Source organism: Ailuropoda melanoleuca, chromosome 6 (assembly GCF_002007445.2).
Source record: "Ailuropoda melanoleuca isolate Jingjing chromosome 6, ASM200744v2, whole genome shotgun sequence".
Classification (NCBI taxonomy): Eukaryota; Metazoa; Chordata; class Mammalia; order Carnivora; family Ursidae; genus Ailuropoda; species Ailuropoda melanoleuca.
This window is the reverse complement of record NC_048223.1, coordinates 59,425,204-59,496,876: the sequence shown is the minus strand read 5'-3', so window position 1 is coordinate 59,496,876 and position 71,673 is coordinate 59,425,204. Positions and strand designations below refer to the sequence as shown.

The 71,673-nt window shown below is 46.3% G+C and overlaps 1 protein-coding gene across 1 annotated transcript; it reads left to right on the top strand.

The window, feature by feature from the left end:
* The first annotated feature begins 32,827 nt into the window (after positions 1 to 32,827).
* Positions 32,828 to 62,870, top strand: NTPCR (nucleoside-triphosphatase, cancer-related). The gene is made up of 5 exons (XM_034662506.1): positions 32,828 to 32,976; positions 37,198 to 37,360; positions 37,849 to 37,945; positions 54,541 to 54,750; positions 62,245 to 62,870. Exons 1-5 carry the CDS (start codon positions 32,943 to 32,945, stop codon positions 62,311 to 62,313), a joined length of 573 nt encoding a protein of 190 aa, XP_034518397.1. The 5' UTR covers positions 32,828 to 32,942; the 3' UTR covers positions 62,314 to 62,870.
* Positions 62,871 to 71,673: the final 8,803 nt, after the last annotated feature.

Sequence of the window (71,673 nt, the reverse complement as noted above, 5' to 3'; positions counted from 1 at the left end):
AATTGTGTTCCCCCCCAAACAAAAAACTTCCTATGTTAAAATCCTAAGCCCCAAGACCCCAGAATGTGGCCATATTTGAAAACAGGGTCATTTGCAGATGTGGTTAGTTAAGAAGAAGTTAATACGGTGGGCACTACTCAGATAGGACTGGTGTCCTTATAAGAAGACCACACACACACGCACACACACACACGAGAATGTCATGTGAGGATGAAGGCAGAAATCAGAGTGATGCTTCTATCAGCCAAGGAACATCAAAGGTGGCCAGAGCTAGGAGAGAGGCATGGACCAGCTCCTCCCATCACGGCCCTCAGTAGAAACTGACTCTGCTGTCATCTTGATCTGGAATTTCTGTACTCCATTACTGTGAGACAGTAAGTGTCTGTTCTTTAAGCCAGCCAGGCTGTGGTACTACGTTAGGGCAGCTCTAGCAATCGAAGGCAACAGTGTTTTAATTTGCTTTTCTCTGATTACTGGCAACAGAGAATATTATGTGGCTTTGTTTACCCGTTGTAATTTCAAAGGGAATTTGTGAGTACTAAGAAGTCACTAAGATAACGAAATGACTTCAAAATATGGTGTTGCACAAGGTACACCTTGCAGAAGTGTCTTTATGGGAGTTTCTGGAATGCTTCACCAGCTGCGAGCTTCTGAGGAAGATTGTCCTGGAGCGGGGTCCAGAAATCCGCATCTTTATTATGCTTCCTGGTCACTTTGATGTACATTAAGGTTTGAGAACCGCTGCTCTAAAGGTCGAATTCTAGCCGTTGGTGGAGGGACACTCCTCACTTGAGTATTCCACCCTGTGCCACTCAAATCCCATTGCAATGGTTCATTCTAGGTGTCAACCTAGCTAGGCTATGGTGTCACATGGCTCTGACTCAACTCCAGAGGTTGCTGTGAAGGCATTTTTTGGATGATATTAATACTTAAATCAGTTGACTTTGAGTAAAGCTGATGAATATGGGTGGGCCACATGTAATCAGTTGAAGGCTTTAACGGGAAAGACTGAGATCCCCTGAGGAAGAAGGAATTCTGCCCCCAGATAGTCTCCAGATTCAAGTTATAGCATCAGATCTCCAGTCTGCTGGCCTACTCTTCAGCTTTCAGACTTGCCAGCCCCCACAATCACATGAGCCAATTCCTTAAAATAAGCCTTTCTACATACTCACCTCCTGTTGGTTCTGTTTCTCTGGAGAAGCCTAACTAATACCTACATCAAGTCCATTACTGTCTATCATATCCGTGAATAAGGCTGGGCCTATAATCGGTTATCATCTTCATTAATTCCCATTGGCGTTACCAATTCTGCTCTCATTTATTCTGTAAATAATTTTTGAGCACCTACTATGTGCTGGGAAATCTGCTAGAAGTTGCAAGACTTTCACACAAACAAAAATAGCTGTTTGGCAACTAATGATTCATCGAACTTTACATCGGAAACCGGGGATGTACAGTATGGTGGCTAACATAATATAATAAAAAATCATTAAAAAAAATAGCTGTTTGACTTCAAGAGTTCAGAATTTTGCTAGAGATATTGAGATATGAGGCATCTAATTCTCAAAAGCATCTTGTTCCTGTCTACTTAAGACTACCAATTTGCTTGTTTTGAATAAATTTGCCTAATGACTTAGTCAAGTAAAAAGTTGATTTTTAAAGTTCCCTCCCTTGATTGTCCAAATGAGTTCATATTTTGGCATAACGATGGCCAATTCTGCCACTCCAATGCTACATCATGTATTCCATTTGTGTTTGAAGCAAGGTGAAGAGCTCTCTACTAGAGAATTTGCTTTCCTTTCTCGAAAAATTGGTGTGTGTCTTCCTTGGTAATAAGGGGAGTCTGGGGGGAGCATTTATTTATGCTCGAGCACCTGACAGATCTTGAGTCAGGTATGCCAATGGGGAAGGCTGCATCAGGAAACAAAGTCAAGCAATGGTAGGCGTTCATTGGTTCTTCCAGATCACTCTTTTGGTTCCAATGTAGTAAATTGCTACTTCAGGCCCTCAGGTTCAGGGGAGAACCTGACTCACTCAGCTCTGATTGTGTGCTGAGAGTGGGTAGCAGGCCTGGGGCAAGGGCAAGTAAGGACATGCCACCACTCCCATGGCAAAGGGAACTTTCCAGCCCTCCTCCTAAACCACGGGTTACTAGGTTGTGCAGCTGGTATCTCTTACCCTGTTGTGGCTGTGATGGGGCGGGAAGGTGGCATTTACTGTGGGGTTGGGGCAAAGGTGGGGGAATGCCCTTCCAAAAGACGAGCATCTCCTGGTGACAGGATCAGATTCTGTGACACTGATTGTTGTCATATGTTAAGTCAGGCACAGACATGGTATTAGGCATCAGTGAGGTTAGAATTTACTGGAGACCAACCTGAGGGTGTGCCATCTTGCCCTGTAGACTGGGTTATAGCTACCATTTCAGTCTCTGGAAGCTGGTGGGGATAAGCAAAACCATACTTAATTTCTAAGCCAGTCACTAAATCAAAACACAGTTCAGAAAGGAGGGAAAAACAGTGCCCTGTGAGAGATTTCTCCTTGGCGTTCTGACTGGGTTCATGGCAGCAAAAATGACTTTGACTTTGATGGCACCTTTAGGCTCCAAAGACTCTTCAAGGGTGTTAGTAAATGCAGATGCTGTAATTAGGATCTCTCAAATGCAATGCTGTAATTAGCATTTCCCAAAGCAACAGCATTGGGCTTGACATCGGTGGTAGCCAATGTGAAATGACTGCAAACCACCATCTTCCATTTTCATGGGGACGACTTGTTAAACGATGTTGCTTGGTCATTAAAGGACTCCTGTAGAATCTGGAAGGGGGCTGAGATCTCAAACATTTTCACCCTTGGTTTAGGACAAGAGAATTTAGACACGGTTTACCTCAGGGACATGGATATGTCCCTGGTGGTGTCTCCATGAGCCAGGATCGAGAGGATTGGAAAAATCGTCTGTTTCATTCCTTTCTGTATTTCTGAGTCTGTGCCTCATGCATGGTTGCAGACAAACTGCAATGAGTTAGAATGACCTAATGTTTCTGTGACCTCTGCTTTTGTTGCCTCCAAGTTAACTCCCAGAGACTGCACCACACAAGAGAAATGTATATGGAAAATATCTTGTGAACATCTCCAAGACAGACAGTAAAAACAGACCATTCAGAGCCAGCTTCTGGGGCCTGATTAATCCCCTTTGGTGTTAAAACAAATTGGCTGAGAGCCTGGGTGGCTCAGTCGGTTAAGCATCTGCCTTCAGCTCAGGTCATGATCCCAGGGTCCTGGGATTGCGTCCTGAATTGGGAATCCCTGCTCAGCAGGGAGTCTGGTTCTCCCTCTGCCCCTCCCCCCACTTGTGCAAGCGTGAGCTCACTCTCTCTCTCTGAAATAAGTAAATAAGTAAAAATTAAAACAAATTAACTTAACTTCCATCATTGCTGTGGCTCTGTGTTACCTCTTGATGGACAGATGCCGAATCAGTGGTGTGAGCTTGAAATTTGCTAACGTTAACCTGAAAAATAAAACTGTCAGTTATTTTACTGGCAAAAATGGTCTTATTTGAGAAGAGCAGAGAATTGCAATTTGGGACATGTGAACTATGGCAAAACCATAGGTGAGCCTGCAGAACAAAGGAGAGGAAAGAGGGGATAGGTGACGGACTATTAAAACAAAAAGTCCATTGGAATCAACTGAGAGCTGGAAGTGTGGTCACTTTTCACTGACTGAGTTGGGACTGTCTGTCTTTGGCTGGGCCATTGCTGGGTGAGGAGAAAATCTTCCTTTCCTCTGCTGGGGTAGTCAAGTGTAAGTTTTTTCTAGGTGGGAATTCAAGGTAAGTCTCTTTTTGGTGGGTCTGCCATTGACAAGCACCAGCAGGGAGGGAGCTCCCCCCTGGCTTCCCATCTCCATCTTAAATGAGGTTTCCTTGATCCAGTTTCACACGAATAATTCTGTAGCCCAGAGCTAGGCCTGGGAGAGAAATGCCAGATGTTAGGGCAGGAAGAAACCACAGACACCACTGGGTCCCACTGCTGTTTTTTACATATGGGAATCCACATACAGTCAGACTAATGACTAACCCAGGACCACACCACTAACGGTGGCAATGCAGGGACTAGAACCCAGGTCTGAACTCCAACTCGGGGCTTTATTTGAAGACTGCACTGCCCTGCCGGCAACAGTAGGTCTGGTCGTGCTGACGATGCTCCACTTACCAACTGAGATAGACCAAGACTTACTTCATCAGTAGGGAAGCCAGAAGGAGCAAGGAAACAATTGGGCCCTACAGGGTGGAGACAAAATGGCTTCTTTCAAGAGGTTGCTAAGTTCCCCCTTTAAGATGAGCCAAAGAATAAGTCCAAACCAAAAGCATCTCACAAATACAATTCTTCCTTTATACAGACATCTGTACGTCTTCAGTGGGGGTCGGGGGCCATTAGGGCCATGTGCTTCTCACTCCCCTTGCAGCAGATGCTTGCTACTACTTGAAGACTTCCCTGTGATGTGGTCATTGTTTAATTCTCCTGTAAGGGGAGTTTTGCTCAAATTCAACAGGACGACTTAAATTCAAAACAGGGTGCAAGGCCCTGCCATACATTAGTTTCAGCGGCACATCAAAGCTCCAAGAAGGGGGTCTGGGGTTGCTTCAAGCGCGCCAACGGCCCTCCAAGCACCATGCTGTGGGGAGGGGGTGCATCTGCGTCTCATTCTCAGATGCATTTATGTTTGGCTATGTGGCGAGATTGTCCCGCCTGGCCTGTTGAGCCTTTTGTTCAAAAGTCTAGACCTTTGAAGTGAGCTGGCAAAACTCAACCGCATAAGGCCACGTGGGCAGGCCCCATGGCCAGAGGCTGGAAAGGGGGTCTGAATGGCCAAATTCTTCACACACGGGCAAATGGACTCATTGAAGAAAGGGCTGTTAAGAAGCCAAATAGTGAGATGGAACATGGCTGTCCACTGTGACCCATACGCGCCGGGCCAGACAGAGGAATCAATTGAATCTGGTCAATAAACATTTCCCAAGAACCTCCCAAGGGCAGGAAGCAAAAGGCTGGGCAGTGCTTGCTCTCAAGAGGTGGTTGTAACTTTAAACCGACTCCCTATCACCTAGGTAGCCGACTGAGACACGAACGTATTAGTAACTGAAGAATAAAGGCCAAAATAATGTTTCAAGAAGGGATATCCAAGCACAGTGATTCACTAAGCGAGTAATACCTTTTGCCCTGGGTCCGAGGAGGGAGAGAGTGGTTGGGCCAGGCACAGGTTTTCAGGAGAGGCTGTCCCGGTGGGAGGCATTTGGCGTGGACTTTACTAGATGGCATTAATTTCTGTGTAGAGTCCTGTCTTGTAAACAAGTGAGGTTTTATTAGTTTTGTAAAGGAGTTCAGAGCCACCTGACTGTCACAGACAGCGATTTCCTTGTGATGGGATCCAGTCCAAACAAGAGAAAACACGAGATTGATGATGGGATGGTGGTCTTGCTCTTAGGTCTCAGCGATCTTTCAGGTTCATGTGTGTGAATGCCACACAGCAAAGCCTCCGTGATCACTCTCAGCTCACTCCACCCTTGACACTCAGTCAGACAAACGTCCCTGTGATGCCTACTTTCACTGTTGTGCATGTTAGGATTCAGGCTCTCTTCACTTCTGCCCTGAGCCTTGTCCTTACCTTCCAGATAATCTTCCAGGTTCACAAGAATGGACATTTATGGAACTTCGGTTTCTCTCTTGCTGTACATGGATATTTATGGAGCTCTTGTCTTTTTCGATCTTGGGAGAAATTGCAACAACCCACACTTTCCCCAAATTATACTCATTCCTGTATTCATTCTCTAATTCAGTAATATTTCATTGAGCACCAGCCATGTGTAAGTGCAGGGGAGTCAATAAAAAACATCGGAGGTCAAGTGAAGGGATAGAGAAAAGTAAAGAGGCTGTGGAAATACTCTGTTACACATGCATGGTGTCTGACCTGGGGTGTGTAAGGAACAAATCCTGGAGAAGTGACATCGAAGCTGAACCCAGTGAGTAGGAGATGGTCCCGCAGAGGTGGACAAAGGAGAGAGGGTTCTGACCAAATAGGAGTGTACGTAAAAGGACCCAGAGGCTATCTCTATCCTGCCTCCTAAAATACAGCCAGACCAAGAACAATGTCACCAGGTGGTGAGTAAAAGCAGGAGCCTCTGTCTTGACTAGCCGCATACACTTGGTAGTGGATCAACGATAGTCTGAGTGGTTTCAGTTCTGGGGGGAGAAACAGAAACACCCGTGACTTTTGCTATGTGAAAATGCAAGAGGAAGAGCCCAGGATCAATTATTCAAAACCACATGGAGGTAGACAGTGTCCTGTTTCCTCCTCCATAAGAAGTGACAATAATGGCACCCCTCTCATAGAACTTTGGTAGGAGGACGGCATGAGTTAATGCTCGTCAAAACACTTAGGGCCATGCCAGGCATATGATCAGTGCTCAATTTGTTAGCCGTCCTTTCCCTAAAAGCTCTGGGCACCCATTTGGAGAAACATGGTGGTAGAATGTCTTCTGCATGTACAAGGCTTCCCTGGAATCTAGCAGGGCCATAACTATATCTTTAGGAGAATGGAGTCAAGCTGGACACGGGACACATCTCCCGGGGACAGCCAGGAATGCAAGCACAGGATGTCCCTCCATCGTTCAAGCCATGTCCACCATAGAGCAGAGGAGAGTAAGGAGTGCCTCTGCACGTTCACCGGTGCTAATGCACACCTGGGTTGGATTTCGGTGTGGATCACCAAGGACAGATGACCAGAGAGAAATGGCCAGAGGACATCCCATGTGAAGAGTGACTTAGCTAAAAGTATGGTGTTTGAAAATTATTGTAATTTAAAAATTTTATTTGTGGGGCCTGGATGGTTCAGTCAGTTAAGCGTCGACTCTTGGTTTCAGTTTAGGTCATGATCTCATGGGTTGTGAGATCGAGCCCTGCATGGGGCTCCATGCTCAGCAGTGTGGGGGAGGGGGTCGCGCTTGGAGATTCTCTCCCTCTGCCCCTCCCCCATGCTCACGCTCTCTCCCTTTCTCCAAAAAGAAATCTTTAAAAGAATTTATTTGTAACTTTGTTATATTACTTTAATTTAATGTATAATATTTAGCAAAAATCCCTGGGAAACCCAACTGGAGTAATACATAAACAGGAGAGGAAGATATACCATGTTCTGCTCAAAAACCACCTTTCTCAAGGACTTACATCAGTTTAACAAACCAATCCTCGCTGTCCTCCGTTCTCTGACTAATCCTTTCTATCGATCTTTGGACCACAGATTCAGCAAGGAATGAAGAAACCTCACCCTTTTGTAAAAGCTCTTGACCTTTCAAGTCATAGTTGAGGAGCTAAATCTGCACAGTCAAAATCATCCTTAAAAATCTTTTTAGCCCTTTATGTAGAGAGCTACAGGTGGCCAGGAGCTGTCTAGCCTCAGCAACACTCTGTAGGCAAGCTCTTTCCTTTAGAAGCCATCCAATGCTTGGTCAGTGGGTCTTGGAGAAGAAGAGGTAGTGCCTACACCTTTAAAATCATTTCTCCACCGCCTTTAGTATTATTTTATGTTATTACTTTATAATTTTTACTGACAGACCCCCTGGTTGGTTTGCCATTGGTGGTGCGCACAGGCAGGGTTGTGCCCCTTTGTTTCATTGGATGACCTCTCTGCCTGGTCCCTCTAGGATATAGACAGAAACAACTATCCTCAACTTTATGCTTTCCTATGTAACTAACTGCTTTGACCTCCTGGAGCCAGCTTTTCCCCCCTGCTCCAGATTTAACCAGAATGTATTTGCATAATAATCTGGCTAATGGAACTTTTACATGGCCATGGCATGAGTATCACTGATAGCAGCAGCAATGGGCTTTGCCTGTGACCTCTTGTCTATGGAAATCACAAAAGCAGTCTGAACTGGAAGTCTGACTCCTTCCTGTCTTATACTCCTCCCACCTGTAATGTGTTATCTTAGGTCTATAAATGTTTAATGGATTAATATTTCAGCAAGTTTCCACTATGTCTACTTAATGCTTTGCTTAAATTCTAGCACAGCTAATAAGTGCCAGAGGCAATATTCTCTATTTATCTGACAATGAATTTTTATCCAGAATATATAAAGTGCTATTATAACTCTGTAACAAGAAGACAACGAACCTAATTAAAAATGGGGGGAAAATTGGATACTTCCCAAAGGAAGATATATGAATGACCAATGAGTGTGTGAAAGATGCTTAACATCATTGGTTGGCAGGGAATATAAATTGAACACATAGAATGTTTTATTGGGTAACATTTTTTAAGGCCTGACAATACCAAGTGTTGGCAAGGATGTGTAACATCCAGAGCTGTCATACATTTCCAGTAGCAATGTAAAATTTTACAAACACATTGGTTTTTGGCAATTTCTCATTAAGTTAACATACACCTGCCACATGGCACAGCCACTCCTCTCCTCGGAGAATACCCAAGACCAATAAAGACACATAGCCACACAAAGACCAGTGCATGAATACTTATAGTGGTTTTCTTTCTTTCTTTTTTGTAATAGCCTCAAATTGGAAATAGCTCAAACGTCCATCAGCAGATGAACAAATCCTGGTATATCAATACAATAGAATACTATTCAGAAAAAAAAGGAATGAATAAAAACCTCCTTCAAATAAATTCATAGAGCTGTTTCTTTCTGTAGCTTGTACAAGGTCAGCCTGTGGCCCTTCTCCCTCTTTGATTTCTCATGCTTTGTAGCTGAGTTTATATAGATGGGTCTCCTACGTCGTAACTCGTGGAACCAACAACGTGGATATCGTAAGTGAATAGAGTCAAATACACACAGAAGTATATACTACATGGCATTCTAAAGAGTAAAGACTAACCTATTTTGGTAGAAATCAGATGAGGGGTTGTTTGGTGTATGTGTGGCAATGACTCTCTGGGATGGGGACAAGGGAACTTTCTGAGGTGATGAAAATGCTCTCTGTCATGCATTTATCAAAACTGATTAAAGGATGTGCATTCTCTATTTGAAAAAGTACCCACTTCAGTAGTGTTGTTATGGGGGTTAAACGAGATGATGCCTGTAAAGCATTAAGCATGGACCCCAAGACATAACAGGTCCAGTTTCTGAAGTAGCGTTAGAAGCTTCTGGTTTCAAAATGGAAACCATAATGAAAGACCTAAATGTGAGACAAGAAACCATCAAATTCCTAGAGGAGAACACAGGCAGAAATCTCTTTGACTCAGCCGTTCTTACCAGACACAACACCAGAGGCAAGGGAAACAAAAGCAAACATGAGCTACTTGGACTTCATCAAGGTAAAAACTTGTGCGCAGTGAAGGAAACAATTAACACAACTAAAAGGCAGCCTACAGAATGGAAGAAGGTATTTGCAAATGACATATCTGATAAAGGGTTAGTATCCGAAATCTGTAAAGAACTTATCAAACGCAACACTCAAAAAAATAAATTATCCAGTTAAGAAATGGGCAGAAGGGTGCCTGGGTGGCACAGCGGTTAAGCGTCTGCCTTCGGCTCAGGGCGCGATCCTGGCGTTATGGGATCGAGCCCCACATCAGGCTCCTCTGCTGAGAGCCTGCTTCTTCCTCTCCCACTCCCTCTGCTTGTGTTCCCTCTCTCGCTGGCTGTCTCTATCTCTGTCGAATAAATAAATAAAATCTTTAAAAAAAAAAAAAAGAAAAAGAAATGGGCAGAAGCCATGAATAGACACTTTTCCAAAGAAGACATACAGATGGCCAACAGACACATGAAAAGATGCTCAACATCACTCATCCTCAGGGAAATGCAAATCAAAACCACAATGAGAGATCACCTCACACCTGTCAGAATGGCTGAAATTAACAACACGAGACGCAACAGGTGTTGGCGAGGATGCAGAGAAAGGGGGACCTTTTAACACTGTTGGTGGGAATGCAAGGTAGTACAGCCACTCTGGAAGACAGTACGGTGGTTCCTCAAAAATGTGAAAATAGAACTACCGTATGACCCAGCAATTGCACTACTAGGTATTTACCCAAAGCATACAAAAATACAGATTCAAAGAGATACATGCACCCCAATGTTCATGGCTGCGTTATCAACAGTAGCCAAACTATGGGGAGAGCCCAAATGTCCATCGACTGATGAGTGGATAAAGATGACGTGGTGTAGATACACATTGGAATATTACTCAGCCATCAGAATGAATAAAATCCTACCATTCCCAATAACATGGATGGAGCTAGAGTGTTATTATACTAAGCAAAATGAGTCAGTCAGAGAAAGACAAATGCCATCTGATTTCACTCATATGTGGAATTTAGAAACAGATGAACATATGGGAGGGGGGAAGAGAGAGAGAAGGAAACAAACCATAAGAGACTCTCAAAGAACAAACTGAGGGCTGATGGAGGGAAGGGGCAGTGGGCTAGATGGGTGATGGGGATTAAGGAGGGCACTTGTGATGAGCACTGGGTGTTATATGTAAGTGATGAATCACTGAATTCTACTCCCGAAACCAATATTGCACTGTCTGTTTACTAACTAGAGTTTAAATAAAAATCGAAGAGAAAAAAGGAAGCCATAATGAATTAGAGAAAAACATGTATTATGAAAGTTGTTTATCAGTTTAAAACGTCTCCCCAAGTCTTTGGGACTTACAAAAAGCCAGTCTAAGAATTAAGGGAAGGAAGAAGAAGGTAAATAGCTTCTCTATTTTAGATAAGAAGAAAGGAAAGATTAATTTTCTTTGGAACTTCAAATAATCTCTTTGTTTGTATAATTAAACTACCACTTATTTGTAAGCCCTGGTAGACAGGCAAAATGTACACACTCAAAATTTGCAATTTAACAAAACATGTTTTAAATAAAGCAAGAAAAGCATTAATTATAAGTTTGTTTGTTTTTTAAATTACAGTAAGAGACTATGAGGCAGTTCAGTGAAATCCTTCAGTTTTCTAAAAAGGGCTCTAGGCTTAGAGTCCCTGAGTGGCTTAAAAGTAATTTATACCCATATAAACCCACACAGATGCTTAGTTACTTCAAAATCCAGAGACCACTGGAACAAATCAAACTTGGCACAGGGGAGAACTAGGTTAGCCTTTAAAATGTACAAAGGGACATTCGAAAGTGGTTGTTTTGTCCAAAAAGTGATTTCAAGCAAAAGTGCAGATTTCTGCCATATTCCTTGGTATAAAAGTGATTCTGAGAATTTCTTTGAAATCAATTCATAGAGTTAATTATATTTCTGAGTCCCATGTCCGCCTGTGTTCCCTCTTCCTCCCTTTGTTTTCTCCAGCTTTTGTAGCTGGATTGATACAAACGGGCCCTCCAAGATGTACCCAAGACTAACCCAGGGTCTGAACCAAGCAGGGCTTGGTATTTTGTTTCTTGTCAATCAGTCTTGGGATAAAGGGTGCTGGGACGCCCCCTGGGTGTCATCGTGGGCACTTGGTGTCCCCTACTCAGCTACGCTTGGCCTCTCCTGAAAGCCCGGGCTCCTGTAAATCAGAACAACACCGGCAGGCAGCCAGCCGAGCAGCCAGACAATGAGACAGGGCTTCTCCGTGTCAAGTGTCAGTGTGGCGACACGATTCAGCTGCAAATTTGACATGTTTTACAAGTGGGGTCTGAGCCACAAAGCCAAGAGCCATCTTTCCACTTACACACAATGCTATGGTTTGTAGACCGTGCATGTATACCTCTGGGGACTTTTCTTACGAAATCATTTGACACTTTGGTTGGAGAGGATGTGGTGGTGACATTGTCTTAAGGCCAGAAATGCCAGTGAGAACTGCTGTCACTGAACTAGACACTCTGCATTCAGTGGGGATTTTAGAGTCCTGGGATGTTGGAGTTCAGCAGACGCACTGAGTCACAGACAAGGACTCGTAACAGGACAGCAGAAATAAAGCTATTCAGTGTTTAGATTCTTCAGTAATCCGAAGAGTCTGTCCTGCAACATCTTTAGTGTTGGTCATGGCGCCCCAGAACCAAAATAGTTGGGCATGTACTAAAATCTTAATTTCTATAAGCAGAAGAGCTCTACGTCTAGTGAACAGAAGTCTGAGCTGAGTCATCACAAGAGAGTATTACAGCCTCTCAACCATTTTCTCAGACTGGCGTCAGCTCAAGTCCAGCCAGGGCCGGGCGCGGCGTGAAACGAGAAAGACACAGTGTCAGGTCTTAGATTTAAGGAGGCACTCACTCTCTGGGTTATATGAATGCAGGACCCGGGAATGATCACCTCCTTAAATTCTGCACACAAGTCTCTCTCTTGTCTCACCCTAGCCCCAGTCAACAGAGCCCCTTAAATGAAAGAGAGGCTAAGCCCTCTAGAGGAAGGGCCATGCTACATGGCAAACATTTGTACTGTGAATCTTTCTCCACAAGGAACTGTGGCCATTTACCAGAGCGATTGCATTTTGGGGAAAGGTAAATAATCAGACTTTACAGGGACTATAAGACATGGGCTCTGAACTGAAACTCATTTCTGGAGTTAGAACACCCCTATACTCCGCTAGTCAGAACCAGGGTTTATGAAGTCAGGTGACCAGTTCAGTTTTGATGTAAGTCCATTTCATAGTAGACCCAGTGGGCCCCAAGCCCACCCATTGGTGACTTCTTCAGTTTGGAATGTATCATCGGAATGCCTTGCATCAGGAATACGTAATTAGAGCATCTTCAGCAACAAACTCCCCACATTGGTTCCCTGATCTCTGGAGTAAGGATGTCAGGGTAAAAAAGGTCAAATAGAAGCCACTAACACCGCCTCTACTAATGAAATAGTAAACTAAAAGCAAAACTACATTCATGGAGAGATTTCAGAGATCACTGCCACCTAATCAAGGTCTTAAAAGATGCAAGAGTAGTGATTCTGACATGTCCCCAGTCTACTCACCTATCTGGCTTGTGCAGAAGACTGATGAGTCTGGGAAAATGAAGATGGATTATCACCAACCTAGTCATGCTGCGATTCCAATTGCAGTTATTGTTGCAGATGTGGTTTTATCACTATATTCAATCAATACATCCCCCAGTGAATGTGAATCGCTGTTGATCGAGTGAATGTTTTTTTCTCTACATCTGTTAGCCGAGACCACAAGAAGTCATTTGCTTTTGACTGGCAGAGTTAGAAACACATCTCGACCGTCTTATCTCAGAGCTGTATCCACTTGCCAGCCCTAAATCACGTTTTTAAACACCTTTCCGTCACACGGGACATCATGCCAGTCCATTATATTAGCGATATCATGCTGATTTTTCCCTGGTGAACAAAAGAAGCAACCATTGGGAGAGAATGTTTTTCACAGTTTTCCACGTCTTTGGAGCAGAGGCACTGACTGCCTTTATTCTCTACTATCTTTTCAAGGAAATTTGTATAATGACTAGCCTTGGAAGAAGAGAGAGGTAATGTTTCTCTCCAAAGGAAAAGGTGAGCATGGTTATGGGATAGTGTAACAATGATAATGTCTTCCTCTGGAGCAAAGGGCAGACACACTTACTGCCCATTATAAAAGGTTCGGCTTCCCTGACTTCAGGGTTCTTCTGTAATAGAGCCTGCTGTGTAAACAGCTGTCACATGGTCCTCTTTGTGTTTCCCTGTAGGAACTTGAGCTTGGGGAACTGGTATAAGAAATGCTGATACTCTCCTGACTGTTATGATTCTGAGTAATAAAGTTCTTGGTCTCTGACCTAGGAATCTCATGTCTTCTACTGGCATCCATGAAACTATGGCAGATAACTTGTTAGCTTACGAGTAGCGTAAAATCTCAGAGCCTTCACAGTTATTAACAGCAATTCCTCTGGATATCTTGATAAGACACAAAAGATAGGAAATGAATCCCACAAAAATTCAGAGGGGCACCAACCCCTTGGTTCAATTTCCAGGAGACTAGTGATTTGGACTCTGTTGTGACATCCCTTCCAAGATGAAGAATAAGCTGCTGCATTTGTCCCCTGTGATACTGTGATTTGTAATAAGAAATATGTATTTGGTCTTTGTTCCTGTTTCTGGCACAGAGTTCCCCAAACCCTTGGAATTTCCTAAATGATAAGAGCAATAACGGTGTCTTCTGTTAACAAGGTGACATTTAGAAAGCATCTAAAGATGGAGGCTGGTTGCCAGGGGAGCTAATCATGTGATTAGAAAGTTGAAACTTTCACTCATACCCCCCTGACCTCTGGAGAGGGGAGAAGGCCTGGAGATCAAGTTCAATCACTGATGCCCAACGATCTCATCAACCATGTCTATGTAGTGAAGCTTCCATAAAAACCTAAAAGGAGAGAGTTCAGAGAATTTCTGGGTTGGTGAACCTGTGGAAATTTGGGGAGAGGGGTGTTCAGAGGGTCGAAGCTCCACACCCATTTCCCCAGATCTTGCTCTCTGCATCTTTTCCATCTGGCTCTCCTGAGTTGTGTCCTTTTGTAATAAACAACCTAGAGGCACCTGGGTGGCTCAGTCAGTGAATCATCCGACTCTTGATTTTGGCTCAGGTCATGATCTCAGGGCTGTGAGATTGAGTCCCACGTGAGGTTCTGCTCTCAGCAGGGAGTCTCCTTGAGATTCTTTCTCTCCTTCTCCATCTGCTCCTCCCCCGGCTCACACAGACTCTAAGATGAACAAATAAATCTAAAAACAAAAAACAAAACAAAACAAAAAAAAAGCAACCTAGTAAGTAAAATGTTCCTCTGAGTTCTGTGAACCATTCTAGCTAATTAATCAAACCCAATGAAGGGCCCTTAGAACTTCCAATGTATAGCTGTTGGTTCGAAGTCCAGGTGGCAATCTGAACTCGAGACTGGCCCCTGAAGTGGGGGAGGGGCACAGTCTTACAGAACTGAACCCTAGCCTGTGGAAGCTCATGCTGTTTCTGGGTAGATTATGTCAAAATTGAGTTGAACTGGAGGACACCCAGCTGGTGTCTGAGAATAGTTGGAGGTGTGGACACCCCCCGACACCACACACACACCCACACACACTAGAATTGATACTAGAATTTTAGCCCTTTTTCTCATAAGAAACAGGCAGGACATGGCTCACCTGTGCTTGCTACTCCCGCCCATTTATTGAGTGATCTGAAAAGTTGCCAGTTTTGAGAGGGGCTAAAAACATCGTCCGTGGAATTATGGAGAGGCTTATTCTCCCACATGTCATTCTACCCAGCATTGCTTCTGACCAAGGGACTCACTTTTCAGTCAATGAACTGCACCATAGGCTCATTCCCATGGAATTTGTTGCTCTCACTATGTTTCTCATAACTCCCAGTACCTGGCTTCATGGAACAATGAAGACCCATCTGGAAACTCAGTTACATTGTCAGCTGGGTGCATACAGTCTGTAATATACTTTCTAAATCCATCAACCAAATGCGATGCTGTTCTCCATAGCCAGAATTCTGGGGGCTGGAAATCAAGGGGTGGAAATGGGAGTGACTCCTCTCATTATTATCCCTAATGACATATGCTTTCTTCCATCCCCATGTCTTTGGGCTCTGCTGGTCAGGAGGTCTTCACAAGGAAACACGTGAATGATTCTATTAAAATGGAAGGTAAAACAGTCCCACTGGTCACTTTGGGCTTCTCCTTGCCAGTGCATCAACCGACAAAGGAGGGGATTACTATACTGACTGGGGTAATGGATCTTGTCTATCAAGGAAAAATTGGGTTGTTACTACACACTGGGGGTGAGGGATGGGGAAAAGCAAGTCAGGAATGTATCTGTTGGGCAGTATCAGTGGAAAGCCAGCAACCCACTGTAGCAAGATTGCTAACGTTCAGAACCTTCTGAAATGAAGCCCAAGAAGGTTTGGGTCACTCCACCAGGCAAGGAATCGCAATCAGCAGAGGGGCTAGCTGAGGGCAAAAGGAATTCAGAATAATCTATGAAAGAAGGCAGTCAAATACCAGCTCTGGCCATGTGACCAATTGTAGACATGAAGAATGTAATGGTTTGAGCATTATTTCTTTATTTTAATATGTGTACATTAACCATGCCTTCTTCCTCTCTTCCGTTCCTCTGCTATCTAACATAATAAGTGTTCGTAGTGGTTAACCCTGATCTCAACACTAGTGACAGGATACCCGAGGGTGAGTGTGGCCCGCTAGAACAGGATGACCCCGCAAAGGTGGATGAAGGGTTAGCATACCCTCCTCTGTTTCCATCTCACCAGGAATGGCTACATCACACTAAGCAGAAGCCTGAGCTCCCAATTATCTTGACTTGGAGCTTACATTTGGCAAAGCCCAGTGCATGCGGATGCCGTGCTCACATGGGATAGACTGTGATGATTTTGGGCTGTGTCCCTTTAAGCCAGAATTACATTTTCCAGAATTCCCAGCCCCCCTCCATTCTTCTGGGTCAGCTTTGGCCTCAGAAAGCATCTCCAGCAGTAAAGCAGCAGCTGTGTGTTTCGCCCTCCGAGGGTCAGTTCAGGGCCCCTGGCAAAGGGTCAGCTCTGCATGTCATCATTGATCTCCCAGCTCCCCCTGCGGCTGGCGGCACATCTGGGCCACCAGCTCCCCTAGCTCCTGGCACATCTCCTCCAGCTTCCCCAGGCCCAGGGCCTGAGGGTGTGGCTCCAAGGCAAAGGTGACAGCGTCTCCCAGTCGCCCATAGCACTGAGGTTGGAGGTGGTGAGAAACAGAGTGCCCTTGCCCTTGTCCTCGACCAGCCTCCCTTCCCGACATCAGTCAGGCTGAACACCAGGCACAGGGGCAAGCTGGCTCTACCAGCACCCACAACTGTATGAGCTCCAACCTTACTCCCTTACTCAATGTCACCCACAGAAGTTCGGTTTATTTGACCAAACTATATCTGAAACAGAAGGTGACATTATTAATGGGGTCATCTTTAAATAGGGAGGATAGAATTGACTAAAAGAGGAAATACGCATGAGGGGACAGGAGCGTAATTGTGTGGCAGGGAGAGGGTCCCTCAAGGCCACAGAGAAAAGCACTGAGTAAGTCCCTTTGTGCCCGCTAGGCCCTCAGTGAGAGCGGGTGAGAATGTGCACGTGCGTGTGTGTGTGTGTGTGTGTGTGTGTGAGAGAGAGAGAGAGAGAGAGAAAGGCCCTTCACAAAAGGGCACAGGAAGACCACTTGGCTGTGGCCTCAAATGCTCTCTTAGGGCACAGTCACGGCAACACGCTGGTAGGACCTGATGAAGCAGACATCATACAACTAAATCAAAATGGCCAACTTGAAGTCATTAGCAGTCCACATGACCCGCTGGGATGGTTAATGTTATGTGCCAACTTGGCTGGGCCAAAATATTTAGCCAAATGTTATTCTGGATATTTTTGCAAGGGTGTTTTAGGGCTGAGATTAACATTTAAACTAGTGGATTTTGAGTAAACCAGATTCTCCTTCATAATGTGGGTGGGCCTCATCCAATCAGTTGAAGGCCTGAGCAGAACAAAGACTGAGGTACACTGAGTAAGACGGAATTCTCCAGCCTGATGACCTTTGGGCTTGAACTGTAATACTGGCTCCTCCCTGGGTCTCCAGTCCCGTGGCCTACCCAGCAGATTTTTAAACTTGTCAGTCCCTATAATGTGATTCTTTTCTGTTTCTCTGAAGAACCCTGACAAATTAAACCCATGGTGAAGTATGGATTAATTTTTGAAAAATTATTGTAATTATTTTGTGACAAGAAGCATGGTTATCTTACATTGCATTTCTGTTTGAAATTTTAATTTGTTACATGCCAATACTCTTTTAAATTACACAGTGTTTTATAATCCTGTTCCACTACTCTCCCTCTAGCTTACTCTGCTCTAGTCACCCCCCACACTGGCTCCTCTGTGCTCACGAAGACTCACTCACCAGACACACAGGAGGCCAACTGCTTACTGTAGACTTCATTTCTGCAGGTGCAAAATGACAACAAGTATGAACGATCATGAAATGTTGTAATAACCAGAAGAGAAAGAATTGGCCAAAAAAATGTAGATTTATTTCTCAATAATTGCACTTTCCATTCTCCATCTGCTTCATAGAGCTGTTATTTTAGAATTTAACGGATTCAAAAAATATACTAACAACTGGTTTCTACACGGATACTTATGTAGAGCCGCCTTCTATTCCTTGTCAAAGTGGCCTCCACTTGTAGAATGTCAATATTGTCCATTAGAAAAGTGATACATTTGAGGGGCGCCTGAGTGGTTCAGTTGGTTAACCCTTCAACTCTTGGTTTTGGCTCAGGTCTTGATCTCAGGGTCATGGGATTGAGCCCTCCTTGGGCTCTACAGGCAGCGCGGGGTCTGCTGGGGGTTTCTCTTTGTCCCTCTCTGCCTCCCTCTGTCCCTCCCCCCTTTCTCTCTCTCTCTCTAAAATAAATAAATAAATAATATCTTTAAAAAAAAGTGATACATTCAAGCCCACTAAGGCATACCAAAAAAAAAAAAGTGATGCATGATTTTATAGAAAACAGAAAGATACAGTAAAACATAAGTGAGAAAAATCAAAGTCATTGAAAATTCAAGTATCCAGAGATAACCAATACCAAGGTTTTAATCATTCACCTTTTATTTATTTATATTTTATTTATTTCTAGGCATATGTAATATATATATCTATACTCTAGATTTTATATAGTTTTGGTTTCTTAAGTTTAATGTGTTTTCCTAGGCTCATTAAAATCCTTCATAAGCAGAAATTTTTCCTGGCTACGTGAAATATAATATTCTATAGTATGATTCTGTCATAACATATTTCATCACACCTTTATTTTAGGACATTTAAATCATTTTCACTTTTTCATCATAATTGATAACAATAAAGTGAGCGATATGTTCATAAATATTTGACACGAATCCCCTTTATTTTTTTTTTATTTTGACCATGAGCCCCCTTTAATATTTGGATACTAACCTTGCCTTTTGACCTTCAGTTAAGCCTACAAATACTCAAACTGCTATATTAAAAGAGAAAAATTCAGTGAATCTGATTAGTTTGGTACTGCAGAGATATTGGCTAGATATCCTGTCACAATCTGTCATTTTTTTTCTTTTTCTTTTCTTTTTTTCTTGTTCGCCTTTATAGATATTCTAAGCCTCAGGTTTTGCTTTTCTTGCTCCTAATTGTATCCCAGAAACAGAATTTGAGAGCCAAGGATCCCCACAGAGGCTTTCTGGTTCAACCTCCTCATGCTGCCAATGAGAGGGGTAGGGAGGGGACACTCAGCAGGGCACAGTTAGTGTTAGAATTGCCAGATTTAGCCAAGAAAAATATAGGACACTTAACTTCATTTGAAATTCACACAAACAACAATTTTTTAGTTTCAGAACATCTCGAATATTAAATGGCTAAAAAAAATATGCGCTACCTGTATTTTCTAGCAACGGGGTGGGAGGGCACAATGCAAACCCAGGCGTCCTGCTGGCTTCGGTCATGCCCTCCTCATCCCCCAACACTGCATCCGGAGACACAGGCCACCTTTTTTCTCCAGCCCCTTCCCCCAGTTCTGGGCCGTCTGTTCCCTAAATTTCCATAAGCACTACATGACTTCAGAATCTGCAATTTTTGTTTCCATTACAATGTTGCTGGGGTAAGTGCCCTCATTTTGGGGCTGCCCCGGGACTAATATGGCAGAGGCTTCGGGTCCTCAGTACCTGCGGAGTCCGTGACCATGTCCTCTCTAAGGCGCTCCTGGTCCTGCAGAGGAAGCGCCGTCCGGGGGGCGCCGGGCACCCCCAGAGTCTAGCCCGGACAGGGAACGGCTCCTAGACGTGGCGGCAGCAGCAGCAGAATTCTGAACGTGGTCAGGTCTGCGCGTGCGCATACGTGCCCGCGCGGGGCTCCTTATCTCTTCCTGCGTCTCCCGAAGCACCTGGAAACTTACGGCTGCTTTCCCGGGTCATTGCACAGAGCCCATCTAGAGGGTTGTAGCCGTGCCCAACAATTCCCGTACTAGCATTTTCAGAGAAGTGACTGAGCCGCCGTGAGTGACGGATCTGAACACAGCACAATACATTTGGATTTCAGCGAAGCCCTCGCAAATAGTGGAATAAAATCGAATCATCAAGTTATGCATTAGAACAAGCCAGATGGTGTCTGTCCTTTCTTCGCCAGATCCAGTGCCCTTGTGGGGCATTAGGGCCTTAATTCCTGGCTGTGCCTGAACCCCACAACATTGTGTGTGTTGGTATGAGGCGGGGGAGTTGTATATGTGTACATTTTCAAAAAATGTGTTATTCATGATTTGGAAAACACTAAATATTGGGCAGTATTTTGATGGAAGTTGGCTCATTTTCCCACCGCTCATCCGCGTCACGGTCAACATTTTGGATTACTTCTTCCCAACCATTTTTTCATGTAGCCGTTTTGAATTTAATTTTATTTCTGTGTAGTTGTAATCCTATTATACTTGTAATATCCTATGCTGTTCCTTTATTTTACATTACTCGATCGTATCTTTCCATCCTATCAGCGAAAATTTTTCTGATTGCAAATGACTTCAGTGACATGAAGACTTTATCATCTCATATGCCCTGAGGCAGGGTTGCTCTGGGGGCGTCTGGTTTGGGGGCTTATTACAAGGAACGGGTTTCTTGTTTCTCCGTGGCGGTCTGCAATGCCAGCTTCTTCCTGGCCTCCGCGTGTGTATGGGGGATGCAAGTGGGGGCTCAGGGACGACTCAGGAGGAATCTCACAGGACAGCTCGTCTGCTCCGGCTCCCCCCAGGCTGCAGCAGAGCAGGAAACAGTCCCCCAAACATGAAAAAGGGTTTACATGCTGGGCAGTGAAAATTAATGTGGAATTCAGGAAAAGAGAATAAGATAACGTCTGTAAGAGCTCAGCACGGTGCCTGGCTCATAGGAGGTGATCTTAATAAACTTTATAGCGCTGATGAGGAGGAGAAGGAAGGGGAGGTCGAGCTGCTAACTGGTTAAGATGATAAACTCTGCAAACCTGACTTACATTGGACACAAGAGGCAGTGGCCTCCCAGGGGTTGGCCATCTTGATCTCCTCCTGACAGAATACCAATCTAGAAGAAATGTAGGGCATAGGAGAGCAGCTCAGGGCTACCATCACGTGACGGTAAAACCCAGATTGATGAAACCTATAGGACAAACCAGCAGTTTCTTTAACAAGAACAAAAGGAGAGCTGGAAGGGGCGCCTTTTATTAAAGGGATACAAGATGTTTCAACTCAATACAACATATGAACCTTACGTAGATCCGACTCAAACCAAAAAAAGTTAATGAGCTCATTAGGGAAATGTGAGCACCAACCTGGTATTTTATGATATCCGGAAAATAATATTTTAGTTGGGGTAATGGTATTGCGGATATGTCTTCATAAGTACCTCCAGTATTTTAGAAAGGCATATTAACACAATTGTTAATGACATCATATGATGTCTGATATTTTGCTTGAAAACATCCGGAGTGGATTGAGGAGGAGGGAAAGGCAGGGGGTGGGGGCGCAGACGATATCATATTAGCCATGAGGTGATAATCGCTAAAGCTGGGTTTGGGTCCATGGGGCCTCTGATGCTACTCTCTCCACATTTTTACATGTTTGAAATTTTACATGATGAAAATTTAGGAAAAGGGGGAAAAAGCAACCCTGGAGTATAAACACAAGTCTAGGAAATGCTTCTTAGGGCCAGTGCAAGTCCAAAGAGAAGGTATCAGCGAGGCACGACCCCCTTCTGGGCCCGTAGGAATTCTGATTGACTTTACCCTTTGTATGAGCTTCTCTATAAATAATCTCATTCCTTCTTACAGCACATGTGAGTGGCCTGCCGTGCGGGAATTTTATTTTTATTTTTCAGTTATGGACGCCGAGGCCCAAAGAAGTTGAACGACTTGCCTAGGGTAAAAGAGTACATTGGTCCCAGCTCAGCGACTTGGATTCCCCATTCAGTGCTCCTTTCACGTTTCCAAATGTTTATTTCCATGAAAAGCAGTCACCCTCGGTTGTCACTCATGCGCCTGCGGCTCGGTGGGAGGCCAGGTTGAGAGGCGGCCCTCATTCTGCTTAGGCAGGTTTGGGGTGTCATACCCTGCTCAGTAAAGATGAGCAGGATCCCCACTAGGAAGCATCGGGTCTGCAGGATGGCAGGGAGGCTGCTTCCCCGGGACGGGGACTGCATGTGTGCGGGGTTCCATGCTATGGTGTGAAACCATACCGCCCAATACTCCTCCGACCCACGAGCTCACGCACCACCACAGTCCTTAGTCCCATTCTTTCCCACTTCCCCACCCACCCTCGCTTCCCTGCCTGCCCAGTCTGCACAATGGGGAGAGTGGTCCCCCAAAGCCCTCTGTCAGCCCTTCAGACTCACTCTGACTTGAGGCAGCTGTAAGAAAGGAGCAGAGTCCTGGGTCTCCCAGCCATCTGTGCTGAAAAGTATCCAGTTGGGACTGTTTCCTAGGGACAAACAGGGGACACACATGTCTTCATCTTAACCAGGCCTGTGGGGCCATTGGAGAAGACCCCAGAGCTATTTGTCTCAAGGATCTTCGCCAGCCTTTAAATTCAGGTGCCAGTTTGCCAGGATTCCAGCTACAGTGGAAGCCCCTGGCTAGACAGAAGGTCTGCCTTTGGACATTGGAGTTATTCAAAATAGCGAGGATTTCCCCCCTTGGCTTGCCTCCCCTTCCCATCCTCACCCCGTTGGCAATGTGGCCTCTACAGCCCAGCTCAGAACCCCTTCTCTGACCACCCAGCTCTAACTGATCTCTTTTTTTTTGCCTGACTTTACATACACTGATTTTTTAAAATTTTGATTGTGGTCAAATATACATAACATAAAATGTACCATCTGAACCATTTTTAAGTGTGTGGTTCCATGGCACTAAGTACCTTCACGGTGTTTTTTATAAACACCACCACCATCCACGCACAGAACTCTTTTCATCTTGCAACACTCACACTGTCTCCATTAAAGAGTATCTTCCATTTACCCCTCCCCCAGTCCCTGGCATCCACCATTCCACTTTCCGTCTTTTTGAATTTGACTCTTCCAGGGACCTCACTGAGTGGGATCATACAGTCCAGTCGATGCTTCAACAACCCAGGCTTGAGCTGCGTGGGTTCACTTACAGGTGGATTTTTTACGCTGCAATACCATAAATGTACTTTCTCTTCCTTAGATTTTCTTAATAACACTTTCTGTCCTCCAGCTTTATTGTAAGAATACAATACATAGTACGTGTAACATACAAAATAGGCGTTAGAAGACTATTTGTGTTTTTGGTAAGGTCAACAGGAGGCTATTAGTAGTTAAATTTGAGGGGGGGGTACTCAGAAGTCTTACATGGGTATTTACCTGCTCAGGGCATTGGCATCCCTAACTCCTGTGTCATTCAAGGGTCAAATATATTTGTATTTTTATGTCTGCCTTACTTCATATTGGACGATGTCTTCAAGGTTCATCCATGTTGTAGCACATGTCAGAATTTCGTTTCTTTTGAAGGCTCACTGATATTCCATTGTGTGAATAGACCACTTGGTTTGTCCGTTCATCCATTCGTGGAAACTTGAGTTGCTTCCACCTGTTGGCTGTTGTGAACAATGCTACAGTGAACATGGCCGTATAAATATCTCCTCAAGTCTCTGCTTTCAGTTCTTTTGGCTATGTACCAGAAACAGAGTCACTGGATTTGGTGGTAATTCTAATTTTGGGAGGAACTACCGTACTGTGTTCTACAGCAACTGCAACATTTAAGATCCCACCAACAGTGCTCAAGGGGCCCAGTTTCTCCACATCCTCACCAAAACTTGTCCTTTTCTGTTTGTTTGTTTGTTTAGTAGTAGCCATATTAATAGCACAACATGCTCATAGCATTGATTTTTATACAGGTTTCATTGCTGTCATTATCTAATTGTGTTGTGTGTGGGGGTATGGCTTCCAAAGTAGATTGTAAGTATTTTTAGGGCAAAGATCCTATCGTATACATCTTTTGTTGCCCTAGGACACCTACTAAGCCCTCTGTAAGCAGAAGAATAAATACAATGGACGACACTGACATTATACTTCTTAGAATGCTATTATGAGCAGTAGGCTGCTACTCTTCGTTNCATCATCATGAAATAAGGACTAGAGGTAGGGGTCCTCAGGTAGAATCGGTTCCGTCTGTCCTCGTCTCTTTGAAAATCTGCCCTATCTCACACTGGGTGACCAAAATCAAATACCCAGGATCTTTGTTTCACTAGCTAGTAGGGGGCTGTTCATGGGGCATAAGAACAGAACCTGCCTTGAAATGCCCCCAATTACTTGTCTGTCACAAATTAACACTGCATACATCGAATGCCACTGGCTTCCAGGCCTCACACGGTGTTAGAAGGGGCTGATGGGAATCAATATACATTGGCCCTCTGGGAAAATGAAACACAATACCACTTTACTGTCCCGAAAACCCTAAACAAAGTCTGTCACGAAAGTCAATATGTAACACAGCACAGTTTCAAAGTCACCAAATCTGATTCTGGTCTCACCCTCAGCACTAAGAGTTTTCAGAGTTTGGTTGGACAGGTTACTCGGTTTCTCCAAGGCCTGATTTATCTATAAAGTGAGAGTGGGGTGGGTGTGACAATGTCTGCCTAACAGGGCGTGTAAACATTCAGGGGTTAATAGATGTCAGNACTGCATACATCGAATGCCACTGGCTTCCAGGCCTCACACGGTGTTAGAAGGGGCTGATGGGAATCAATATACATTGGCCCTCTGGGAAAATGAAACACAATACCACTTTACTGTCCCGAAAACCCTAAACAAAGTCTGTCACGAAAGTCAATATGTAACACAGCACAGTTTCAAAGTCACCAAATCTGATTCTGGTCTCACCCTCAGCACTAAGAGTTTTCAGAGTTTGGTTGGACAGGTTACTCGGTTTCTCCAAGGCCTGATTTATCTATAAAGTGAGAGTGGGGTGGGTGTGACAATGTCTGCCTAACAGGGCGTGTAAACATTCAGGGGTTAATAGATGTCAGGTGCTTAGTTCATAGGAGGTCAACTTTAAGGTAGTTTTAAAATATGTGCACAAATTCTTTAACAATTATCCAGTTAGAACGTACAGTCTATGTCCCCAGTATCCCTCCAAATGTAACTAGCAGAGCACCAGAGCCTGGGACTGAAGCTGGCCTGGAGATTTGAGGACGGGGATGCGGGTGAGCGGGCATGTGCGGGTGTGTCTGTGGTCTACCGGGTTCCATTGCTGTGTCACAGATTAGCACAAATTTGACAATTTACAATCCCACCCCTTTGTACGCTGACAGCTCTGGGGGTCAAAAGTCCCGTCTCCACTGTAGCTGGGTTTCCTGTTCAGAAGGTGTGCGCCAAGCTGAGTTCTCATCTGGGAGTTTTGGGGGAGAATCCACGTTCGAGCAATCTGTTCTCAGCAGAATCTAGGTCTTTGAGGTTGGAGGAGTAGGGGTCCCATTTCCTCGCTGGCTTAGGGTCAACTTAAGGCGATTTCACATAACCTGTATGCATGGTGCATACAGTTTGGAGAGCAGGGAATTTGGGGGGTTATTTGAGAATTCTACCCACAACAAGGAGGATTGCTGCTTCTCTCCACAGTACATCTGGAGGTTGCTCAGAGCAATTCTTCCAGCCAGCACACTGGCATTCCCTCTCCCAGCCAACCTCTGTAACTTCAGGTGCCCTTGGCAAAGAGAGGTGGATGGGACAGTGCGTGTGACCCCAATGGGNATTCAAGGGTCAAATATATTTGTATTTTTATGTCTGCCTTACTTCATATTGGACGATGTCTTCAAGGTTCATCCATGTTGTAGCACATGTCAGAATTTCGTTTCTTTTGAAGGCTCACTGATATTCCATTGTGTGAATAGACCACTTGGTTTGTCCGTTCATCCATTCGTGGAAACTTGAGTTGCTTCCACCTGTTGGCTGTTGTGAACAATGCTACAGTGAACATGGCTGTATAAATATCTCCTCAAGTCTCTGCTTTCAGTTCTTTTGGCTATGTACCAGAAACAGAGTCACTGGATTTGGTGGTAATTCTAATTTTGGGAGGAACTACCGTACTGTGTTCTACAGCAACTGCAACATTTAAGATCCCACCAACAGTGCTCAAGGGGCCCAGTTTCTCCACATCCTCACCAAAACTTGTCCTTTTCTGTTTGTTTGTTTGTTTAGTAGTAGCCATATTAATAGCACAACATGCTCATAGCATTGATTTTTATACAGGTTTCATTGCTGTCATTATCTAATTGTGTTGTGTGTGGGGGTATGGCTTCCAAAGTAGATTGTAAGTATTTTTAGGGCAAAGATCCTATCGTATACATCTTTTGTTGCCCTAGGACACCTACTAAGCCCTCTGTAAGCAGAAGAATAAATACAATGGACGACACTGACATTATACTTCTTAGAATGCTATTATGAGCAGTAGGCTGCTACTCTTCGTTTGTTTCTTTCCCAAATATCTTTAACATAGAGAAGGATTTTCAAAAGGGTTCCACCGAAAAATAAATGATTGAGTTAGAAATTAATTTATTTAGCAAGCATTTACTGAACTTTACCTGGGCATAGGGTGGCGAATAAGCCTGATTCAGTTCTCTCTCTCGTTTTCATTCCAGCAGAGGAGAAAGTCATTCCGTTAATTTAAATAACTAATTATTCAGTTATGACTATGGTCAGTAAAATGAACTGGAAGTTCAGGAAGCTAAAGGAGCTAAATCAGGGACACTTGGAATGTTCTGGGAGATCAGGAATGATGAATAAATGTTAATTAGGGGAAGATGATGAGAGAGAGAGAGAGCCTTTGAAGCAGAAATAGCATATGCAAAGGCCTTGTGACAGATAGATTATGCTTCCTCTGGGCATGTGAGACTGTTTGGCATCTCCTCCATACCAAGCAGGAGCCCACGGTCCTCCCATATAGCAATACTGTCATTTCTACTCTCCTGCACCAAGGTAGTGTGCGAACACTCTTAGTATCTTGCTGGGTTATTTCCAGACCAGGAAGCCCAGAAGCCAATTATCCTCAGCTTTTCAAGCATGAAGGTCTGTGGAACAGTGAACAGGGCCAGGCCTTGCGAGTCTTCCCAATAACTCCTTACTCTAGCTACCCTTGACTCCATTTGGAGCATCATCATGAAATAAGGACTAGAGGTAGGGGTCCTCAGGTAGAATCGGTTCCGTCTGTCCTCATCTCTATGAAAATCTGCCCTATCTCACACTGGGTGACCAAAATCAAATACCCAGGATCTTTGTTTCACTAGCTAGTAGGGGGCTGTTCATGGGGCATAAGAACAGAACCTGCCTTGAAATGCCCCCAATTACTTGTCTGTCACAAATTAACACTGCATACATCGAATGCCACTGGCTTCCAGGCCTCACACGGTGTTAGAAGGGGCTGATGGGAATCAATATACATTGGCCCTCTGGGAAAATGAAACACAATACCACTTTACTGTCCCGAAAACCCTAAACAAAGTCTGTCACGAAAGTCAATATGTAACACAGCACAGTTTCAAAGTCACCAAATCTGATTCTGGTCTCACCCTCAGCACTAAGAGTTTTCAGAGTTTGGTTGGACAGGTTACTCGGTTTCTCCAAGGCCTGATTTATCTATAAAGTGAGAGTGGGGTGGGTGTGACAATGTCTGCCTAACAGGGCGTGTAAACATTCAGGGGTTAATAGATGTCAGGTGCTTAGTTCATAGGAGGTCAACTTTAAGGTAGTTTTAAAATATGTGCACAAATTCTTTAACAATTATCCAGTTAGAACGTACAGTCTGTGTCCCCAGTATCCCTCCAAATGTAACTAGCAGAGCACCAGAGCCTGGGACTGAAGCTGGCCTGGAGATTTGAGGACGGGGATGCGGGTGAGCGGGCATGTGCGGGTGTGTCTGTGGTCTACCGGGTTCCATTGCTGTGTCACAGATTAGCACAAATTTGACAATTTACAATCCCACCCCTTTGTACGCTGACAGCTCTGGGGGTCAAAAGTCCCGTCTCCACTGTAGCTGGGTTTCCTGTTCAGAAGGTGTGCGCCAAGCTGAGTTCTCATCTGGGAGTTTTGGGGGAGAATCCACGTTCGAGCAATCTGTTCTCAGCAGAATCTAGGTCTTTGAGGTTGGAGGAGTAGGGGTCCCATTTCCTCGCTGGCTTAGGGTCAACTTAAGGCGATTTCACATAACCTGTATGCATGGTGCATACAGTTTGGAGAGCAGGGAATTTGGGGGGTTATTTGAGAATTCTACCCACAACAAGGAGGATTGCTGCTTCTCTCCACAGTACATCTGGAGGTTGCTCAGAGCAATTCTTCCAGCCAGCACACTGGCATTCCCTCTCCTAGCCAACCTCTGTAACTTCAGGTGCCCTTGGCAAAGAGAGGTGGATGGGACAGTGCGTGTGACCCCAATGGGGCACCACAGGGCTGTGACCGGGGCTTTCTAGTGGGGCTTTACTGTCCCAGTACTTGGGATGTCACACTAACCAACCCCACTGTCTGTATTAGAAAGGGAATCCTTGCAGGATTCCTTGTAGGATGTGAGTGCCCTGCTCGACTTGTTGGTCAAGCAAAGTCTTGTGACTGCCACAGGGACATTACTACCCAAGCATGACTGTTTAATATTACCTCAATTTTCACTTATTCACTCATTTACTCTAGAAAACATTTACTACGCCCCTATTTTATGGGTCCATGAATACGTGATCATCTCTCATCTCGTTTATGACAGTAGCCTTCTGACAGTCTCCCTGCTTCTACGCTGCCCATCTGCAGCCTGTTTTCCACCCAGATGCCTGAGGATCTTCTCCTAAAAACAACTTAGATAATGCTACTCTTCTGTTCAAAACCCTCCAATGGCTTTCCCACTCTGCTACAGTCAAAGCCAGAGTCCTCACCATGGCCTATAAAGCCTGAAGGATCTGGGCCCCTGCTGCCACTTCGACCTCATCACTGACCCATCTCTCGCTCCCAGTCTTCTCCAGCCACACTGGCTTGCTGTTGTTCCTTCTTCAGCCAAGCACTCCTACCTCAGGACCTTTGCACACACTGATCTGTCTTTCTAAACTGCCATTCCCCAGACTTCTTCTACAAGGTTCACGTTTTTCAGAGCTCTGTTCAGGCAGTATCTTCTCAGTGTTAGCTTCCTCGATCACCCCCTATAAAATGCACTCACCCCCTTTGCATTCCCCATCATTTTGATTTTTTCCCGTGGCCTTACCACCATGTGGCATTCTATCTACATATTTTCTTGTCTGTTTGTTCGTCTCTCGACACTAGAATATGACCTATACCAGGGCAGACTCTGTTTTCTTTACTGCAGTGTCCCCCAGCACCTGGAAGAGTTCCTGGCACAGAGTGGGTGGTTGAATGTGCTGTAGATACTATGGGGCATGCTGCATGTAAAGGGATGGATAAGAAAAGACCTGTTAGGGTCTTGCCTTTTGAGGGATTCATAATTTGATCGCAGGAGAAGGGGTGTATATAAACATCCTTGTAGTGTCACGACATGGGTGCTGAGGGAGCACTGCTGAGGGGCCAGGAGAATCAGAAAAGCCTTCCCAGAATAGTAACATTTGAGCCTGTCTTGCAGGATAAAAGGTGACTGGGGAGAGAGGGAGGGGTCCCCACCCCTCCCCTTCTCTTTCAGCTTCTGTAACACCAGCTGGTGGTTATCTTCAATCCTGAGATGTAGGGAATGACACGGTTAAAAGGAAGAGGAACATGTCAGATAAAAGATTTGGGTTTATATACATATGACTTAGCTTGGATCATGTGCTTCCTGGAACCAATCACAGAGCCAGAAAGATGAAATGCTCTCATTGGCCAGGCCAAGTCAAGTGCCCCTCCACCCCACCCCACCTCACCCCCACCCCATGAGAAAGGGTGGGAATGAAATCCACTATTTTTTTAAAGTGTGTTTTTTTTTTAAAGACTTTGTTTATTTATTTATTTGACAGAGAGGGACAACGAGAGAGGGAACACAAGCAAGGGGAGTGTGAGAGGGAGAAGCAGGCTTTCCGCCCAGCAGGGAGCCCGATGCAGGACTCGATCCCAGGACCTTGGGATCATGACCTGATCCGAAGGCAGACACTTAATGGCTGAGCCACCCAGGCGCCCCCAAAATCCACTCTTTAATCACAGGGACTGGGCCTGGGGAAGGGATGGTCCTAAAAGGATAATTCAGGTGCTACTTCCACATGGGGAAATAAATGCTGGGGGCAAAGCATGGTTACTACTTTTGATTTTCCCACTTTCCTCTTTTCACATCCCTGCTAGCCATAATCTTTGTTCTGGTCTGTTTTCTTGTACTCAGGACCTATCACAAAGTACGTGTCAGAACCTTTGTTCTGTATCCAGGCCAGAGAGATGCCACTGCGCACCAGCGTGAGTGTGTGTGTGTGTGTGTGTGTGTGTGAGACACGGGGGAAGCATCCAGGCCTGCTGGGCAGGAAGAGCGGGTGTTGAGGGTGTAAAGCCATCCCTGGTTCACTATAGAGACGAAGCCCAGAGTACCAACTGGTCAGGTTCACATACAGACTGCTAAATAGGCTTTCTAGGTATTAACTGACAAGATAAGTTCTTCAGGAGTAAGATCCTATATTCAGAAGAACTGAACTATTAGAAAATAGCTTGCATAGTGTCTTTGTCTGTTCTGGTTGCTATAACAAAACATAGACTGGATGACTTATAAATAACAGCTATTTATCTCTCACAGTTCTCTCAGTTGAAAGTCTGAGATTAGAGTGCCATGATTAGATAGGAGCCCTCTTCTGGGTGGTGGACTTCTCTCGTGTCCTCACATGGTAGAAGGGGCTATGGATCTCTCTGGGGCCTCTTATAAGGGTATTCACCCCATTCATGAGGCCTCCACCTTTATGACCTAATCACTTCCCAGAGGCCCCATCCCCTTAACACCATCACTTTGGGCATTAATTTTCAACATATGAATTTTGGGAGGACACAAACATTCAACCCATAGCATTTACTCTGATAAAGCCCTTTGTTTTGCTTCTTAAATGCTCCTCTGTCCTTTAACTGTAGAATGACCAGCTATCCCGGTTTGCCCAGGCATAAAGGGTTCCAAAGATAGTTTTTTAGGATCCTAAAGTCATGGAAATTTTAAGCATGTACTTACAAATTGCTTTAATAAAGCACTATACTGCATCTTACCAAAAGGGAGACCACACCTAGGAAGAAAGAATTGAAATCACCTGTTCCTTAAGTAATTATACCATGGTTCAACTGTAAGAAAAAGTTAGACTCAGCACAATACTTCAATAACTTATTTACTCTAAAATATGTTCCTAATTATTCTCTAATATAAAGTACTTCATCTGTTGTTAATGTATAACACATAGAGGAAACTGTACAAATCAAAAGACTCAGATCAATGAATTATCATGAAGTTAAGACACCATGTAATCATCACCCAAATAAATCGTTTTTAGTGGAAAAAAAACCCCACATCTAATTACAGAAGAATATTCTTTTCGTTCTCTAAAACATCAATTCTCTACATCTGGAAACTGTATGTTCCTTGAGCTACTTAAACTGATGCCCATTAGTAGTTACCAGAATGCCAGGTATAACATCAAAAGAAAAATAATACAACTCCTAGCGATCCTTATAAACTATAAATGGTTTTTCAGTGATGGAATTTTTACATAATTTGCATTTAATGTTTAAGTGTTTTCGATTAGATATTTTTGATAAAAACAAAAGTGTATTTATGACTGTGTACATGTTTCCTTTCTTTTGGAAAATACTACTATGGGTTTATTTGGCTACATCAGCGGTTCTGGATTCCAATTTGCATGAGGCTAAAGATAAAATATAGGTGGAAGGCCCTACATTAGAAGTGACGCAGCTTTATAAATACTGCCAAAATGATGGTAACAGCTACACCGCACAAATCTTATTTTTTAGATGATTACTTTTTAAATAGCTAAAAAACTGAGGCCATCTGACTGATGTATATAGCAGACTAAGGGGAGCCCTGGAGGTCCTGTGTGGGCACAAACCAATTAAGTTGAGCACTCAGTGAAATTGCTTTCTCAGCCAGGATGGAGAATGATTGATCACAAGTCAAACCTTACACATGTCTGACTGAAAGAGTTCACAGGTAAATTTGGCCCAAGGCCAATGCCACTTCATTTCCCTGGCTGAAACACTTCAAGTGGCTAAGTGAGTGGGGGAAAGCCACTTAATTCTTTGTGCAATGAGATCCTCCAACTGTGTCTTGCGTTGGTTTCCACTTAAGGTATAGAGGTAAGAAAGACCAATTTCTGGTCTTCATATGCACGACTGAGATTGGGAAGTCTGCCTAAACAAGTGGTTCTCAACCCCAGTGGACTTTAGAAATTGCTGGGGAGTTCAAAACAACAACAAAAAAGATCAGGCACTCAGGACACACCCGAGATCAAACCGAATTTTAGGGATGTGGAGCCCAGGCATCAAGCACGTTTAATCAGGTAATTTTACTGGCAGCTATGGTTGACAGCGCTGGGCAGAGTTCGAATCGGTAAAAGCCTCTTCCCTTTGAAGGAAGGGTCCCAAGACCAGACTTGCAGAAGGGCTGTGCCCGCAGCCCGGGGGAATTTCAGCTCGCAGGTCTGGATGTCAGCGGCAGGACTCGGAGGATGGCGCTCAGGTACGGCAGCACTGGCTTAGTAATAGACATTCTCGCGCACGTCTCCCTGGAGACACCCCGCGTGAGCCAGACATCGAGGGTCAAGCACATGGACTCAGAGAAGAGGAGACGACCACCGTTCCAACCCTTCTAAGGGTGGACCTCCGCGCGCGCTGAGACCGAGAGCCGAAAGCGCACGCGCGAGGGATGCGGCCGGCGGAGGTATACGCGCGGACCGAGGCGGAGACCTGAGGCGCATGCGCGGTCGCAAAGGCGGTGCTTCCGGCCGGCGGAGGCGGAGCCTGGGGCTCGCTGGGGGGCGGAACCCTGACCCCGACCCCGACCCGGATCCAGGCCGCGACCCCTACCAGGGCCCGCCGGAATGGCCCGGCACGTGTTCCTGACGGGGCCCCCAGGTAACCCCGCCCAGGTCTCCGCTTATGGGAGGCCGCGGGGGTAGGCACGGGGGGTGGCGCGCGGGGTGGGGGCGGCCCCGTGCTCTCAGGGAGGGGCGGCGGGCTCCAGGGCTCTGGCTGCTGGCCCCTGAAGTTCCCAACTTAAATTACAGGCTTTGTGATCTGAAGCATACGTGTCCCTTCTCAGAAAGCGCGATTTTAAGTACAAAAGATAGTATTAGAATTGAGGCCAACGCTAGTAAGGAAAAGAAATTGTGGTTGATAGTATGCAGGCTTCTTTGTGAAGGTACGAAGAGCGGGGTCCAGCGGCCCCAGTATACCTAACGACGCAGTTTTGAACTTGGGATGGGCACGTCTGCCACAACCATGATTGACATGGAGGCGTCTGGTTTCTGTTGGTAGTCACACGTGCTGCCTTACTGTGGATCTGGCCTGCATTCATAATGGAAGGAAGCAAGGGTTTTCGCTTGAAGGAAAATGAAGTAAAGATGAAACCTCCCCCCCCCCCCGCCCCCCCGGGATGAGGCTGCAGGATGAGAAGCCCCTCTCAGATCCCTTGTCTGTGCCTGGCCTCACTAATGCCAGCCATTGGGCAAAACCCTCAACCCTGTGAGGCTGTGAGTGGATGGGATAGTGTTCATTCAAATGAGACTGAAGGAGGAGACACTCTGTAACCCAAGGCCCTACACATGTATCAGGTGTGACTCAGGAAGGTGGTGGCAGCATCAGATGGGCTAAGGCAGAAAGGTGGGCTTGGAGTGGAAAAAGTGATTTATTTCTTCCGCTCCTTTGCAAGGTCGGTCTAATGTTTAAGTTAGCGGAGCATTCAGATATCAAAGATTGTCCTTCACGGCCTAGAATTGTCTTCCACTTTATTTTAATGGTTACGTTTTGCCTTAAGTAGCACAGGCCACACTTCATATTATAGACTTTGGAATTTTATTTTTACCAATGGGGAAGCTGTGAGGAGAGTGGTTTGAGGAATTTCTAACATCCAAAGTACTCCCTAACCTTGCAAAAGACTGTCTTCTGAAAGTTGATTTGTCAGTTCTTTATTTGAAACTGGGAATGCCATTTGCTCCGCAGGCTGGCCCCAAGACATCTACGTGTTTCATAACAGAAGTGATCTGTTACTGTGTTAGTACCTGCCTGGGTCCTGGAAGTGGCTGAGGACAGAGGTTGGCCAGGCCAACACTGGTTCTTGTTTCCTTTTTTATAAAAGTTTTATGTACACACAGTTGAAAGACTCAAATAATTCTACCATATAGCTCTTCTAAGACTGTCCTAAAACCTAGTCACCCTCTCTTCCTCTTCCTAGTGCAGTTATAGTGTAATTTTGATTAGCCCAGTACATGTGAAAGCTGATCACAAGAAAGCCATGTAGTCAGTAATCTATAGTTTTCTTTTCCTTTTATGTGCAACTTTTTTTCCCCTTTGGAGTTACTGTCTGTTTTTTTTTTTTAATATAATTTCTTTCTTTCACTAACTGTCTCAAACTCTGCCTCCTGTCTAACTCTAATCTACATATTCAGTTCGTCAGGTAATATATCTTCTCAAAGAGGTCACTTTTTGTTTTATATGTTGTCAGTGCCCCACTAGTATGTCCTTGGCACTTAGCATTTTCCCCAACTTGCAACTGTCCACCTTTTGACTGACCTTGGAGGGCTTTCTCTGGGCACTGAATTCTGCTATACCTGTGTATGGGGCAGGCCTGAAGGGCCAGGGGATTCCTGTCCCCCAGGAGCAGCCTTGAACCCATGATAGATGGAAGTTGGTGGGTAAACTCCCTACTTCCTCACCCCTCAGACAGGAGAACTGAGTCATGTGTCTAAAACTGTCCCCTAGGATTCCCCAGTAGATTTAGCTACCCACACAGGTAACTTGCTTGATAATACAGTTACTTCCCTTGGGGCTTTGGGGTTGCTTTCCAAATTAAACTGCCTGCACTTGAATCTTTATCTCAGGGTCAGCCTTATGAGAGAACTAGAACCAAAAGGATTCTGGAGCTCTCTGACCTGCTTGTCTTGCCTCTGTGTGGTGTGGAGCTGTTATTTTGGGGTCTCCTTCAGCATAGTGTAGACAGCGCGAGGGTAGCAGCTGAATTGATGGAGATAAAAAATTAACTGAAAGATTTCTAGAGCTGATGGGGAAGGGACTTGAGCCAGTGTCCCCTCCTGCTTCCCCGTGTCCTGTCCAACATGCAGGATACGCAGCGCCCCCTTTTATTATAGCTGCTCTCTGTTATCTTCTTCAAAATGGAGTACCTTTTTTTTTTTTGCATTTAGAGTAATGCCCACTTACTATAAGACCCCCCCCAAAAATTCAAAGTTTTAAAGAAGAAAGTGACAATCACATGGAGTTGCTATATATAGAAATAAGTACTGTGAACCTTCCCAGTTCCTTCTCGACATTTCCTTCTGTAGAAACATATACTTCATTTTTTTAAGCTTAATGGAATATTACTGTATATACCTGTTGTGTCTTAACCTGCTTTTTCTCCGTCTATCCATGTATTGTGGTCTGTTTTCTGTGCTAATAAACCTAGGTAAACCGTATTCTCTTTGATGGCTGCATAGCATTCCTGCGTGTTTATATGTCATTATAACGTGGTACCATAATTTCACACTCCCTTATGACCAACATATAGATCACTTTCCATATCTTGCTGTTATAGTGAGTACTGACATAAATACGCTATTTCATATCTTTGTGCCGTGGTCAGATTTTTGCTGAAGGTGAATTTGTAGCGACAGACGTGCTGTGTACTTTGGAAGGCACATTGAAGTTGCCCTTCAGAAAAGGACCAGCTATATAACCACCAGTGCCTCTGGCCTGCAGTAACTGGGTTCTTCCGTGGCTTTCTTAAAGCAGCAGTTACTGGGGGACGGAGCTGGGATGAAAAGCTTACCCGGTTCTCTTCCAGGCACAGGGAGCATGTGGCTGGGTTGCTGTTCATGTTCCAAAAGGCCAGCCACCATTGTCTGCTGGCGTGAAGTTGGGAGGAGAGGTTCATTAAAGAACAGATCATAGTTGATCTCAAGGAAGCTTAAAAGGATTCGTGGGGAACCCTGATGACTCTGTGTCGGCAGCCATAGAAATAATATGATTTACAACCTTGTGGTATCTCGAAATAGTCTCTTGCAGACTTGCCGGAGGTTTCCCCTTTTTCCATTTTTGGGTCATCATGATGCCGTTGCCTTCAATGTGTATGGAACAAGGCTACAGAAACAAGGTCATGGTGACACACAAAGGCCCCTGTTAACACGTATGGTCCTTACTCGTTGTGTAAGCCTGGATAAGTTGCCTAACCTCTCTGTGCCTCATCTGTAAAACAAGAACAAGAAGGTGATTTCCCTGAGAGGGGCAATTGTGAGGATGTAACCAGGGAAATGCTTGCAGAGCTTGCTAGAGTAGAGCCTGGCTCCACAAGGCCGGTGATGAGTGTTATTTACGAGTGTTATTTATTTGGTGCTTGTTAACACATAGTAAGCGTCCATCAGAGTAGTTAACCGACCAGGTGGGTGCGGCCGTGGAGGTGCAGAAGTTGTAATTTGGGAAAGGGTTGGGGGACAAGCCCGAGGAATGCTTAGGGACACTGGAGGAGGTCATAGAAGGGGTTGCCAACCTGATAGGATTGCTCTTGTGAGAAAGTTTAAAAACTGCCATTTCTAGTGCTGTTAGTGGTATTTAAGAGAGACTTTTTTGGGAGACATAGCAATGTAAGTCCATGGAGGAGTGAAGGGATTTTCCCACCCTTCAATGTAGGTCCAGAGGTTTGAAAGGTTGAAATCCCAGTTTAAGGTGCCAAGCCTGTGACCCAAGCATGACCAGTTTTACTTCCTGGTGAAAGAGTGTGGCCACCCAAGGAGGAGAGTGAACCTAGCTCTAGAAGCTTGTCTCAGAGGATGCACATTGCACCTGACTGTCACCACAAAGCCATTCATTTGGTCTTGGGATTGGGTATGTGACAAAATTAATGGTGTTTCAGAATTTCAGAATAAAACTTTAAGATCCCATCCATATTTTTATTATGCTTGAAATTAAAAAGTTTTAACACCTGGAGCAATCAAAATTGAAGTGAAATTGATGTTCATAAAATTCATGCGCAGCCCATCTCTCTCCCCACGGTGATCGCTCTCAAGAGTCCGGGAGTGCTGTGTGTCCTCTAGCAAGGCAGTGATTCCTAATGGGCTTTTGTTTTGTTTTATGTTTTTGTTTTAGGAGTTGGAAAAACAACACTGATCCAGAAAGCCAGTGAGGTTTTAAAATCCTCCGGTGTGCCTGTCGATGGATTTTACACAGAAGAAGTCAGACAGGGAGGGAGAAGAATAGGATTCGATGTTGTCACGTTATCCGGCATGCGGGGAGTTTTGTCTAGAATTGGGTACTGATATTTCACTTCTATGGTGTTTTATTCTCCCTGGACACAGGATTGATCCAAATGATCCCTTATATCTTGAAGACCTTTATGGATTTCTCAGAGAAAGAAAACAGAGATTGAAACCATCACATGAACAGCAAAGTATAAAAATATCATAGTTCACTTAAAACTTATTCCACCAAGTAATAAGTTTTCAGCATTTTGTAATTCATTGTCCTGCTTCTTATGCCGCATTTCTGTTGCATTGCCTCCCTGCAGCTTTGGGATTGGCCGCAAGGTACCTGCCGGGCCCGGGGGTGGTGTTGGTGGTGGTATGCACTCTTGTCGGTGGCCCTGTTGTCAGGAGAGAACATGGAACCAGGCTAGCTTTGCGTACCACCACTGTGTAGGTGATTTTTAAGGGTGATTTAGCAGACATGGAAGGCCAGAGGCTCACTGGAGCAGCTAGTACAGGGGTTTTTCAACAGAGAATGCCCTGTCTTTTCATTCAGGTCAGAGCCGCCTCCTGGAAAACGTGAATGCCGGGTTGGGCAGTATGTGGTGGATCTGACTTCCTTCGAGCACTTGGCCCTTCCGGTCTTGAAGGATGTAAGTATGTGATTTCTGCCTCTTGAGTCCATCTCTTCTTGGTGCATTGTGGGAACTGCTGGCCCTGGGAACAGAGTGGTTTTGCTCCAAAGGAGTGGCCAGTTTTACATCTTACAACTGAAAAGTTTTCAAGTGATTGAGCCTTATAAAAGGATATATTCACCATATTTGATGTCACTTTGAACTACACATAAATTCCTTGTCACACATATTCAGCCCAGGGAAATATTTTATACTGGGAGGGTCTGATGCTCAGCTACCAAGACTCCCAAAGTGAAGTCTTTACTCTGCCTTCCTCTTATTTATGTCTTAATCCTGTTTTCACAGCACAACAAATAAACATTTAGGAAGGGAAAATGTCATTATGTACCATTGTAAGCACCTAACGCATTACAGATATTCCTCAGTTTACGTTGGGGTTACCTCCTGATAAACCCATCGCAGGTTGAAAGTATGGTAAGTGGAAAACACATGTAATACACCTAACCTACAAACTATCATCGCTCAGCCCAGCCGACCTTCAGCATGCTCAGAACACTGAACGTTGGCCTACGGTTGGGCAAGGTCATCCGACACAAAGCCTATTTTATGATAAAGTGTTGAAGGTCTCATGCGATATATTGAATACTATACTGAAAGGGAAGCAGGTACTGGCTGTGTGGGTGCAGCGTGGTTGTCAAGTGTGTTGGTTGTTTACCCTCATGGTCTCGTGGTTGCCTGGATGCTGGGACTCCAACTCCTGCCCGGCATCGGGAGAGATCATACTGCGTGCTGCCACTAGCCCAGGAAAAGGTCAAAATTAAAAATCTGACCTATGGTTTCTACAGAATCTGTATTGCTTTTGCACCACTGTAAGGTTGAAAAATCATAAGTTGAACTGTTCTAAGTCACGGACCATCTGTGATACACCATTTATCACTGTATTACCTGTTTTTTTTTTTTTCAACAGCTTGTTGATATAATTCACATACTGTACACTTCACCCATTTAAAATATACAGTTCAGCTTTTTCTAGTATATTCACAGGATTGTGCAACCAGTTGTCACAATCTAATTTTAGGACATCTCCATCCTTTCAGAAGGAAACCCCATACTCATGAGCAGTCATTCTTCATTCATCTCTGTCCGTCCCAGCCCCTGGCAACCACTACCTTACCTTCTTTGCCTGCCAGTTTGCCCATTCTGGGCATTTCCTAAAAAGGGAATCATGTAATATGGGGTCTTTTGTAACTAGCTTATTTTACTTAGCAAAATGTTTTCAAGGTTTATGCATAGTTCAGCGCGTATCTTTCTTTTTCATGGTTGAATAATACTCCACTGAGTGGATATACCACTTATGTTGATCTACTCATCAGTTGATGGACGTTTGGATTGTTTCCACTTTTTGGTTATTGTGAATAATGCTGCTCTGAACATTTGTGTGCAAGTTTTTCGGTAGACATCTGTTTTTGGTTCTCTTGGGTTACACCTTGGAGTAGAGATGATAGATCATATGATAATTCTATATAAATCTTTTTGAAGAATTACCAGACTGTTTTCCAGAGCAGCTACACATTTCCACCAGCAGTGGATGAGGATTCCAGTTTCTTCGCATCTTTGCCAGGACCAATTATGGTCTTTTTAATTTCATCCGTTGTAGGAGGTGTGAAGCACTATATGGTTTTGATTTGCGTTTCCCTGATGACTGGTGATGTTGAGCATCTTTTCATGTCCTTATTGGCTGTCTGTATATCTTTTTGGAGAAACGTGTGTTCATTTGCTTTGCCCATTTTTAAATTGGCTTAGTTGCCTTTTTATTACCTGGTTGAGAGATGTCTTCATAAGATCTGGATACCAGTCTGTCATCAGATATATAATTGCCAGTATATTCTTCCATTCTGTAGACGCTGTCACTTTGAAGCACGAATGTTTTTGAGACATTCAACTTACCTGTTTTTCTTATGTTGTTTGTGCTTTTTGGTATTGTATCAAAGAAGACTTTGCCTGACCTGATTTCATGAAGATCAACTCCTACGTGTTCTAGGAGTTTTATAGTTTTACTGTTACATATAGGCCAGTAGTCTGAAGTAATTTTTGTATATGGTGTTAGGTACGCATCCAGATTCCTTCTTTTGCAGGTAAATACCCAGTTGTTTCAGCACCATTTGTTGAAGACTCTTCCCTCTCTGTTTTAATTTCTTGGGACTCTTGTTGAAGTTAATTGACCATAAATACAAGAATTAATCTGGACTCTGAATTCTGTTGCATTTATTCTTATGTCAGTTCCAGCTATTCTTAGGTCAGTACCACACTGTCTTTATTACTGGAATTAGGATTTTAATAGGGATTGTATTAAATCTGTAGATGAATTTGAGGAGTATTGCCATCTTAGCAATATTAAGTCTTTCGATCCGTGAGTACAAGATCTCCATTTACCTAGATTATCTTCTTCTTCTTCTTCTTCTTTTTTTTTTTAAGATTTATTTATTTAGGAAAGAGAACATCCACGTGTTGGGGGGAGAGGGAGACATTCCTAAGCAGACTCCCTGCTGAGTGCAGAGCACGATGTGGGGTTCAATCTCAGTACCCTGCGATCATGACCTGAGCCAAAATCAAGAGTCAGACACTTAACTGACTAAGGCTCCCCAACCTAGATCTTTATTTTTTTTTTTAAGATTTATTTATTTTAGAGAGAGGAAGAGTACAAGTGGGAGGGGCAGAGGGAGAGGAAGAGAAACCAAGAGTTGGAGGCTTAACCCACTGCACCACCCAGGCTCACCTTCTTTAATTTTTTTTTTTAACAATATTGTTTTGTAGTTTTTAGCCTGTAAGTTTTACACTTCTTTTTAAAAAATTTATATCTTAGCATTTTATACTTTTTGATGCTATTCTAAATGGAATTGTTTCCCTAATTTCACTTTTGAAATTATCATTACTTATGTACGGAAGTACAAGTTATTTTTGTTTCTTGATCTTGTATCCTTTGTAACCTTGATAAATTTGTTTATTAGTTCTAAGAGTTTTTCAGTGAATTCTTTAGGGTTTTCTATGTACAAAATTATATTGTCTACAAATGGATATAGTTTTACTTTCTTCCTTTCTACTTTGGATGCCTTTTATTTCATTTTCTTGCCTCATTGCCCTGGTTGGTACTTCTAGTTCAGTGTTGAATAGGCATGGTGAGAATGGACATCCTCATCTTGTTCCTCATTATAGGGAGAAAGCATTCAATCTTTTACCATAAAGTATGATATTAGCTGTGAGTTTGCAGATAACCATTACCTGGTTGTGGAAGTTCCTTTTATTCCTAGCTTGTTGAGTGTTTTACAACAAAGAAATGTTGGATTTTGTGAAATCCTTTTTCTGCATCTATAGAGGTGATTATGTGATTTTTATCTTTCATCATTAATATAGTGTGTTATGTTAATTGATTTTTGGATGTTAAACCAACCTTGGTTCTTGGACTAAATCCCTCTTGGTCATGGTGTATGATTATTTCTATATGTTGATGGATTCAAAAGGATTATATGCAAATCCTTTTATGTATTGCTGGATTTTTATATGTTTGCATGTATTTTGTTGAAGATTTCCACATCCGTATTCCTAAGGGATATGGTCTGTAGCTTTCTTGTGATATCTTTGTCTGATTTTGGTGTCAGGGTAATATCGGTCTCAGAATAAGATAGGAAGTGTCCCGTCCTCTTCTGATTTTTGGAAGAGTTTGTGACATATTGATATTTATTTTCCTTTGAATGTTTGATTTACCAGTGAAGCCCTGTGGCATGGGCTTTTCTTCATGAGAAGCTTTTTTTTTTAAAGATTTTATTTATTTATTTGACAGAGATAGAGACAGCCACCGAGAGAGGGAACACAAGCAGGGGGAGTGGGAGAGGAAGAAGCAGGCTCATAGCGGAGGAGCCTGATGTGGGGCTCGATCCCATAACGCCGGGATCACGCCCTGAGCCGAAGGCAGACGCTTAACCACTGTGCCACCCAGGCGCCCTGGAGAAGCTTTTTACTTATGAATTCAATCTCTTTACTTGTATAGGTCTACTGATTTTTTATTTCTGGTTGAGTCAGTTGTAGTAACCTCTCTTTTATTAATTTGTCTCTTTTATCTCATCTGTTAGCACACAGTTGTTCATATATTCCCCTATAATCCTTTTCATTGTATAAGGTCAGTGGTGTTTTCCTTTCTTTCATGTTTTATTTTAGTTATTTCAGTCCTTTCTCCCCTTTTCTTTGTCCAGGAGAAGGAAAAGGAAAATAGGAAAAGGGTTTGTCAATTTAGTCGATTTTTTCAAAGAACCAACTTTTGCTTTTGGATTATATATTACTTGTTTTTTGCATTCGTTCATCAAATATTTATCAAATCCTAGATACCTAGTCATGAACAAAACAGACATGTTTTCTCCTCCTCAAGACTCTCAGTCGAGGGGGAAATGGAGACATTAAACAAGTAGGTGTATGTCATAAGCGCTGTGGAGGAGACCAGTGGGGCGCTGTGAGAGGTGCGGGGAGCTGGGTGTAGATCAGGTGCCCAAGAAGGAGCTCTGAGGAGGTGATAAGTAACTGAAATGGGAAGACAAGAAGGCACCATCACTTCAGAGAGAGAATACTGGATGGGTGTGTGTTTGGGGAGGGGTGGTTCTGTGGGCAGCATTATAGATTGAGGGGAATGGATAAACTGCAGCCCTGCTGTCCTGGGGCAGGAGCAGGTAAGGAAGAAGGTGTGACGGGTGAGGTACGTGGGGCCACGTGATCAGGGCCTCATGGACCGTATTAAGTATACTGTGAGTTCCATTTAATCTGTGATAGCCTTACTACATTGCTAATTTTTGTGGAAATCAGACAGTGCCGACCTGTCTCATGAGGTAGGTCTAAACCTTCCAGAGACGTCTGTTCCACCAGCAGGAAAGTTCAAGATCTTTCTCATGGCCTGGTGGGCCCCATGCGGTCTGGCCCACTAACCTCCGGCCTCCTGTCCCCATTCCCCAGCCATGCTAGTTCAGACAGGTTCCCCACACATGCCAGGGCCCGTGCCACACCAGCCTTTGGCTCTCGGCCCAGGCCATTTTCTTTGGTTGGCTCACTATCTTTGCCTCTCTGCTCTTTTTTGACATTTGGGGCTGAGCAAAGATGTGCCATCGAGGGCTTTGGTGGTTGCACAGAGCTGCTGGAAATTTTAAGTATAGTCCACGGAGGGCAGTTGCTAATTTCAGATGGCTGGCAGGGTCTCGAGCTCTGTTCTGGAAGGGAGCTGCTGCTCCTCAGAACCCGCCTTCTCATTTGCTTCCTCCCTGTTGCCTGCTCCTCTCACCTCCTGCCTCTTGAAATGTTCCCTCGGTCCCCTGCTGGGTCTGTTGTGGCCACTGTTTTGGTGGGAGCAGTCAGAGAACAGGACGTTTTTCTCTCTGGTTCCTTTCCCATCAAATGCTTACATGTTCAAAGGGCAAGTGAAGTAGTTCAAATGAAATTCCAGGTGAAGACTCTGGCTTTGGGCCCTGGATCGATACAAAGAATTGATTTTTATTTACCTGGCTCAGAACAGACTGAATCCTGGGAGAGCAGTGTGCACATATGTGCCTGATGTCTATCAGCAAGATTATATGAGAAATCATACGCTGACTAGAAGAGCTCGAATTGCTCTTTTTTAATTAAAAAATAACTTCTTCTACTCTGAATAGCAAACCCAGACACCCGTGTTTTAGGAAGGGTTCCCAAGGCTGTGGGTTCTTACCCGGTCCAGGCCACAGAGTTGTTTTTTTTTTTTTTTTTTTTTTTTTATGAAGAACATATTTTTCCCCATCTTTCATTGGGATGAAGAGAGGAAAAGGAATTAGTGTTTTGCCTTTAGAATGAAAAAAGTTAAAGTAACTACACAACAGAAACGGGAATATAAAGAGACAGTTGTTATCACTGGCAAATACACAGAAAGCTCTAGCAACCACATGTAGTCAGGGGAAAGCCTTTGTGCAGAGAGCATGTCAGTGTCTCGTGCCCGGGATGTCTGAAAACACCGTGAGTTAAGAAATATCTAATAAGTGCCTCCTTTGTGTAAGATATTTCACTGTGGATGAAAAATATTTTGAGTCCTAAGACAGAAGGGAGATACTCCTTGGGGCCAGCAGGGCCAGCAGGGGTGTGTGCCTGCTGGGAGCCCGGGGAGGGGGGTCCAGACCGGGGCTGGTGCGGAGAAGCAGCTGGAGGCCAGGGCAGGGCTGCAGGATGAGGTTCAGGCGTGACCCCGGCCCCAGCTGGGGCGGCTCTTGTTTCGTGCCCTCAGGCTGGGGTAGAGATGGATGGACTCTCGGGGGCACACGTGGTGACTAAAGGAAAATAGAGATTGGGAAACATTCTAGACTCAGTAAAGTTTTTAGAAAGTCCTTCATAAGGTTGACTGGTGTTGACTTTTTTCATTACACCGGTGACTTCTTTCCTTGTTTGACAACGTTTTTATTATTTTTCTGAGTTTACCACTCTCCCTACTCAAGGTAACAAATTTGAAAATACGAAATATAAATAAAGAAGAAAATAAGAATAACTTATAATCTTATCACTGGGTTAACCACTGTTAGTGTATTTTGTTTCTTCTCTGTTTCTGCTTTATTCCATCATTCCAAAATGGAGACAAATAATGTGTATGGTTTTATAGGCTTGGGTTTTCCCGTTAATACAGTCAAATGACATGGGAAGGGCCTTAGGACATGATAATCCTCACAAGTGCCATAATGTAGTGATTGCACGGTATTCCCTGGCGTGGGTTTTCTCCTCTGACTTCAGCCTTATTCCCTCAGTGGCAGGTATTTATCACCTTTGCAAGGATCCTTGTAGCAAACCCCCTTTGTACAACCAGCCTTTCTCTCCCCAGCCCCGGTGCTTTCCCTGGGGACGATCTGAGGGTGGAGGTCCTAGGTGAAGGGCTGTGACCTTCTGGGGTCTCGCTGGGTGCTGCTGAGGTGCTCCCGTCACTGGTCTGCACCCCCTGCCAGACCTGCACTCTCGTGGGCACAGAGCACAATACCAATTTTCCATACTAAAACATGCTGCCTTGCTTTAACTCATGCTTTTAAGTTGCTAATGAGGCTAAATGTTTTTTAGTTTGAATATTTTTTTTTAAATCTAATTATTTTTGTTTATCCCTTTTCCCATTTTTTTTCTTTTGGCTTAAAAAGATCTTTTATAAGGAAAATGACCTTTTTGTATTTATTGATTGCATTTTTCTCAGTTTGTTACTTTGATGACTTTTTCTTTCTTTCTTTCTTTCTTTCTTTCTTTCTTTCTTTCTTTCTTCCTCTTCCTTCCTTCCTTCCTTCCTTCCTTCCTTCCTTCCTTTTCTTTCTCATTGAGGAAGTCTCTCTGTATTCCAGGTTAACACAGAATTTGTTTCTTCTTCTGTAGTACCTTTTTTTTTCTTTTAACATGTTTTTAATCCATCTGGATTTATTTTGAATGAAATATACAATGAGACTCTCATTTGATTTTCTTCCAAATACTTAGCAAGTTTGCCAAAGCCATTTGTTAAATAACCCATTTCTCATTTGTTTGTTATGCTTTATTAATTATAATAAGAAATATGTGTGTGTGTCTGTATAATGTTTTAGGGTTACCTATTCTCTCCCATTGGTCCGCTTGAGTCTTACATCAGTACCATGTTGTGTTAATTGCCATGTTGTCTTCTAGTTTAAAAAGTTGTCTTACCCATTCTTGTTTGTTCATTTTCCCACACTGAGTGGTATTGGTGTAACGGTGCAGGGGGTGGGGGCACCAGTGCAAGTCCTTAACAGTGATCCAGTGCAAACTGCACCAGGCACAAACTCGCTTAGTCCTGAGTGTTGCTATCACTCTCTTCCTGGTTTGCAGACGAGGAAACTGAGGCATGGACTAGAGATTAAATTGTCCGAAGGCACACAGCCTGTAGGTGGTAGAGCTGGCATGAACTGTAGAATTAAGACTTTATTATCCATCACAAAGGGTCTTATATGGAGTGATTGGAACCATATAAAATTATAGTTATTTAGATATAAAGAGCATCTTAATTTTTAATTTATTAATAGTCTCCATAGCCAAAAACCCAATATCTCTCTCTTTCCATTCTTTCTTTTTTTAAAAAAAAATTGTTTTTGGTAAGGTTATTTATAGGTCTCTTCTATTTTCTGATGCTCCTGTAAGTAGGATTGGTTTTCTAGTCTTTCAGTGATCAAGGCTGGCAGGATAACGCTGTCCTTTTTCCTAATGGTCTTTCTGACAGCCACACTGAATGCTTGATTAGAATTTGTTGCATTGTTGGATTTAACATTTTGTTGGCACTCCATGTATCTCTTCCTCACACAAAAAGATAACAATGGATTATAATTTTTTTGAGAACAAAAGGTGTCTACTCCAAACTGTATTTTCTAGGCTGAACCCTATTGTTTCTAATTAAGATCCATGAAAAGAATAAGAAGCTAGAACCAGGACATCCAATGAAAATCAACGTAGTCAAACCTTGTTTTGATCAAAATAAGGCTTTGGTGTATATTTGTTTTTAAGAGCAGGACCTGCTTTTGATTCTGAAATGAGATTCTGCTTCAGATCTTTGAAACTTCATTTGAAGATGAGAGGATTCCTGGCTGGGGAAAGTCTGTTTTTTACCACTTGACCTGGAGTTGCTGCTTAGTATTTCAGGCCACTAGGCTTTAGAGAGAATTCAGAAAAATCAATTTCTAGTCAGGATCCATTCTTGAAAGGTTGACAGGAGCCCAAGCATTGCTTTTGAATTTCCTTCATTGTTAGCGAATGTGACATTTTTTTCTTTGTTCCTCCTCACTTACTATTTCTGGACCTCACGATCATATATATATATGCACTGCAAGATCAGCCAGGGAAACAAAAAGCTGTCTGGTGCAAACATAAAAATTAATTTGAAAATTGTCAGCAGAAACATTCCTGCAGTGAGTCAGAAGAGAAAAATGAACTCAGAGTTCCGTGTAAGGTTGACGCTGCAGTTTACCTTGTTGGATTGGTCATGGCAGTCCTTGCTGGTAATCTCTGGGGGTCCACAGCTCTGTCTGGAGCTCCCGGGTGAAAGGTGAAACCAGCCCGCTTTGTTGGGGGGGTGGAGGGAGTCCGGAAAAGAGGCAGGCCACTCCGGGTTGGGAGGTGGCCCTTGTAATAAGCTGTGGGAACTAACATACAAGGCTCGTGGTGGACGCGGCAAGATGAATGGGGCCCCTCCTGCCCGATCTTAAGTTTATATAGAGAGAGGCCGTAACTGGGTTCAGTCAAGTAGACCATGCAGGTGTTCTCAACACCACGTCATTATCTCAAGGCTGTGCCCTGGGGATGAGAAAGGCAAGTGGAATCCACACTCCATGGGAGGGGGTGGGACGCCTCTGATCACCTGGGTCCAGCTCTTGGAGCGGCCAGTGGTCCGTCTTTTCAGTGACCTTCCCCAGCAGTCCCCCTACTCCCCTGGGCAGGTCTGATGCTCTGTTACTTCGCTGCTGGTCTCTGGTTCTCACTGCCGGTCTGAGGTTCTGTGATTTAGATGCGGAGCGGGCTCCTGCCTTGGCTTTCTTTACCTTCGTGCAGTTCTCGCAGCCCGCTCCCTGGAGGCCTGGCAGAGGCGCGTGCTCCGTAAGTGGGACTGGGGTAGAATGTGTATCAACTGATCCTTCCTGCCCTTTCCTCCTTCACTTTGTCCCGTTTCCAGCCCTTGCCGCTGGCTGCCTCTTCCCATATGTGTCAGTCCAAGGCCCTGCCTCCCTCAGAAGCAAACTCACCCTGTGATGAGGTGGTTCTTTTCTCAGATCTTATACTGAGAAAGCATGCATGGGAGTATTTTTATTTTTTTGTATTGATTCTAATTTTTTGAACTTAATTTGGATATAATTTTACTCTTAGAGAAAATAACAAGAATAATGCCAGACCACCCATATACTTGTTACCCAGCCTCACCTATTTTTACCATTTGCCCTGTTGTTTGTTCACCCTCTCTGTCCACGTGTGCGCATGTGTGTCTGTTTGTGTACACATACCAATCTGTGGAGGGGAGCATTTGAGAGTATATTGCAATCACTGGGGTGCTTAACTCCAAAACGTTCAGTATATTTTTCCTCAGAATAAGCACATGCTCTTATGTCATTGGTACAGTTCTCAACCTCAATACATTATAAACCAAGAAGATACTAATAGGGGCGCCCGGGTGGCTCAGTCAGTCAAGCATCTGCCTTCAGCTCAGGTCATGATCCCAGGGGCCTGGGATTGCATCCCATGTTTGGGTCCCTGCTCAGCGGGGAGTCTGCTTCTCCCTCTGCCCCTCTCCCCGCTCATGCTCCTGCTTTGTCTCTCAAATAAATAAAATCTTTAAAAAAAAAAAAAAAAGATTGAAAATACTAATAATCTCCCATTCCCAGGCCTGTTTTGTCAGTTGACTGAACGATGTCCTTTGGAACAGGTTTTCCGCTGGTCTGGGGTTAAGTGTTGCATTTAGCTGCCGTATCTCCATAGCCTCCTTCAATCTGGAACATCTCCTGAGTCATCCTTTGTCTTTTGTGACATTGACATTTTTGAGGAATACAGTTCTACCCTAATGGGACATTGCTCTTTGGGGGCTTTTCTGTTGTTTCTGTGTGATAACTGCAGTCAGAATACTGCATAACCCATGGCGCATCTGTCTTGGGCATCTCGTCCGGAGGCACGTGATGTTTGCTGATGTTTGTTTTGATTACCTGAGCGAAGAATTGTCCAGTGTCTCCACTCTTTTTCCCTTTGAAATGAATAAGCAATGTGGGGAGACACTTTAAGACCATGCACATCCTCCTCATGAAAATTTCTTCTGGTTAATTCTCATTTTTTTAACTTTATTAGATGATCTGAAAATAATTCTATGGAGGCTTTACGTGGAAAGCCAATTTAACTACTGCCTTTTGGAAACCTTTCTGTAACAGGGTGAGCAGTAGTTAACAGTAAAATCGCTATACATTTGAAGGTTGAACTGGAAGAGCCGTAACGGTGGATTTTTCCTCATCAAAGCTGCACTTGTTTAATTCTTTCCAGTCTCCTTAGTTAGACAGGAAGTCATCCCTGTTTCACTGTGGCTAAAACAGTCAACTCTCTTTCTTCTAGACAATATGTAATAAAAGGATATCAGACCTCAAAGGTAACTAAACTTGAATCAAAGTTTAAAAATTGAGTAAGATTTTTCCTAAGCGAGAATTTTTACAAGCACAGTTACTGTAAACACCATTAGCTGATAAGGACGTGGCAGGAGTTAGCACATTTGGGGGTGCCTGGTCCCATCTCGCTGTGTGTGAGGAAGGGACCTGTGCTCGTGCTGGGGGAGGGGCCTTCACCTGCAGTTCACATCTGCCTACTAAAGCAGGCCTTCCTCTGTCCTGGATAAAATGATGTTGGTGATGGTAATTGTTCTGAGACCTCAAATACGTCATCTTTTTTGAGTAAATAAAGTTAATACGAGTACTCCAGAAGCAGATTAGGGTCTTTGTGGCTGTGCCTCCGTAGCCTCTAGAAACTGACGTGCTACTGCTTCTCGTTGGAGAGAAAAGTAGTTTCCTTACAGTTAGATGAATTCCTTCAGTTCTTTCCTTCAGTGTCTTTGATTCTTTCCTTCAGTTTCTTTCCTTCCTCAGATTGAAAATGTGCAGGCGGTATGGCATGTGGGGGATGGACGGGAGCTCTGGTATCAGGTGCCCTTGGGTCTGACTCTCAGCTCTCACTTGGGAGCTCAGTGACTTCGTCTGAATCGGTTGTGTCCCGCATCTGTAAAACAGATGCGGGTACCTGCTGGACGGAGTTACTGGCACTGAATGCGGCGTTGTTGGTAAAGTGTGTGCGTGCCTGGCTGCTAGGGGGTGCAAACAGGGGAAGGTCTAATTATCTCTGTTGCCAAGGTGAGTGAGGTGATGGGTAGAGCCTTGGGAGGAGCCTCACATCCGCAGTGTGCCATGAACCTGGGGGCCAGAGCGAGCTGTAGGTCTGGGTGCAGACGCACAAGCTCAGATGTCCAGGCTGGTCCCGAGGCACTTGGGATCACCAGGGGTAGTGGGTTCTCCATCCACTGGGCTGAGTGTCAGCCAACAGATGCTGTTTCAGTCCTGGGATAGTTCTTGGATCTTGCGAGATACCAAGGGCGCCGTTCTGGTGCTCTATGGTCAGGCGCTTGCATGGGTGAGCCGGAGAGAGGCCAGTTAGGACATCCAGGAGGAGCCTCAGCCCTAGTCTGCTGGGCCCTGGGTGGGAATCTCTGGCATTTGGGTAGGGACAGCTCCCACCCAGAGCACGCCCCAGGAGAGAAGGGCTGGGCTCCAGGGCGCGGCAGGCAGTCTAGACAGCTTGTCCTGGCTGCCAGTGTGACCTCATCCCCGGGGATACGCAGTCGACATGCTATCAGACTGCCAGGGGCTTCTGAAACTTTAGGCTTGCAATAAGCACACATAGAGGTCTAATTGGGGCCCTTCACTTTTAGCTCATACCTTCAGAGGGTTGAGGAATTGTGGGCTTGGCTGTGGCCACTGTTACCACTATTTGCCTTCCTGGCTTCTCAGAACATGTGGGTCTGTGGGGAAGGGCCCTAGTTCTGCTGCCAACTTCTGGCAGCTGCTCCCCAGTTCTTTCCCATGTCTTTTGATACCTGCTGTCCTGGATAGGCCAGCTCAGAAGCCTGTCTGCATGTCTGATATTAATAAAAAAAAAAAAAGTTAAGGCCACCAGAAATATTTATTAAGTAAATAATTCACAATAAGGCAAATGCCACTTTAATTAGCTTTTCTCAGTTCAGTATTTTGGGTAAATGAAATTGCCTATTTTATGTCTACCTTTTCTTTTGTGTTCTTAAAAATGTATATGAAGATAAAACAAAACAAAAAAGTCACATAGTTTTCAGGACTCTGACATAATGGGTACACAGATATTTTGTTATTGCTCTAACTCAGTTTAATCTTTCCAGAAAGCTAACTAGCTAAGTGTAAGCAAAGTGATAAAATTATTCATAGCTTCCTTTCCCAGTGGCCGGTCAATTTTAGGACTCTCTCCCGAGGAAATATCTTCTCCCTCAGAACGAACAGAGGAGCTAAAATATGCCTTGCCCAAAGTGTTTCTCCCTGTTCGTGACAGTGAAAGTGGGTAGTCCTGTGACATGTAGGCCTGGCTGGGGAGCGGTGAGTGACGCAGGGTAGTGTCTGCCATCCCCTGCCTCGCGGTCCCCTGCAGAGAGAGTAGGTGCAGGGGAGAAGGGCCACACTCCAGATCCTGTGCACACAGGGATTTTCACCTCATGGCCCGAGGCAGCCCGAAGTGCTGCATGAGCTCCTTACTCCATACCTTCAGGTACGGGCTCTCCAGGGGCTCATTCTGACTTCCCCACAACCTGACCATTTTCACACCTGGACCCCAGGGCTGTAAGGCTGCGTCTTTACCAACTCAGAAGAGAATTTGGAACAACGTAAACACGATGTGTGCTCACTGGCTTTTTTGTTTGTTTGTTTCCCTCTAAAATTGCTTGAAATTATATAAAAATAAAACAATTTTGAGTATGATAGTGGTCCTTTTTATTTTTTTAAGATTTTATTTATTTATTTATTTATTTATTAGAGCAAGCAGGAGCAGGGGAACGGCAGAAAGAGAGATAGAATTGCAAGCAGACTTCCTGCTGCTCGCGGAGCCCGACACGGGGCTCAATCTCACAACCCTGTGATCATGACCTGAGCCGAAATCAAGAGTTGGATGCTTAGCTGACTGAGCCACCCAGGTGCCCCGATGGTGGTTCTTTTATTACGTTCTTAAATGTATGGTCATAAGTTATTTAGAAAAACCCGTCTTTACAGGCTTTTTAGTGGCTTAGCATCTGATATCTGCCTCTCACTTGAGCATTAGTAACAGATTTTTCATCAAAAATCCCAGACTTGTTTTTGAGATTCCTACAGTTTCTGGATGATAAAAGTCCCTACTTTTGTGCAGAGAGGATTTTATATAAATTAATGTTTGAAAGCGAGCATTTCGGGCTGTAGAACATGAGGTAAGCATATGCATCCAGATACCTTTGTGCAGAAGTTCAATGTCGGTGAGCTCTCATTGGTGAATGTTGTAGAGAATCCAAGGAAGGGTGGTTTCGGAGCCTCGTGCTTTATGTTTGTATCTACTCGTGTGTTTTTACATACATGCCCACGTACGTACACCCAAATAAATACATGTGCACGGGCACACACACATTCTTCATATGGTTTCTCTTTGTCTCATATGACTGCTTTCAAACTATCATTTTGATGTGCCAGGACAGAGTTCTGTTTGGCTTCTGGATGCTGCCCTGTGGGAAGATGACATCCACAATTATTACTAGTTTCTGGAGGCAGCAGAATGCCCCAAATACTCCTTGATAAGAGGTCGTTGGAATTCCTTGCTCTTATGGGTACATCTGTTTTTATGCTGATGAGCTGGTACCTGATAGCTTTTTAAATTTCTTCCCAAATTTGGCGTTCAGTTTTGAAGAAAAAATTTGGAAATGACAGTGACTGATTCCCTAAATGCTCGCCTTTCCTCCTGCACCCCACCAGTGGAGGGCATTAGCCACCTCAGCTCAGCTTCGCATCACTCAATTCCAGGGGAAAGAAAAAGATGAATATGACCTTGTCCTGCCCCTGGGGGGGAGATGGAGTGTGGGTGTGTGTGCATGCACGTGCGTGTGTATACACACACACACGCGCACACACACATGCAATTGAAAGTTAAAAACGAAGTGCANCCAGGGGAAAGAAAAAGATGAATATGACCTTGTCCTGCCCCTGGGGGGGAGATGGAGTGTGGGTGTGTGTGCGTGCACGTGCGTGTGTATACACACACACACGCACACACACATGCAATTGAAAGTTAAAAATGAAGTGCGTTAGAAACACAGACGTCTGAGTAAGTCTATAGACCATCTCTTGGATGATGACGGTGGACCCCTTCCTGGTCTTTCTGCTTGTAAAGTGAGTGGGAAAATATGTATGTGATACTAAGTCGGCAAATAATAAGAGTACCACTTACATAACAGTTTGAAAACCACTGCTCTAATGCTTCCCCCCAAGAACTGCCTCAGACTAGACCCCACAATCTCACGTCTGTTCAGGAAGATGCCTAACTTGTCCCTGACACCACACAGCGAGCAGCCTTTTGGGCACAACCTGTGATCCTCCGTGGCTTAGCATCTCTCAGCTGTTGGATAGAACCCACAGCCCTCTGGACCTTAAAGGCTTCAGGACCTGCCCCTCTGCCCCGACCCTCACCGGTTGGCAGGTGCACCCTGCCAGCCGCTCTCTACTCTAGCTTCGGGATTCACAGTTCAAGACAAATCTAGCTGAACTCAGCCATATATTCTGAGAATGTACCGATGTCATTATTTAATGAGTCTAGAACGGTAGTAAAAGGCACTTTGTAAATTAGCTTTAGAATTTTCAAAGTCATCATTTATACAAAGATATATAAAATGTGTTTGTCACTCAGCATTCACTGAAGAGTTACGTGTTCTGTTATGTCCCCGCTGTGGCAAGACTATTCAGAGTCCTATCAGCTTTCTCTGGGAAGGCGTTCCAGAGAGGGCATGGTTATTAGTGATCGGTTGCTGTGTAACAAATGACCCCAAAATTGAGGAGTTTAAAACTCCGGGCTTTATCTCACACAGTTTTCCTGGGTTAGGAATCCAGGAATGGCTTAGCCGGGTGGTTTGGGCTCAGGGTCGGTCATGAGGCTGCAGTCATCCGATCCACCTCCCAGCTCACTCTCACGGTTGTAGGGAGGCCTCCGTTCCCCGCCACATGGACTTGGCCATCAGCTGCCTGAGTGCACTCACAACATGACAGTCACCTTCCCCAGAGCGAGCCATCTGAGAGACAGACCAAGCTAGACGCAGCAGTCCTTTTTACCTCATCTCAGAAGGGCTGTACCGTCCCTTCTGCCGCGTTCTGCTGATCGCAGAGACCAACCCTGCAACTGTGTAGGAGGGGTCTGAGCAAGGGTGGGAGCCCTGGGAGCTGGGAGGCACTGGCCCGGCTGCCGCACCTATTCCGAGAGGGGCTCGGAAGAAAGGAAAGGGATGAAGTCGTTAGGGAATCCGTGGTTGAAAGGGCACAGCCCTGCTCACTTGTTTTTCTTTTAACCAAGATTCCTTTCCTTTTACTGTTCACTGCTCTCCACCAGCCCTCGTAGTGCAGAGTATGAAACACACAGGCATTTGCCGACAGCGGTTACCTCCTCCCAGACAAGGAAGCTCTTACAACTCAGAATCACACACAAAAGAGGCCAGTATTATTAATAAGGGCTCCTAGGCTTGCTTTAAATCTGAGGCCTATGGGTGCTGCTTATTTCCTGGGTGTATATAAATACAAAGCTTGGTTATTACTGGAACCATTCTAGAAGGGTGAAAATTGCCAGGAACCTGGGTCGCTTGGGGAACTGAATTTTCTGGTTGCTGCAGTTTCCAGGGGAGCTCTTCAGATCTGTTTGCCAGTGAGTCATCCTGTGTAGACTGAGAGGTAGTCTCCCGCCTTCCAGAGCTTAGTTGACTTAGTTGGTGAGTGACTGGGAAGTGGGACCCCGGGGCCCTTTGCTTAACATGACTTGGGTGTCTTCGTCATCTTCAGGCAGGTTCCAGCAGTGGCCCAGGGCAGAGAGTGTGTGTCATCGATGAGATTGGGAAGATGGAGCTCTTCAGTCAGCCTTTCATCCAGGCCGTTCGTCAGACGCTGTCCGCCCCAGGGACTGTAGTCCTGGGCACGATCCCAATACCCAAGGGAAAACCGCTGGCCCTCGTGGAGGAAATCAGACGCAGAAACGACGTTCAGCTGTTCAGTGTGAGTACGGCTGGTCCCCCGTGCCTATAAAAATGGAGCAGGTAACCTCAAACAGCGGGGTAGCTTTGAAACGTACCTTTGCTTTGAATTACCATCCCCCTTCCCCCCCCCCACGGCTAGATACAGGTGAGTCTGATTTTGTAGGAGTCTGTAGAACTTAAGTTTTCCTGTCCTCAATGAAAAAACACACTTCCCTGTGGCCACGGTGGACAGCATGTCCAGCTGCTAGAGAGTAGCACCGTGTGCAACAGAACGGTCGACGAGGATGGAAGTGTCCCGTCTGCTGGTCCGTGCAGTAGCCATCGGCTGCCTGTGACTACTTATGTTGCCATAAAATAAGAACTTCATTTCTTCAGTCACCCTGACCACATGGACAGCACAGCTGCAGAGCGTGTCGGGCAAAGTCATGGGCCCGTAAGCTGGGGGTGCGGGGGACGTGCAGAGCTGTAGGCCCGCCCCGACCTCGCCAGTCAGACTGCGGGCATGGGCCTGGCCGCGTGCTTTCATGAGCTCTCAGGTGGCTGTAAGGTGCTCGTCGGGGGGTGGGGGGTCATGCGGGAGAGCACGTGTGAGCGAGGACCCACTCTGTCACACCAGCCAGTGGCCGGGTCTGAGCCAGCGCGTGGGCCTCTGAGAGCGCTCTTGGCACTCGGCCCACATAACATGATTGTCTTTCCCCTTCGTCTCTCTGGGTCCTTCTTAGTCAGATAACTGTCCTGCCCTGCGCCCCCTTCATCTGTGTCCATGAGCAAGCCGTATTCCCGACTGCGCTCTGCCTGCCTGTCGCCTCTCCCCACCCCCAGTGCAAATGCTCACGGGCCCCGCGAGTGCCACGTGACAAGTCCGGCTGGCCAGGGGGCTCCTTCCGGGGAGCGGAGAGTGAGCCCCAGCCGCCAGGTACCACGAGCACCTTCCGTCCCTGGCTAAAATGCCACCGTGTGGCTCGCCGGCCCTGTGGGACGTCCACGTGTCGTACCAGGGGTACTCTTGCGGCGGTCAGCAGATGTTAGGGTAGAGCAGCTGGACTTGCACAGACCCGGGCCTGCCTTCATGTGGTCAGTAGTAACGAGCAGCACCCTGTGCTCAGTGGTGTGACGAACAAGACTGACCGGGTCTGCGCCCTCCGCAGCGCAATCCACACGGGCTCGGCCACAACAGCGCCCGCCCACGACGAGCCCATAGCACGTATGGACGAGGGCACAGAAAACAAGCAGGGCGAGGTGGTCGTTGGGCTGGAGGTGGTTGGGGAGGGAGGGAGGCGCTGACCCGGGAGGTCTGTCTGAGGAGCTGCCCGGTGTGCTGAGAGCCCCGCAAGGTTGTGGGCTCAGTGACGTCTTTGAAGAGTTTTTGTGGTGATTCTAGAGTTTCTGTGGAAGTGGAGGCAATGGATAGTGAGAGAGGATGAAAGACAATTTGTGTTCAGGCCAGCTGGCTTCCAGGCTGGCAGGGGGGACGTTGCTGCCATGAAACTCTGGAGACCAGCTGCCCCTGCGAGCCAGTGTCATCTCCAAGTCCTAGATGGGATGGAGGGGGTGTGGCTGTTATGTCCAGGAAAAAAGAGTGTATCTTAAGGTAATACCACATTTTCTCCTAAGACTGGGAATTATTCTCCGGGTGAGGTAATCATTGCTCCTAATGATGTGCAAATAAAGTGATTAGCTTGGGGTTAATTATGTAACAGAGAGGGGCTCACATACCCTGTTATTCTTGTCTTTCCTGTGTTCCTTTATGGCCAGTGTGAGCTTTCTGTTCCTGTTTTACAAATGAAGAATCTCATTTCCTTATCTGCAAATTCAGGGGTTGGATTAGATGTTTCCTGGTCGTTTCCCTTCTTTATATGCACTGGGTTATCTGACCCCTTGTTTGAGGGCATCCGGTGCGTTGAGCACTTAGTGCAGAGGCGCACATGAAGCCTGGTCCCTTCCTTCGAGAGGAGTGGATGACGTGACTGTCAAAATCTGGAAGCAGAGAAGGGAGAGAATTCTGTGGGGAGAGGTGAACATAGTTCTTGGGTAGGTTTTGAAGGAGGCAGTGGAGAAAAGAAGAACATTGCAGCTGAGGAAATAGGTTCTAGGAAGTGGGGAGGGCCGCTTCCCCTTGCTGACAGCTGAGCATGTTAGGGCGGGGAGGCGGGACTGGACTCATGGGGGAAAGGATTCCACTGAGTTACTCCTGTGACCTAGACTTATTCTTAATAGCATTAGGTAAACAGCATTGCTTTTCAGAAAAACACCTTAGAACACTTCCTGTTCTAGATAAGGTGGACCAGATACACTTCTCCCTGTTCCTCCTGTTAGGTGTCGCTGAAAACCTTGGATATTAAATATAAAACATGCGTAAGGAGACCTGAAGGGTGGAAAGAGGAAGGCATGCCGGCTAGGAAGCTCAGCCAGGGGACAACACAACACACAACTGAAAATCCCTTGTCCTATCAGCAACCAGGAGAAGCAGCTTGAATGGAACAAACATGAGCATGTGCCAACAGCAAGATGATGGAGATGTTGGAATTCTAGGGCAGACGCTTTAAAACCGCTGTGACAAAAAATGCTTCAGTGATCAATTGCAAACACGCTGGAAACAAATGAAAAATAGAAAGTCTCAGTTTTAGCAAAAATATGCTGAATCAAATAAAAATTTTAGAACTGTCACATACAATGACTGAATGAGAAAGTCTGGAAGGACTCCTCGGGAGAATGGAGACAACAGAGGGAACAATCAGTAAACTTGAAAATAGAACAATAGAAATTGCCCAACAAAGAGCAGACTTTTTGGAAGAAAACAAAACAAAATAGCAGAGTCTCAGGGACTTGTGGTACTATAATAAAAGATCTAACATTCATGTGACTGGAGGATAGTCTTGATAATTTAGAAACTTCTATCATGTTGCGGGTGTGGGTATCGACAGCTGCATTCCTGAAAATATGTTTCTCTTTTGGAAGCTGGGTTCATTTTTTACTGGTCTCTTAAGTGTGGCCGCTGAAAAATGTTTTCAGTTTATTTCACATTTGCTTGTTGGAGCATCATTACGTTAATGCTGTAGAGACTAGAGATGAATACCTTCATGGATCAAAATTACTAGAAAGAGCTATGTGCATGCTTCCCTAATTCTGGAGCCATGTGAGGAAGATATTTATCCCTGCTGGTCACTTCCTACCTCACACACACGCGTGCACACATACATGAGTTTGGTTGTCTTCGTGGCATTTAGAAAACATATTTCATTTGATTTCCTTTGAAATACCTGCTCGATGGAAATGCTGGAGAATGTTACCTGCCGAGGGCACAGAGGAGACAGCTGGAGGCTGGAGCGCTGACTTAGATGCCAGTGTGGCCACCAGGCACTGAGCACTTGGACTGAGGTGCTGTGCTCAGTGCTGTAGACCCACCAGGGCACACAGACTTCACAGTCCCTGCTCTGGTATATCGTGTAGTCTTCGTTTTATCAACGAAGGCTGCATAGTGTGTCCAGGGTCGTCAGCTAGCAGGTGGCACAGCTAGGGTTCAGTCTTCCATCTGTCTGCCTCCAAAGCCGAGCGCTAGCATGGCCCTACTGTACCATTTCCTTTGGCGATAGTGATGATTCAGATGATTTTGCTAAAAAAATCTCAGATTCTGAGAAATCCTTTGGTTTTTCTACTTTATAAAATGTTACTACAACTAAAATCGACTCCACTGTCCTGAATTCAGAGTCCTTTACCTTTTTTTTCCATAAAGCAGTTTTTATGCTTTTAATTTTTATTTGTGCATTGCAGGATCACAGGAGTAGCAGGAACTAGGTCCTGATTTCCTTCTAGTTTGGGAATTCTTAGAATTCTGCTTACTCCTTCCTGCCATGGTTTTTTTTTTTTAATCAAGCAGGGCATAAAGCATTTTGATCTCACCAGAAATTCAATGCTGTCCTCTGGGTCCTTGGACTCCTATAGATGGAGGAGTGAGAGAAGGTCTGTTAGGCTCTGGTTCGAAAGCCTGTAGGCAGGGTGTTTGTAGAAACTGACAAGCAAGCGAATCCCAAAATTCATGTGGAGATGCAAAGGACCCAACTAAAACAATCTTGGAAAAGAAGAATGTTGGAAGACTACTACGTCCTGACTTCAGAACTTACTGCAGTGTTCGAGACAGTGTGGTACTGGCCAAAGGCTAGACACAGGTCAGTGGAAAGTCCAGAAATAAACCCTTACTACATCTAAGATCAATTGATTTTCAACAAGTGTGCCAGGACATCTTAATGAGGAAATAATCGTTTTTTTAATAAATGGTGCTGGGAAACTGGACACCCACATGCAAAAGAGGGAAGTTGGACCCTTACATCGTATACCAGAATTAACTCAAAGTAGATTCTGGGCCTAAATTTAAGGACTAAACTCTACAGCTTCTTATTATGTTTTTAATTTATTTGCGAGAGCGTGTGCGTCCAGGGAGGGGCAGAGGGAGGGGGAGAGAAGCAGAGTCCACTAAACTACAGCTCTTAGAAGAAAATACAGGAGTAAATCTTTGTAAACTTGGGTAAGGCAAAGTCTGACTTGATACAACACGAAAGTAATTCTTGATTTGGAAACTTTAACCTTCATGGAAAATAGAGCTGGAGGGATTGGATTCAGGAATAATCCTATTTTTAGGTTCAGTAAAATAAAGACACAATATGAAACAGGCTAGTAATAACTTTTGATATGTGTTAACTTACAACAAGCGTTGTCAAATTTCTTTCTGTCATCCTGTGCTTATTAGGAACTTGTCAGGGTCCTTCCCATAGTTTCAAGGAAATATTATGTTTCGTTTTGCTTTCTTACGTGTAGTGTATAGGCAATTAGGGGCCTTTTTTCCTGCCTGTTCTTGTGTCCAGATCGTCACAGCTTCCCTGATGTCCTGGTGCCCAGGTTGTTGACTGAAACTCTCAGGTCGTCCCGTGGCAACTTGGATGCGGCACAGAGCAACTTGGAAGCTTGAGATGGTTGGAGTCTTCGTAGTCTGTCTTTTACCACTCGGCTATATTTCAGAGACCTCCTCAGCTTAGAATGTAATAAACATTTGCTGAGCATCCCCCCTCCCCATGTGCCGGACACTGGATGAATGAGATGCCCCAGTCCCCATGGAAGGCAGGGTCTAAGTGTCACCAAGGCACCAAGGGCCAGTGCGCCCAGCTGGGGCTCAGCTTTCACTGGGCTTCCTGTCTTTCTCCGGAGGCTGCGGTGCCGAGAGGAGGGCGGGCCAGCTTCCTTCCCGTGGTCTTCCTCACCTTGTTCTCTTCCGCACCCAGTGCCCCTCCTGGCCAGCCTCTCAGGAAGGACTTGCTGTCTCTGAATCCTGGTGGTTGACTACAAGACAGGGCTGGTGCCTGCAGGGAAGGGCCCCCACGGGCCGGTGATGCTCTACTGTTCTCGAATTCGAAAGCTTGGCTTCAGTATATAAGGAGCGTCATAACTGAACACCGTGGACAGTTTCACGTAGACCTCTTACTGCATCATTCTCAGACGTCATCTTCGGGAAATCAAAGGGGGGATAGCCAAATATTGTAGTTTTGCATTCATTAATTTTTAACCTGGAAACATTCCCAGAATGTATCTTTTCCAGTTGCTATGTTTTCTGTGGAACCAAGGCTTGGCGAGCGTCCTCAACGTAGGGGACGCCCCGCCGCGACCCTGGCCCCCCTGGCTCCCCGGGGCAGGGCGGGGGCTCACTCCCAGATGGTGAGAGAGAAGAGGCATGTCTCGCTCGCAGGCTGGGGTCTGAGACCAGGGTGGCCACGTGGTCGTCGTGTGCCGATGGAGAGGATGGGGCATTGCCCGGGAACGCGGGACTGTGGATGCATGGCACTCAGCGCGCCTCGGGGCTCCTCTTGACGCCCTCTGCAGCGCACGCCGTGAGCTCCCGCTCGTCTGCCGGCCCCGCGTCTCCGCCTTCACAAACGTCACAGTTCTAGAGGCAGTGAGGAGATGCAAGAAGTGGCCTCAGATGCTGTCAGCTGGGAATCCTCCCTTAGAGGCATGCAGTCAACTCGCAGATGCGAGGGCGGAGCCTGCTGTCGGTGCTCGTGAGGTCGGGGTGCAGGAAAGGGAACCAGGGGCCCGTCTGCCCCCGCCGAGCCGGCCGCGTTCCCCCTTTCCTCTCTTCACAGCAGCACACTTCTCATTTCCTTGGACAGACTGCGGGGGTTGGGGGGACGGCCCCTGTCGTTGGCAGCTCAGCGCCCTCCTGTCAGGATCCAGGTGCTCCGATCTCCAGGGCCCGGCCTGCACTCCCGGACTGAGAGCCAGTTTGCCAGACTGTGTCGTCTCCCAGAGAGAAGTCAGAGCGTGCTTCGGAGGCGGGCAGGTGGATGTGGGGGAGCCACAGGGACGAAGCCCACTGTGCATCTCCTCGGCAGACGTTCATCCGGCACCGGCTCTGTGCCAGGCGGGCGGGCAGACACAGGTGGCTGTGGAGTCCGCAGCAGGCAGGCCCATCTCTCCGCTCAGGGTCCGCCCACACTGACCACCGGCTTCGCAGATGCACTCACTTCGTCTTTGCATGTCCTTCTCAGTCATAACGGGCGTGGAAGCCTTTTCTCACCCCACCCCTCCCCAGCTCCGATGCATCTGCAGACTTTCTGTCCCGGATCCTTGACCATCCGTGTTCTCGCTGTCCATGTCTGTCCCTCTGTTCTGCTCGGCTAGCTCCTTATGGAGTCCTGCCTCTTTCCCCGGCACCTTGCTCAGTTTCTGGTTGACGCCCCATCCGTGTTGAATGGGTGAATACTGGGGGGGGGGGGGCAGCCCGAAGGCCCTAGGGTGAAGGCAGGAGAGATGGCCCTATCCTTACTTGGGGGATCCACCCACCATCCCAAGCCCTGGGTGGCGTCTGAACGCTTTCCTTGTACTTGTGGGGACTGCATTTCTAAAGAAAAGCGAAGACGGATCACTGGGTAAAGCTTGAACAGACGCTGGTTACTCTTGTGTAAGGGTAGGAATTACAGAGCATACTCCCAGAACCCAGAGACCCGGGTTCGAATGCGTACCATGTCCCTAGCTGCCTCTCAGATCTCAGGATGTCCCTGCACTTCCCGGGCCTAGCTTCCCCTTCTGTCGGATGTGGAGTTGACCCGTGTTAGATTGGGGGTGTGACTCACGGCTGCGGTGCGGCTGCTCTCGGCGGGCCGCTCGTAGGCGGCTCTCCTGGCTTCACTCAGGCGTTCCTTCTGTTCAGGTCAGGTTGCCGGGGGCTGTGCCCCCTCCGCGTTTCCATCGTCCTTCCCAGAGCCCCACGCAGGGCTCAGTTCACAGTTGGTCGTGGTGAAAAGCACCAGTCGCCCAACGCGCTTCCACGGTCCAAGCTGTCACTTTGCAGAAGCTGGGGCTGGGATTCCACCAGATGTGCTCTCGACCTGGGCTTCCTGCCTCAGTCCCGAAACCTGCCTCACCCTCTCTGGGCCTTCTGGGCCCTTCCCAGAGAATACTGCCTAGCGGAGGATTGAGGAAAAGGAGAGAACTCTGAAGCCTGCTCTCTTGCTTCTTCCCACAGGTCACCAAGGAAAACAGAAACCACCTTTTGCCAGATATTGTGACGTGTGTGCAGAGCGGCTGGAAGTGAAGGTGGTTCGTGTCCGTGCCTGTGCGCTTGCAGAAACGTGCCCTTGGAGCCTGATCAGGGCCCTGCCTGTCGAGGATTTATGCCTTCGGGCTTACGAAACCTTATGGGCTTTTCCAGAGAAAGCCTGACAGCTGTTTTCCATAAAATGTTTAAAAGATCAAATTAGCCTGAATGCTGGGTTGGCGGGACGAGATGAACAGTCCGCTGTGGCTTATTTATGCTGAGAGGTTTTCTGTTTATTTCCTCTTGCAGTTGTGCGTATGATTTTGGTAAATTATGAAATGAGAAATGGTTTTCAGAGTATTAGATGGAACCTGCCCCCATCGAAGTTTATAAGTATGTTCCGGGGAAGGGGGAGAAGGGCGTTCGCTACCTAATCAATTTTGCATGGCATGAAAATTAACCCCCTCTCCAGGTGCAGCCTCAGCTCACAGGGCTGTGAGTTATTTGGTTTTTAAAAACGGTTCCCTCAGAGAAAAGCCATTTTAGGTCCTCCCCACCCATCGCATTGTTTATTTGATTGCTTATTGCTTAATAAAATAAAAAGAAACTAAATGTTGCAAACCTGTGGGCCCTGGGTGGGAGGGGTGCAGAGGCTTTCGAGATGCTGACAGTGGGCAGTGCCCCGCGAGTTTGGGCCTGTGGTTCAGATCAGAGCCCCCACTCTGGCCACATCAACTTAGACATGTCCTTACGCCGTTCTGGGCCCCGTTTCCCTTCCAGAGAAAGGGGGAAATGAGTGTCCTCAAAGGAAGGCAGTGCACAGCAGGGAGACCCCGTCATCGGCTGTCTGCGTGACGCCCCCGAGAGGGCTGGGGGCAGGGGCCGTCAAGCATCACGGTGTGGAAGGATCAGGCGCAGCCACAGCAGGGCGACTGCGGACCCGTGAGAGTTCGTGAGGGTGAGAGTTGCCCTCCGGGCGGTTGACGGTGCTGCACTGATAGACAGTACGGTGCTGTTAGATCATTTCTGGTGAAGATCTATGAATTTCCAGGATATTTTAGCAACTAGCCTTAGCTCCAAACCCAGCTGGCATTCAGGGCAGGTGTGCCCCGTCTGTCACCAAGGCCCATTCTAGGCATGTAGAGCCTAGACTAGGGTGTCCTGTGAGCCTGGCGCTGGGTGCACTGCCCAGGGAGCTCTTAACATCTCTGATCCAGGGCGGCGGTCGGGAGCCTGTGATGGGCTCTTTGGTCAGGATTCTCTCCTCTGTGCTTTCCTCCAAGGGACCCTCCTGAAGCTTGGCGTGGATTTGCTAAGCCTTTGAGGGGTCACATCTGAAGGGCCTCCTAGACTGAACTAATCTCTTATGAAGGGTGCCTGGTCCAGTTGGGGGAAGAGGGCACCTCTGTCCCACTCTCCACGCCCGGTTGGGTTGTTCAGGGAGACCGAACTCATGATGTCCAATGGGCAGGTGTGACTTCTGTCAGGCTCCCTGGGACAAAAGGAGCACCGCACGTGGGTGTGGTCTGGGAGCCTCGCCCCTGCATCCAACCTATTCTCGTCCAACACCCAGGGTGCTGAGGAGCCCCACTCAAACTCAGGTGAGCTGAGAAAGGGGACAGGCTGGGGAAGTGTCGCCTGTGTGCCTCTGAAGGCAGAGCCAGCATCCGGCCTAGTGCGGCTGGTCTGCCCTGACTGACGGGAACCCATCAGTTGGAGCCTTTACTGGCCTTCAGGGGTGCGGGCTCCTTGGAGCTGGAGCTGTGCAGAACAGATTCGGGCGGCCCTGAGCATGCATACGGGACGGCAAGCTTCTGCATACTCTCTAATGGTCAAGAAACATGCTGTAGCGGCAGATAGAGAGTTTTAACCAAGTCCCTGTGGCTCCAAAGCCCACGCTCTTTCTGTTCCTCCCACTGCCTTGATGTTTTCTGTCCTTTTCAGCGCATCATGTGCCCCCAGGTCTCAGTATTGACCTTTAGCTGCAATAAACCGTAAGCAGCTATTAGCTGGAAGAGCGTGGAGTGCTCGCTGTGGCAGAGTCCTTAATAATTACTGTATCACTTGGTCCAGCGGAACGATCGGGGCACATGTGACAGTATCCAATGCTGTCCCTCTATTTTAAGAAATGAAGTCTAATAAAGGATAATGTTGTGGTCTGAATGTTTGTGTTCCCCCCGAAGTCCTATGTTGAACTCCGACCCCCAGTGTGATGGTGTTCGGTGGGGCCTTTGGGAGGGAATGCGGTCATGCAGGTGGAGCCCTCAAGAGTGGAATTAATGCCCTTATGAAAGAGACCCCGGAAGGCTCTCTCCCCTTGGCCCCGTGAGGTCGCGGCGCGAAGGTGGCCGTCTGTGGACCCNCTCGTCGGGGGGTGGGGGGTCATGCGGGAGAGCACGTGTGAGCGAGGACCCACTCTGTCACACCAGCCAGTGGCCGGGTCTGAGCCAGCGCGTGGGCCTCTGAGAGCGCTCTTGGCACTCGGCCCACATAACATGATTGTCTTTCCCCTTCGTCTCTCTGGGTCCTTCTTAGTCAGATAACTGTCCTGCCCTGCGCCCCCTTCATATGTGTCCATGAGCAAGCCGTATTCCCGACTGCGCTCTGCCTGCCTGTCGCCTCTCCCCACCCCCAGTGCAAATGCTCACGGGCCCCGCGAGTGCCACGTGACAAGTCCGGCTGGCCAGGGGGCTCCTTCCGGGGAGCGGAGAGTGAGCCCCAGCCGCCAGGTACCACGAGCACCTTCCGTCCCTGGCTAAAATGCCACCGTGTGGCTCGCCGGCCCTGTGGGACGTCCACGTGTCGTACCAGGGGTACTCTTGCGGCGGTCAGCAGATGTTAGGGTAGAGCAGCTGGACTTGCACAGACCCGGGCCTGCCTTCATGTGGTCAGTAGTAACGAGCAGCACCCTGTGCTCAGTGGTGTGACGAACAAGACTGACCGGGTCTGCGCCCTCCGCAGCGCAATCCACACGGGCTCGGCCACAACAGCGCCCGCCCACGACGAGCCCATAGCACGTATGGACGAGGGCACAGAAAACAAGCAGGGCGAGGTGGTCGTTGGGCTGGAGGTGGTTGGGGAGGGAGGGAGGCGCTGACCCGGGAGGTCTGTCTGAGGAGCTGCCCGGTGTGCTGAGAGCCCCGCAAGGTTGTGGGCTCAGTGACGTCTTTGAAGAGTTTTTGTGGTGATTCTAGAGTTTCTGTGGAAGTGGAGGCAATGGATAGTGAGAGAGGATGAAAGACAATTTGTGTTCAGGCCAGCTGGCTTCCAGGCTGGCAGGGGGGACGTTGCTGCCATGAAACTCTGGAGACCAGCTGCCCCTGCGAGCCAGTGTCATCTCCAAGTCCTAGATGGGATGGAGGGGGTGTGGCTGTTATGTCCAGGAAAAAAGAGTGTATCTTAAGGTAATACCACATTTTCTCCTAAGACTGGGAATTATTCTCCGGGTGAGGTAATCATTGCTCCTAATGATGTGCAAATAAAGTGATTAGCTTGGGGTTAATTATGTAACAGAGAGGGGCTCACATACCCTGTTATTCTTGTCTTTCCTGTGTTCCTTTATGGCCAGTGTGAGCTTTCTGTTCCTGTTTTACAAATGAAGAATCTCATTTCCTTATCTGCAAATTCAGGGGTTGGATTAGATGTTTCCTGGTCGTTTCCCTTCTTTATATGCACTGGGTTATCTGACCCCTTGTTTGAGGGCATCCGGTGCGTTGAGCACTTAGTGCAGAGGCGCACATGAAGCCTGGTCCCTTCCTTCGAGAGGAGTGGATGACGTGACTGTCAAAATCTGGAAGCAGAGAAGGGAGAGAATTCTGTGGGGAGAGGTGAACATAGTTCTTGGGTAGGTTTTGAAGGAGGCAGTGGAGAAAAGAAGAACATTGCAGCTGAGGAAATAGGTTCTAGGAAGTGGGGAGGGCCGCTTCCCCTTGCTGACAGCTGAGCATGTTAGGACGGGGAGGCGGGACTGGACTCATGGGGGAAAGGATTCCACTGAGTTACTCCTGTGACCTAGACTTATTCTTAATAGCATTAGGTAAACAGCATTGCTTTTCAGAAAAACACCTTAGAACACTTCCTGTTCTAGATAAGGTGGACCAGATACACTTCTCCCTGTTCCTCCTGTTAGGTGTCGCTGAAAACCTTGGATATTAAATATAAAACATGCGTAAGGAGACCTGAAGGGTGGAAAGAGGAAGGCATGCCGGCTAGGAAGCTCAGCCAGGGGACAACACAACACACAACTGAAAATCCCTTGTCCTATCAGCAACCAGGAGAAGCAGCTTGAATGGAACAAACATGAGCATGTGCCAACAGCAAGATGATGGAGATGTTGGAATTCTAGGGCAGACGCTTTAAAACCGCTGTGACAAAAAATGCTTCAGTGATCAATTGCAAACACACTGGAAACAAATGAAAAATAGAAAGTCTCAGTTTTAGCAAAAATATGCTGAATCAAATAAAAATTTTAGAACTGTCACATACAATGACTGAATGAGAAAGTCTGGAAGGACTCCTCGGGAGAATGGAGACAACAGAGGGAACAATCAGTAAACTTGAAAATAGAACAATAGAAATTGCCCAACAAAGAGCAGACTTTTTGGAAGAAAACAAAACAAAATAGCAGNGTAGCAGAGCCTCAGGGACTTGTGGTACTATAATAAAAGATCTAACATTCATGTCACTGGAGGATGGTCTTGGTAATTTAGAAACTTCTATCATGTTGCGGGTGTGGGTATCGACAGCTGCATTCCTGAAAATATGTTTCTCTTTCGGAAGCTGGGTTCATTTTTTACTGGTCTCTTAAGTGTGGCCGCTGAAAAATGTTTTCAGTTTATTTCACATTTGCTTGTTGGAGCATCATTACGTTAATGCTGTAGAGACTAGAGATGAATACCTTCATGGATCAAAATTACTAGAAAGAGCTATGTGCATGCTTCCCTAATTCTGGAGCCATGTGAGGAAGATATTTATCCCTGCTGGTCACTTCCTACCTCACACACACGCGTGCACACATACATGAGTTTGGTTGTCTTCGTGGCATTTAGAAAACATATTTCATTTGATTTCCTTTGAAATACCTGCTCGATGGAAATGCTGGAGAATGTTACCTGCCGAGGGCACAGAGGAGACAGCTGGAGGCTGGAGCGCTGACTTAGATGCCAGTGTGGCCACCAGGCACTGAGCACTTGGACTGAGGTGCTGTGCTCAGTGCTGTAGACCCACCAGGGCACACAGACTTCACAGTCCCTGCTCTGGTATATCGTGTAGTCTTCGTTTTATCAACGAAGGCTGCATAGTGTGTCCAGGGTCGTCAGCTAGCAGGTGGCACAGCTAGGGTTCAGTCTTCCATCTGTCTGCCTCCAAAGCCGAGCGCTAGCATGGCCCTACTGTACCATTTCCTTTGGCGATAGTGATGATTCAGATGATTTTGCTAAAAAAATCTCAGATTCTGAGAAATCCTTTGGTTTTTCTACTTTATAAAATGTTACTACAACTAAAATCGACTCCACTGTCCTGAATTCAGAGTCCTTTACCTTTTTTTTCCATAAAGCAGTTTTTATGCTTTTAATTTTTATTTGTGCATTGCAGGATCACAGGAGTAGCAGGAACTAGGTCCTGATTTCCTTCTAGTTTGGGAATTCTTAGAATTCTGCTTACTCCTTCCTGCCATGGTTTTTTTTTTTTAATCAAGCAGGGCATAAAGCATTTTGATCTCACCAGAAATTCAATGCTGTCCTCTGGGTCCTTGGACTCCTATAGATGGAGGAGTGAGAGAAGGTCTGTNTAGATGCAGGAGTGAGAGAAGGTCTGTTAGGCTCTGGTTCGAAAGCCTGTAGGCAGGGTGTTTGTAGAAACTGACAAGCAAGCGAATCCCAAAATTCATGTGGAGATGCAAAGGACCCAACTAAAACAATCTTGGAAAAGAAGAATGTTGGAAGACTACTACGTCCTGACTTCAGAACTTAATGCAGTGTTCGAGACAGTGTGGTACTGGCCAAAGGCTAGACACAGGTCAGTGGAAAGTCCAGAAATAAACCCTTACTACATCTAAGATCAATTGATTTTCAACAAGTGTGCCAGGACATCTTAATGAGGAAATAATCGTTTTTTTAATAAATGGTGCTGGGAAACTGGACACCCTCATGCAAAAGAGGGAAGTTGGACCCTTACATCGTATACCAGAATTAACTCAAAGTAGATTCTGGGCCTAAATTTAAGGACTAAACTCTACAGCTTCTTATTATGTTTTTAATTAATTTATTTGCGAGAGCGTGTGCGTCCAGGGAGGGGCAGAGGGAGGGGGAGAGAAGCAGAGTCCACTAAACTCTACAGCTCTTAGAAGAAAATACAGGAGTAAATCTTTGTAAACTTGGGTAAGGCAAAGTCTGACTTGATACAACACGAAAGTAATTCTTGATTTGGAAACTTTAACCTTCATGGAAAATAGAGCTGGAGGGATTGGATTCAGGAATAATCCTATTTTTAGGTTCAGTAAAATAAAGACACAATATGAAACAGGCTAGTAATAACTTTTGATATGTGTTAACTTACAACAAGCGTTGTCAAATTTCTTTCTGTCATCCTGTGCTTATTAGGAACTTGTCAGGGTCCTTCCCATAGTTTCAAGGAAATATTATGTTTCGTTTTGCTTTCTTACGTGTAGTGTATAGGCAATTAGGGGCCTTTTTTCCTGCCTGTTCTTGTGTCCAGATCGTCACAGCTTCCCTGATGTCCTGGTGCCCAGGTTGTTGACTGAAACTCTCAGGTCGTCCCGTGGCAACTTGGATGCGGCACAGAGCAACTTGGAAGCTTGAGATGGTTGGAGTCTTCGTAGTCTGTCTTTTACCACTCGGCTATATTTCAGAGACCTCCTCAGCTTAGAATGTAATAAACATTTGCTGAGCATCCCCCCTCCCCATGTGCCGGACACTGGATGAATGAGATGCCCCAGTCCCCATGGAAGGCAGGGTCTAAGTGTCACCAAGGCACCAAGGGCCAGTGCGCCCAGCTGGGGCTCAGCTTTCACTGGGCTTCCTGTCTTTCTCCGGAGGCTGCGGTGCCGAGAGGAGGGCGGGCCAGCTTCCTTCCCGTGGTCTTCCTCACCTTGTTCTCTTCCGCACCCAGTGCCCCTCCTGGCCAGCCTCTCAGGAAGGACTTGCTGTCTCTGAATCCTGGTGGTTGACTACAAGACAGGGCTGGTGCCTGCAGGGAAGGGCCCCCACGGGCCGGTGATGCTGTACTGTTCTCGAATTCGAAAGCTTGGCTTCAGTATATAAGGAGCGTCATAACTGAACACCGTGGACAGTTTCACGTAGACCTCTTACTGCATCATTCTCAGACGTCATCTTCGGGAAATCAAAGGGGGGATAGCCAAATATTGTAGTTTTGCATTCATTAATTTTTAACCTGGAAACATTCCCAGAATGTATCTTTTCCAGTTGCTATGTTTTCTGTGGAACCAAGGCTTGGCGAGCGTCCTCAACGTAGGGGACGCCCCGCCGCGACCCTGGCCCCCCTGGCTCCCCGGGGCAGGGCGGGGGCTCACTCCCAGATGGTGAGAGAGAAGAGGCATGTCTCGCTCGCAGGCTGGGGTCTGAGACCAGGGTGGCCACGTGGTCGTCGTGTGCCGATGGAGAGGATGGGGCATTGCCCGGGAACGCGGGACTGTGGATGCATGGCACTCAGCGCGCCTCGGGGCTCCTCTTGACGCCCTCTGCAGCGCACGCCGTGAGCTCCCGCTCGTCTGCCGGCCCCGCGTCTCCGCCTTCACAAACGTCACAGTTCTAGAGGCAGTGAGGAGATGCAAGAAGTGGCCTCAGATGCTGTCAGCTGGGAATCCTCCCTTAGAGGCATGCAGTCAACTCGCAGATGCGAGGGCGGAGCCTGCTGTCGGTGCTCGTGAGGTCGGGGTGCAGGAAAGGGAACCAGGGGCCCGTCTGCCCCCGCCGAGCCGGCCGCGTTCCCCCTTTCCTCTCTTCACAGCAGCACACTTCTCATTTCCTTGGACAGACTGCAGGGGTTGGGGGGACGGCCCCTGTCGTTGGCAGCTCAGCGCCCTCCTGTCAGGATCCAGGTGCTCTGATCTCCAGGGCCCAGCCTGCACTCCCGGACTGAGAGCCAGTTTGCCAGACTGTGTCGTCTCCCAGAGAGAAGTCAGAGCGTGCTTCGGAGGCGGGCAGGTGGATGTGGGGGAGCCACAGGGACGAAGCCCACTGTGCATCTCCTCGGCAGACGTTCATCCGGCACCGGCTCTGTGCCAGGCGGGCGGGCAGACACAGGTGGCTGTGGAGTCCGCAGCAGGCAGGCCCATCTCTCCGCTCAGGGTCCGCCCACACTGACCACCGGCTTCGCAGATGCACTCACTTCGTCTTTGCATGTCCTTCTCAGTCATAACGGGCGTGGAAGCCTTTTCTCACCCCACCCCTCCCCAGCTCCGATGCATCTGCAGACTTTCTGTCCCGGATCCTTGACCATCCGTGTTCTCGCTGTCCATGTCTGTCCCTCTGTTCTGCTCGGCTAGCTCCTTATGGAGTCCTGCCTCTTTCCCCGGCACCTTGCTCAGTTTCTGGTTGACGCCCCATCCGTGTTGAATGGGTGAATACTGGGGGGGGGGGGCAGCCCGAAGGCCCTAGGGTGAAGGCAGGAGAGATGGCCCTATCCTTACTTGGGGGATCCACCCACCATCCCAAGCCCTGGGTGGCGTCTGAACGCTTTCCTTGTACTTGTGGGGACTGCATTTCTAAAGAAAAGCGAAGACGGATCACTGGGTAAAGCTTGAACAGACGCTGGTTACTCTTGTGTAAGGGTAGGAATTACAGAGCATACTCCCAGAACCCAGAGACCCGGGTTCGAATGCGTACCATGTCCCTAGCTGCCTCTCAGATCTCAGGATGTCCCTGCACTTCCCGGGCCTAGCTTCCCCTTCCGTCGGATGTGGAGTTGACCCGTGTCAGATTGGGGGTGTGACTCACGGCTGTGGTGCGGCTGCTCTCGGCGGGCCGCTCGTAGGCGGCTCTCCTGGCTTCACTCAGGCGTTCCTTCTGTTCAGGTCAGGTTGCCGGGGGCTGTGCCCCCTCCGCGTTTCCATCGTCCTTCCCAGAGCCCCACGCAGGGCTCAGTTCACAGTTGGTCGTGGTGAAAAGCACCAGTCGCCCAACGCGCTTCCACGGTCCAAGCTGTCACTTTGCAGAAGCTGGGGCTGGGATTCCACCAGATGTGCTCTCGACCTGGGCTTCCTGCCTCAGTCCCGAAACCTGCCTCACCCTCTCTGGGCCTTCTGGGCCCTTCCCAGAGAATACTGCCTAGCGGAGGATTGAGGAAAAGGAGAGAACTCTGAAGCCTGCTCTCTTGCTTCTTCCCACAGGTCACCAAGGAAAACAGAAACCACCTTTTGCCAGATATTGTGACGTGTGT

Bases quoted from the DNA above. Each gene is read 5' to 3' on its own strand.
- NTPCR (XM_034662506.1), top strand. From the start codon at position 32,943: ATGGCCCGGCACGTGTTCCTGACGGGGCCCCCAG. The intron at 32,977-37,197 runs GTAACCCCGCCC...TTTTTGTTTTAG, and splicing joins GTTCCTGACGGGGCCCCCAG to GAGTTGGAAAAACAACACTG. The intron at 54,751-62,244 runs GTGAGTACGGCT...TTCTTCCCACAG, and splicing joins ACGACGTTCAGCTGTTCAGT to GTCACCAAGGAAAACAGAAA.